This window comes from Mus musculus, chromosome 4 (genome assembly GCF_000001635.26).
Source record: "Mus musculus strain C57BL/6J chromosome 4, GRCm38.p6 C57BL/6J".
In the NCBI taxonomy this organism is placed as follows: Eukaryota; Metazoa; Chordata; class Mammalia; order Rodentia; family Muridae; genus Mus; species Mus musculus.
Window position 1 is genome coordinate 119638143 of NC_000070.6, and position 70859 is coordinate 119709001.

Genomic DNA, 70859 nt, shown 5'->3' on the forward strand with positions numbered 1-70859 from the left:
GCCAAAGCTGATGGCTGAAAAGGGAGGTGGCTGGGCTCAAATCTAGGCATCCATTGCACCCGATGGGAACCTAGATGGTCAGGCATACCTACTGGTGACACCAGACACAAGCTGGGTTGTCAGCAAACAGGGATCCTATTCTCTAAAGGACGCCCCTGGGTTCCTTGTATTGCCTCTGATAGGCTGGAGGTGGAAGCCCTCGGGCAGGAAAAGATAGGCTGGGCTAGCATGACCACGGATAAGGGTGCCAGTTCACGCTCATATGGCACCCACAGCATCCCTGGCTCTACAGAAGCGGCTCCATTGATCACGTGGTAGATAGTATGCAGTACTTACGGCCTCTAGCAAACCCAGGGTCACAGAGGTCTGACCTCACGTTGTTCCTTAGATTGTCTCAAGCAAGCCACCCAGGCTAGGGCTGCCTACAGCCTGGCCTCATGCTCTGGCTGCCTCTTTCAGGATGGAGACCTCTCCTTTCCTCTGGAGTCAGTGAAAAAACTTAAGGGTCTCCGCGAGGTACAGGAGCCCAGACTGGTGAGTCACAAGAAGTTTGCTCCCCGGCTTCTTCAGCCCGTGGCACCACAGCTATGTAGTAGCCACTCTGCACTTCCAGAAGCACTGAGGCCGGTCTGCGAGAAACCCAACGCCGAGGAGATCCTGCAGAGGCTAGGTGAGTGCGCTCTTGGCTAGTGTGGCTAGGACATCCTCTGATTGGTTGGGGCTTGAGGAGGAGGTGTGCTTTGATTGGCTAGTTCTGAGTGGCACTGGTTGAAGCCTTTTAGAAAGGCCTTCGTTCAGAAGCAGGGGTTAAAAGGAGTCCTGCATCCCATCTTCGGGTCATGTCTAACAACTCCGTTTCTGTTCTGGTAAAAAGCTGCACTCTGATTGGTTGGCTTCAATAATTCATACGCCCCATTTGAGGCAGAAAGTCTAGAGGGTCAGAGGAGATCAGCCTGCTGTGATTATCCTGGTGGCTGGTGACAGATATCCAAACTCTAGTGGAAGAGAGGCAGGGGATATGAGAAAATGGTGGCCGTCCCTCACCAAGACTTCTTCTTCCTTGACCAGAGGCCATTGCTCAGGACCCAAACACATGTGAGATCTGTGCCTACGCTGCCTGTACGGGATGCTAGAGTGACATCGCTTGCCTTTCTCTCAGCCCATGTGGAAGCCCCTCTATCTTCTAGAAGTCACGAGGCTAACAAACTCATACCCTCAGCATCTATTGCCCTGCCACAGCGGGGAGGAGGCTGAGGAGACAGCTACCTGGAGAAGCCTTGCCTGAGGGCTATGTTAACCCTCAGCCAATAAACCAAACTTCAGAACTCCGCCTGGTGCCTTCGTTTCTTCCCTAGCACTCCCTCAGTGCAGTGAACACCCACCTGCCCTCAGAACCATGGGCTTCAGGGTCCAAAGTAGAAGGTTCCACTTCCTTGCCAAGTTCCCCCAACCTTGAGACTACCATCACACACAGGTACAGGGACCTACCAGAGAGGGCAGGGTTTTGGCTTTTCTCACCTGTCTCCTGGGGTCACTAACTTGCCGCTAAGCCACATGTGAAGACAGGATTTTTTTTTTTTTTTTTTTTTTTTTTTTGGTTTCTCGAGACAGGGTTTCTCTGTATAGTCCTGGCTGTCCTGGAACTCACTTTGTAGACCAGGCTGCCTCTGTCTCCCAAGTGCTGGGATTAAAGACGTGCGCCACCATGCCCAGCGAGGACAGGAATTTGTCTGAGCTGGTTTGGGTGTCCCGTGCTCACAGGCCTTTGGGCCACCAAAGGATCTGGCTTCCTCAAACCAGCGGTGCTCTTCTGCCCTTTCTGTGCTCCCATTCAAAGCAAGCATTCCCATCCTGTCCTCTCCACCTTTCTGTGTGCCTAGTTAGGTTACCAACCCAAGCTCCATGGCTACTTTCCCCATGGCCTTTCCTGATCTTCCCTGAGAAGACTGTGTCCTGTGGTCACCCGTATCTCTAGAACAACTCTAGGCACCTTATTGATACCTTCTGTGCAGGAGGAAGTTGTTCCAACCTGGCTCAGGCTTAAGTCTACACCCCCTCCCCACTGCCCAACCTTCCCCCCCCCCCCCACTTTTGCCTGCTCAAAGAACAACAGTGTGAGAGGAAAAGCCAGGATTCCAGGTCCCAGCCCCTGATCTTCCACATCCTGTGTGATGCTAGGAAAACCACATCTCTGTGCCTTAATTTCCTTCTCTGTAACAAAACTAGCTCTATACCATGAGTGATACATTTTAAATCCCCCAGTTCAGACCTAATATAAACCTAGAGGAATTCTATTTTAAATGGTTTTTAAAGAAATGAAGGAAAATCAAGGGTCAGGCTGGAAGTGACCATATCCAACACAGGAGTGAGGCCAGTCAGCAAGGATATAGGAGGCAGAGAAAGAAGAGGCTGCTGAGGTCTATTCTGGGCGAGTGGGTGAAGGAGAATTGCCACAACAAGGGTATGGTGGTACAGACAGGCCTCCTGTGAGCTGGATACCTTCTTTTGACTATGGTCAGGAAACTTTGAAAAGGAGGAGGGCCTTTTTATTATTCTGGGATCTGCACTGGAATAGGTGGATTTCAAAACCAGTATGATGTAGGCAAGAAGAGAAATTCCAGAGAGTAGGGATGGTGGGAACACAGAGGTACCAGGGTAGTTTAGTCTGCACAGTATAAAGCTTGGGAGGCAGAATGGGCTTCAGCCTGACTCTTAGGCCCCTTGCCCTCCTTCTGAGGCTTAACTTACTTGTCTGAAAATGGGTACACAGCTTCCTCCCAGGGTTGCTGGGAGATTTGATGACCTGGATGGTAGATAGACATTTAATGCTTCAAAGCTGAAGCCAGATTCATTGAGTGTGACTCTGGATGATAAGACTCAGTCTCTATGTCTGCAAGATGGAGCTCCTAAGAACTACTTTGATCAGGCACAGTGCCACTTGTGATCCCAGGACAACATGGGAAGTGGAGGCTACAGGTCCAGGAATTTAAAATCATCCTCAGCTCCTAGCCTGAAACTCCGCCTCACAAACAAACCAATAAGAAAAGAAAAATTTACTTTGTAACATTGAGTGAAGATTGCACAAAAGCAATACTAAAGAGTTCTTTTTTAAATTTAAGATTTATTTTAATTTTAAACATGTATTAGTGTTTTGCCTCCATATATGTATGTTCATGCATACATGCTTGGTGCCCTTGGAGGACAGAGGACAGTGGATTCCTAGAACTGGAGCTATGGATGGTTGTGAGCCACACCATGGGTGCTGGGACTGAACCTGGGTTCTTTGTAGGAGTAACAAGTGTTCTTAACTCTGAGCCATCCCTCCAGCCCCCTGAAAAATTTCTCAAAGCTTCACGACCCCCGGGACAATCAGAAGAAGTAAGAAGGAAAGCTGAAAGCTGTCTCAGCATGGAAGATGGAAGTGTGTGTGCCAACTCTGGCAGGCACAGCGGCAGCAGCTCAGCAGCTAGCACACAACAATGAGGGCATGCGGGGAAAGAGCATCTCAACTTATCTACCTGACGTCACACTCGGGATGAAGGAAAGAACAAACTATGTCCAAATTGTGAAGAAGGACATAATAGAAGTCGAGGCACAAATAAAAGACATCAAGACGGAAAAGGTAAAAGGTGGGCTGATGGCTTTTTCTGGCCTCCAGAAGGCACTGCACACATGTGGTGCACAGTCATACATGCAGACAAAACACCCATACATACAAAATGATCAAAATAATAAACAAGTAATAAAAAATAAAAATAGAATAATAAAGTAAATAAGATAAAAGTAGAAAGAGAGGCAGCTTGTTCTTGATCTAGATGTATGTGTGGATTTTATTATTTATTTAGTATGTGTGAATATCTGTGTGTGTTTACATACACTGCATGAGGGTGGTGTACTTTTCTTTGACATGGTGCTAGAAGTTCTAACCACAACAATTAAACAAGAAAACAAAAGCACCCAACTCAGACAGAAAGGAATGTAATTATTTCTGCTTGCTGATGACACAATCTTAAATATAAAACTCCAAGGAGCTTATCCCCCCAAAAAACTCATTATAACTATATAGACAACCCAGGAAGCATCAAGAGACAGAATTAATACTCAAAAGTCTCTACACTAACAATAAGCTCCTCAGAGCACAAAGTCAAGGAAATTCCTTTCACAATAGGAACAATAACAGTAAAGGCAACTATGAAATAATTAAGATAGGAAGTGAAGGAGCTAAATACTAAGAAAAATATTAATGAGAAAAATGAATGATATCTCATTTGTTCATGAACAATATTAGAATGTCCATAGTACCCAAGGTAGTCTATAGTCAATGCAACCCTTATCCAAGTTTCAAAGATCCTTTTTTATAGAAATAGAAAAAAAAATCCCTTAAATTTCATATGGATTTACACAAGTCTTGTGTAAATACCCAGGCTGTCCCAGAACTAATTACATGGGTGAAGATGACCTTGAATTTAGGATCCTCCTGCAGGGATTATAGACCTGAGTTTCTATGCCTAGTTTATGTGATAGTGTGTGTCAAGCTCAGAGCCTTGTATGCTAGGCAAGCACTCTACCAACTGAGCCATATCCTAGTCCTAGCCAAATCAACCTTAAGCAAGATGAATAAAGCTCATCACGCTTATAGACTAAGTGGGAAATGTGACCCATAGTCTTGTGCATTCGAACACTTGGTCCCAGTAGGTGGCGCTGTTTGTGAAGATTTAGGAGGTGTGACCTTGTTGGAGGAAGCATGTCACTAAGGGAGTGTTGTGGATGGGCCTGGTGCTATTTGTATTTTGATGTTAATTTTGTTCTCCTGGGAGGGGTTGCAGACAAGGAGTGAGTCAAGTACTCAGGTGACTTCTTGTAAACCTTCCACTAATGAATAAAGGAGCCAATTACTGGGCGAGTAGGAGGGACTTCCAGGTTGGAGAGGGGAAGAGAGGAAGTAGGAGAGAGAGAGGGTTCTTTTGTATGGGGATAGCGTGAGGACACGAAGTAATTACAGTATCTCCCAGTTTCAATGGTGGATCTGTCAGGATTCACCACTGGAGGATTTAGATTTAATAAGGCTTACAAGATCAGGATTCATCTGGATTCAAGAGAGAAAGGTACTGCCCCAAAGTGTAGGTTTGCCTGATGTGCACCACAAAGGTTGTGGGGGTTTTGAAGCATGGGGCAGGTGTGGTATTGACCTGCCAGTAGTGACTTAGTGAGCTGGGTGGAGAGATTTTGGAGCTCTGAGTCAGAGAGTTTCCATGAGATGAGAACTGGCTGGCAAGACTGCAGAGGCAGAGAGTAGCTGGGTGTAGCATAGGAACTTGCCATTCTTTTTTAATATTTCCCACAACAGGGGAGGGCTTTGAGAGTTTATGTCCTTGTCTTACAGTTTTCCTTCTTTGGTTGTAGTGAAGGATGTGAGTTCTCGGCATCCTGCTACAGTGCCACACCTCTCACCTTCTGCCTCTCTTCCCCACCATGAAAGAACTCTTACCACTTGGGAGCCTTAGACTGAAAAACTTTCTTCCATTAGAAGCTTTGGTCATGGTATTTTGTCACAGGGAGAGAGATGTAACTGATAGGCATACTATCTTCTCTCAATGTCTACTACAAAACTGTCGTCATCTGTTATTAGACGCGTTCTCACGACCGGCCAGGAAGAACACCACAGACCAGAATCTTCTGCGGCAAAGCTTTATTCTTACATCTTCAGGAGCAGAGTGCAAGAAGCAAGAGAGCAAGAAGCAAGAGAGAGAGAAAAGCAAGAGAAAGAGAAAAGCAAGAGAGAGAGAGAACGAAACCCCGTCCCTCTTAAGGAGCATTCTCCTTCGCCTCGGACGTGTCACTCCCTGATTGGCTGCAGCCCATCGGCCGAGTTGACGTCACGGGGAAGGCAGAGCACAAGTAGTCATAAGATACCCTTGGCACATGCGCAGATTATTTGTTTACCACTTAGAACACAGCTGTCAGCGCCATCTTGTAACGGCGAATGTGGGCGCGGCTCCCAACATCTCCCCCTATCCTTTTAATAAGAGCAAATAGGCCACCCATATTAATGAGAGTGGAGATAGAGGTCAAATCCCCAGTGTGTAGGTAAAGGAGCCATGTACAGGATTAGCTCTTAGGCTTACAGGCTTTTACCCAGAGCAACCCTGACCTGTTCCCGTGTCGTTTTGCCTGGGGGAAGGGAACTAGGACACTGAACCTTCATGAAAGATGACATGTCTCCCTAGAATAGGCTCATATATGCCGCAGAGCCTTTCCATTGCAGTGCTTAGCCTTGCAACTCTCTCGGGCTGCTGAAGCACACTCACTCTATCCCGTGCAATGAGACTAGCCTCGTGGGATATAAGAGCTGAGTGGCCAGCGACCTATTGCCTAAGCATAGATAACCATATATCAGGGGGAGCTCCATGTTCTAGTCCTGCAAGCGCCTGGGCAATAACCACCTTGTCTCTCCTAGTTTAGGCCTTAAGCTTACAGACCAATCAAAGAAGCAACACTAATCCACAGCAAAGTGTATCTCCAAATAATATTAATCCCACCCATTTTTTAAAGAAAGAAAATGCTGAGGAGATCCAATTGGGTAATCCTTTGGTCAGCGACAGGTCCAAGCGCGTGGAGTTGACCTGAAGTCTCAATTCCCGAAGGATCTGTTTAAATTCAGCCATCCAATTCTGTAACATATACTGAAAAAGACTTTTTGACAAATTAGCTGTCCTAGTAAATTTAACATACTGAATGGAAATAACACACAATCCCGGAAACTTTTGTTCACATCCCAGCTGAGTTATTTGTCATAATACATCTAGTTGTATCTGGACAAGATCTATGAGTTGATTAACCAGCATGAGACCTCTCTGTATCTTGACATTAGCTGAGGCCTGTTCATCTATGACTGTAGTCACTGAGGCTGACAAAGTGTTAATGGTGTCAGTCATCTGGACCTGTCCAGACAGAGCCAAGGCTGTCTGAATTAAGGCCAAACCCAGTTCCCAGTTAGTGGTAAAAAAGCAGGAGAATACTTGAGCATTATACATCACCGTCATTGGGAGTGGGAATGTCGACATTATCCCCCAACGCTGCTCTCTCTTTATTATTGACGCCCTGGACATCACCAAGACGAGGGACATTAGTATTCCCTTGGTCAGTCTGGATTTTTCGGGTGAGTCTTTCTGGTACCCAAAATGGGTTGTCTTCATTCTGTGGGAAAACACAGATAGCTCCCCTGGATCTTATCAAAATAGGATCCGGGCCATACCATTTATTATCAAGGACATTTTTCCATTTAACCATCTCATTGGGCCTATCTGGCTCTGAACAATGACGTTCAGCCGCAGTATGGCCATGAGCATCAATATTTAAAAAATTGAGTGTAAAGAGTGCCAAAGACACCGACACTCTTGGTGCTCGGGGTACAGTCTCCTCAAAAGTTCCCCTCTTCTGTTTTATAAGATAGGCTTTGAGGGTGCGATGCGCACGCTCAACAATACCCTGTCCTTGAGGGTTGTATGGAAGTCCAGTCAGGTGGGTTACGTCCATCTGACGGCAGAACTGTTGGAATTTTTGAGACGTATAAGCTGGTCCATTATCAGTCTTAAGGAGTCTGGGTTTCCCCCAAGCACTCCATGCCTCAAGACAATGTTGAATCACATGTGAGGCTTTTTCTCCGGTTAACGGAGAAGCAAACATGATGCCAGAACATGTGTCAATGGACACATGGAGATATTGAAGTTTTCCAAAGGAAGAAACATGTGTAACATCCATTTGCCAGACCTGTAGAGGTCGAATACCGCGTGGATTAATTCCCACATGAGGAACTGGCAAGAACTCACAGCAGCTTTGACATTGAGTAACAATGTCACGGGCTTCTTTTCTTGTCAAGGAGAAACGACTGCGTAATGTTTCAGCCGTCACATGAAAATTGTTATGAAAATTTCTTGCAGCCTCTACCGGGGATGATAGGGCAGCAGCCACCACTTTAGTGGCCTTATCTGCCAAATCATTTCCCAGAGCCATGGGGCCAGGTAGGCCTGAATGGGCTCTAACATGAGTAATATAAACAGGAGATCTTCTAGATAACAAAACTAATTGTATCTGCTGAAAAATATTGGCAACTCTACTGGAAGGCTTAATCACTCCAGCCACTTCTAAAAGATTTACTGCATTAACCACATAATAGGAATCTGACACAATATTAAGGGGTTTTAAAAAGGTTTTTAAAACTTCTAAGACCACTAAACATTCTACCACTTGAGGTGAATTTTCATTATACTGTTTGGATACCACTTTACCATTAGCCACATAGGCACCTGTATTGGCTAGTTTTGTGTCAACTTGACACAGCTGGAGTTATCACAGAGAAAGGAGCTTCAGTTGAGGAAATGCCTCCATGAGATCCAACTGTAAGGCATTTTCTCAATTAGTGATCAAGGGGGCAAGGCCCCTTGTGGGTGGGACCATCTCTGGGCTGGTTGTCTTGGGTTCTATAAGAAAGCAGGCTAAGCAAGCCAGTAAAGAACATCCCTCCATGGCCTCTGCATCAGCTCCTGCTTTCTGACCTGCTTGAGTTCCAGTCCTGCATCCTTTGGTGATCAACAGCAGTATGGAAATGTAAGCCGAATAAACCCTTTCCTCCCCAACTTGCTTCTTGGTCATGATGTTTGTGCAGGAATAGAAACCCTGACTAAGACAAATTGGTACCAGCAGAGTGGGGTATTCCTGTGACAACCTGACCATGTTTTGGGGAGGACTGTGGAAGGACTTTGGAACTTTGGGCTTGAAGATCCATCCGTTGTTAAGAGCTCTGTCGGATGTTGTGTAGGAGCTTGGAAGACAACGTTGAGAACACTGCAGAAGATGGAGGTCTGGTTTGTGAAATTTCAGAGGGAAAATTAAAGACTCTTTTCAGGGCCATTGCTGTTTTGATTGTGAAGATTCTGTAGTTCTGGTTAGCTGGGGCTGAAGAATCAGCTGTGATTAACAAGATACCAGAACTACTAAAGCAAAAACTTTGCATTACTGGGACTATTGATGCTGGTTAGCTGGAGCTAAGAAATTAGCGGTGATTAAGAAGAGACCAGCATCATTGAGGTGACATCTTCTGGGAAGTGTTTTCTGAGAGCACAGTTGCTGCGTTCCAGATATAGCCAAAGTTGTACCTTGTGCTCTGGCTGGACTTGGTAACGTGTAAGGGTCACCCAGGTGGTACTGGTTTTGAAGGCATGAAGGAATTGAGCAGAGCAGCTGAGGCTTGGCACTGTGAGAGGCCATGGAAGGCCATTGGTGAAAGTGCAGCCTCAGTTGCAATTGATGGCCCAGGACTGAAGGGGTCATGCAGTGTTTTGGAGATGCCAGTACCATGAGATGACCACCAAGAGCAGCAGCAGCAGTGGAGTAGAGGCATCTGGAGCCTAGAGGATGACGCGTGTGCTACAAAGGGCATGGCTGGAGAAGTGACCCAAGCCCTTGGAGGAGCCCAGAAGATCGTGAGTTGGATCCCAGACATTGGACGGTTGGAGATTGATTTTTGCTTTTGATTGTGACTGTGCCCTGATATTTTCCCTCTTGAAGGAAGAAACTGTTTTAGTGATGCCCACAGTTAAGAGACTTTTAATTTAAAAAGACTTTGGATTTTTAAAAGAGATATTTTAAAGAGATTGAAATTTTAAGAATATGTAAAGACTGTGGGACATTTAAAGTTATTTAGACCTTGGGGATGAATAAGAATGTAAGGGTTGAGGCTTACTAGTGATGTGTTTGTGTGTCAAGTTGACAAGGGGTCAGTTGTATTGGCTAGTTTTGTGTCAACTTGACACAGCTGGAGTTATCACAGAGAAAGGAGCTTCAGTTGAGGAAATGCCTCCATGAGATCCAACTGTAAGGCATTTTCTCAATTAGTGATCAAGGGGGCAAGGCCCCTTGTGGGTGGGACCATCTCTGGGCTGGTTGTCTTGGGTTCTATAAGAAAGCAGGCTAAGCAAGCCAGTAAAGAACATCCCTCCATGGCCTCTGCATCAGCTCCTGCTTTCTGACCTGCTTGAGTTCCAGTCCTGCATCCTTTGGTGATCAACAGCAGTATGGAAATGTAAGCCGAATAAACCCTTTCCTCCCCAACTTGCTTCTTGGTCATGATGTTTGTGCAGGAATAGAAACCCTGACTAAGACAGCACCTATGCCAGTTTTTGATCCATCAGTATATACCACAATCCCATTTTTAAGTGGGTTTCTTACTGTTATTTGTGGAAACACAACAGATTGATTTTGGGCAAACTGTAAGATTGGATGCTTTGGATAATGGTTATCTATTTTTCCTGAAAAGGAGGTAACTAAAACTGCCCAATCATTAGATGTGGCTGCCAAGGTTTGAACCTGTGCAGCGGTATAAGGTACAATTAAAAGATATGGACTTTGCCCAAAGTGGGTGATTGCTGCTTTTAGGCCTTTAAGGGCAAGCTGTGCAATTGCATCAGGATACCAATCTATTATTTTAGCTGGGGATACGTTTGGATGGATCCACAACAATGGCCCATTCTGCCACAAAACTGCAGTTGGCAATTGTGCTGTCTTAAAGACACACAAACTGAAAGGCTGCGAATCCTCAATACGTTGTAATTGTGCATTCTGTAAGGCCTTTTCCACTTTTTGTAAGGCCTGGTTAGCAGCTAGAGTAAGAGTCCTAGGGGAGGAGATATGAGGATCTCCTTCTAAAATACTAAACAAAGGCCTTAACTCAGCGGAAGGAATCTTTAAAAAAGGTCTGAGCCAATTAATATCTCCCAACAGCTTTTGAAAATCATTTAAGGTATGGAGGTGATCTCTTCTTATCTCTACCTTTTGGGGCACAATCTTATCTGGGGACACCACAGAGCCCAAGAATTGTCCTGTATCAGAAATTTGGACCTTTTCTGTGGCTATCTGTAAACCCCACTGACTTAAAGTTTTAAGTAGAAAAGGATATGCCTTTTGTAGCATGGTAAGGTCTTTATGGCACAGGAGGATGTCATCCATGTAAAGGAGCAAAATTAAAGAGGGGAATTGTTCCCTCACTGGCAAAAGAGCTTCTTGCACATAAAGTTGACACATAGTAGGACTATTGGACATTCCCTGTGGTAAGACCTTCCATTGATACCTCTTATCAGGTTCCATGTGATTAATAGAGGGGATGGTAAAGGCAAATCTGGGCCTATCTCTTGGACACAAAGGTATAGAAAAGAAACAATCTTTAATATCTATAATAATTAAATTCCAGCCACGTGGTAAGGCGGAAAGTACAGGGAGACCCCTCTGTACTGGGCCAAATAAGTTCATTTGCTCATTAATGGCTCTGAGGTCATGGAGCAGTCTCCACTTTCCTGACTTTTTCTTAATTACAAAAATTGGAGTATTCCAAGGTGAGGTAGAGGGTTCAATATGGCCTAATTTTAATTGTTCCTCTACCAGTTGAATCACAGCTTCTAGTTTTTCAGAGGATAGGTGCCATTGAGGAACCCACACTGGGTCCCCTGTTTTCCATGGTATGGGTCGTGCTGCCCCAATGGCCGCTAAGGAAAACCCAGACCCTGTCTGTCTTGGTTTCCATTAGGTGAGATGGGCTCTATCCTTCCCTGTTCTTGATGTCCTAACCCTTTTCCTTCTTTATAACCCATCTTTGCCATGATATTTTTTGCTTTAGTTGAATACCCTCCCGATGGGGCGTTTTCATTGGACAAAATAAGGCCCAGATGCTGCATAATATCCCTTCCCCAGAGGTTAACCGGGAGTGGGAGCACATAAGGTATGAATTTCCCTTGCTGTCCTTCAGAGGATTCCCACGTCAAGGCAACGGAGCTTATAGTGGGACATGATTGATATCCTAGGCCCTGTAATGAATGAGATGACTCTGTGGTGGGCCATGCTTTGGGCCACCAATGTGTAGAAATTATACTTTTATCTGCTCCGGTATCAAGGATGCCTTCAAACTCTTTTCCATTAATCTTAAGGCGGAGCTTAGGTCTATCATTTAAAGATACAACCAAATAGGCAGAATCATTTCCTGAGGAGCCCATTTTCTTTATCTCAGGTCCTGCAGATTTCTCCCTGGTATTATCAGGGAGGAGCAGCAGCTGAGCTATCCTATCTCCTTTACTAATAGAAAAAACGCCCTTAGGGCTTGAGCACAGGACCTGTATTTCAGGGGAATGTTGACAATCCATAACTCCAGGGTGGACTACTAAGCCCTGCAAGGTGAGTGAACCCCGGCCGAGAATAAGGCCCATGGTTCCCGGGGGCAAGGATGGTATAGGCTCCACCGGCACCGGCTGAATACTCATTTGAGGCATTAGTAGGAAGTCGGAGGCGGCACGCAGGTCCACCCTTGTGGGTCTTCCTGGGTCGCCTCTCTGACTGCTTCCTGGGTCCTGACAAACCGGTTCCCATATCTTTGAGGGCCCTGGGACCGAGGGCCCGATGACCCGTTTTTTGGCACATCAGTTGATTGACTATCAGGTGGGGGAAGGACTCTGCCCTTTATATCCCTCACAGAGCGACACTGGTCAGCTCTATGATAACCCTTGCCACACTTAGAGCAAAGAGTGAGAGTCCCTCCCTGTTTATCTGGAGCTCTGCAATCTTTCTTAAAATGCCCAGGCTTTCCGCAGTTAAAACATGTCCTCTGATCATTTCTGCTCATGGAGCGGTTTTGGGATTGAAGGATGGCAGCCGCTAAACCTGCATTGCTGAGAGGTCCCCCAAGCTCTCGACAGACCCTGAGCCAGTCTTGTAAGCCTTTGTTCTTTCTTGGGGCTATGGCCGCTCGGCACTCCTTTGTGGCTTGCTCATAGATTAGCTGTTCTATTAGAGGCGCAGCTTGCTCTGACTCTCCAAAAATACGCTCTGCTGCCTCTGTCATTCTGGCCACAAAATCTGAGAAGGATTCCTGAGGTCCCTGGATTATCTTTGTTAACTGACCAGTGGTTTCACCTGCTCGAGAGAGCGCCTTCCAGGCCCTAATAGCCGTGGAAGAAATCTGGGCATAAGCTCCCCAATGGTAGTTTGTCTGATCAGCAGAATAAGCTCCCTGACCCGTTAACAAGTCAAAAGTCCAATCTCTCTGCTCTGGAGTCAAAGCAGCTGCGTTTGCTCGGGCCTGCGCTTGTGCAGCTTCGTGCCAAAGCGCTTTCCATTCCATGTATTTGCCCATACTAGGGAGAGCGGCTTTTACAACCGTTTGCCAGTCAGCAGGAGTTAGTGCCATGCCAGCGAGCCTGTCTAACTGCACCAAGGTAAAATTAGCATTGGTTCCGTATTTACGAACCGACTCAGCAATTTCTTTAATTTGTAAGTATTCTACCGGAGCGTGGACACGCCCACCCTCGGCTCCTTCAAAGACCGGAAATGCCTGTTGTATTTTCCTTTGTTCCTCTCTGGGAATGAATGAGTCTGCGCACTGCCTCTCTGCGCACTGCCTCTCTGCGCATTGCTGACGCACTACGCAGGGCGGGGACTCCGCATAGGGCGGACCTTGAAGCCGACTGCCCTGAGGCCAATCAGCAAACTGGCCTTCGCCAGCCGCTTTTGGCTTTTTTCTTGACCAATTAGCTGGCTGGTAATGGGCTGCTTCTTCCTCCCAGTCTGTTTCCTCAGAGGAGAATTCTTCATCTGCTTCAGAACTACTAAGAGCTGGCTTCCTGAGCTCATCTAGTGACGAGTATCTCCTAGAGACCTCCGCTAATTGATCTTTCTTCTTTTCCCTTTTTCCTCTTTTTCTTCTAATCTCTCTCCAGGTATTCTTACCTGACCTAAACTTTTCCTCGGGTTCAAGACCCTTGGAAAGGCCTGTATACTTATTTTGTGTACCATATTTCCTTTTTGTTCCTACTCTCTCTCCCCGCTTTACTTCTGATAGCTTGTCCTGAATTTCCTCTAGAATTTTCAGCCCTATCTTAACCACTTGATAACATGTGAAAAGGAACAAAAGGGCTCCTAACACCAGAAAAAATTCAAGGCCAAACATATTCCACTTTACTTCTGATAGACTGTCTTGAATTTCGTTAGAAAGTTCAAGGCCAGGCTTACCTCGTGAAGCTGTACTCACTGGTACTCTCGTTCCCCAGCTGAAAAGTTCTGAATTCATACAGTTGAATCCTTCTTAACAGTCTGCTTTACGGGAACCTTTATCACCGTCGTTCCCCAGCTGATGAGTTCTGAATTCGGCAGTTGAATCCTTCTCAACAGTCTGCTTTACGGGAACCTTTATCACCGTCGTTCCCCAGCTGATGAGTTCTGAATTCGGCAGTTGAATCCTTCTCAACAGTCTGTGTTACGGGAACCTTTATAAACGTGATCCGCAGTTCTGGTTCCGGAATGAGGGATCCTCCTTGCGCCAGTCCCGAGTTTTTTTCTCGTCCCGGAATTCGGCACCAATTGTTATTAGACGCGTTCTCACGACCGGCCAGGAAGAACACCACAGACCAGAATCTTCTGCGGCAAAGCTTTATTCTTACATCTTCAGGAGCAGAGTGCAAGAAGCAAGAGAGCAAGAAGCAAGAGAGAGAGAAAAGCAAGAGAAAGAGAAAAGCAAGAGAGAGAGAGAACGAAACCCCGTCCCTCTTAAGGAGCATTCTCCTTCGCCTCGGACGTGTCACTCCCTGATTGGCTGCAGCCCATCGGCCGAGTTGACGTCACGGGGAAGGCAGAGCACAAGTAGTCATAAGATACCCTTGGCACATGCGCAGATTATTTGTTTACCACTTAGAACACAGCTGTCAGCGCCATCTTGTAACGGCGAATGTGGGCGCGGCTCCCAACAGTCATCAAAACAGAATGGTAGTGACAACAGGAAGAGGGGGGAAATTATAGAAACCAAAGGAACAAGTACTACCAGGGGAAGAAGCCATCATTAGTTTGCTCAGCTATGAACACTGTGAACTACTGGTGCAATAGTGGCATGGATGTCAAGGGAGCAACCAACCACTCTCAGATTGGATTTAAAGCCTACTCCACAAGAGAGAATTCATTCCTGTTAACTGGGCCCCAAGTCTCAGAGATGACTATGTCAGAGGCCTATGACTATGTCAGAGGGGAACAGTCTGATGCTATTTTTCTGCCAAATAGAAATGGTAATAAACTGCCCTTGAAGTTCTTGCATATCTGTATGGTTCTTTATACCCACAGGTAAGCGAATCTCTCCCCTTCCTCAGAGAAACTTTTATTTCTCGGTATATGGTGATTAATACAGAGACCTATAATTGGTCACTGTACAGAGAATGAGAGAATATAGAGGACTCTAGATAAAACATCTTTATCAGATTTGCCATGCCAAGGCCCAGGGATCATCACAGAAGACGGGATAAAGATTATAAGAAGCAGAGGGAATTGATATCTGCAGCAAAACAATATTTGCCAGACAAGACAGAACAGTTACACACATAAACTCACAACAACTGGAACTGCATGCACAAGACCTGCACCAGATCAAGCCAGCCAAAATCTCAGCATGGATTCTGGAGGGGCTCATGGAGTCCCACCCCTCGCTGAGGATCTATTGGCAGCTATGGCTACAGGGGATAGGAGAGTCAATTTTCTTTGAGGATGCTGCCCCTGAGAGTTTACCCCATGCCCCAGTAGATCACCCATACTCAGTGCGAATAAGCAGTAGTAAATGGATTCAGTGGATACTGAGCCTAATACCAAACTAGAGAGAGATCACAAGAAATTGGTAGGGCAGTATGGGCAGGGATAGAGGAGGGTTGGAGGAGAGGGAACGGAGATGGATCGGAGCCAAACACATTGTAAGCATGTGTAGATATTAAATAAAATATTTAAAAAAGAAACAAATGGAACAGACCAAAGAGCCCAGAAGTAAATTCACAGCTGATCTTTAACAAAAGCACCGAAATCACACACACAACAAGGAAATGAGAGATCCTTCAGTCAGTAGTACTGAGCGAATGGCGTATATATGCAGAAGAATGAAACTAGACTCTCCAGTGCACACACATGCAGATCAGCTCTAGATGGAGTAAAGACGGAAACAGGAGCCTGTGTGGACTGGAAGAGAAGATAGGGGACCTTTCTTGTCAATGTTCTTGGCCACTAGCCCCCAAACAGAGCAAAGCAAAAGCAGACATACAGAAGGACATCACACTCAGAAACTCCAGACAGCTAAGGAAGCAGTCAAGAGAGTAAAGAGGAGGTGAGTGGCAGAGAGGATGTGCGACTTTTGCATCCAGCGAGGGATTAGCACCCAAACAGAAGAAATTCCACAATCCAGAAAAAAAAAAAAAAAAGATGAAAGTGTAAAATGGGGGAGGCCCCAGGAGACATTTCCCCAGATGATACACAAAGAGCACACATGCAATGATGCTCAAGGCCACAAGCCATGGGGAAGGGTGTTTGTTAATGCCACAGTGTGTCACTTCACACTTTTAAGAATGGGGACATTTAGAAACATGGGATAAGATGGTGGGTGGAGAGATGGCGCAGAGGTTAAGAGCACAGCTGCTCTTGCAGAAGTCCTGGGTTTGGTTCCCAGCACTACATGGCAGTCCACAACCATTGTTAACTCTAGTTCCAGGGGACCCGACTCCCTATTCTGACCTCCAAGATCACCAGGCATGCTCATGATGCACAGAAATATGTGGAGGCAAAACACTCATATTTATAAAATAAACATATCGACAAAAAATAAAGGATGATGATAGTGTTAGGAAGGATGTGGGGAGCCGGGCGGTGGTGGCAGAAAGAAAACTTGGGAGGCAGAGGCGGGCAGATTTCTGAGTTCAAGGCCAGCCTGGTCTACAAAGTGAGTTCCAGGACAGCCAGGGCTATACAGAAAACCCTGTCTCGAAAAACAAAACAAAACAAAACAAAAAAAAGAAAAGAAAAGAAAGGAAAGGAAAAGAAAAGGAAAAAGGAGAGGAGAGATGAGGAGAAGAAAGAGGAAAGAGAAGAGAAGAGAAGAGAAGAAAGAAAGGAAAAGAAGAAAAGAGAAGAGAAGAAAAGAAAAGAAAAGAGAGGAAAAGAAAAGAAAAGAGAGGAAAAGAAAAGAAAAGAGAGGAAAAGAAAAGAAAAGAAAAAAGGGGTGTGGAGTGAAGGCGGGTGATATTAGTGTAGCTGGGCTGAAGATGTGGCTCAGTTGATAGAATTCTCAGCTAGCATGCATGAAGTCCTACGCTCAGTAGTCAATACCGCATAAACTGGCCATGGTGTAGATAGCTATAACCCCAGTACCAGGAAGGTGGAGCAGGAGGATCAGAAAGTCATGGATGTAATGAGTTAGAGGCTAGCCTGGGGTATATGAGACTCTATCTTAAAATCAGCAAACAAATGACTATCTAGGTGACTTCACTGGCAGTTCCCTGAGTGGGCGGGGACACAGCCCCTGAAAAGGGTAAATGATAAATGTGCACAGATGATGTTTAGGCTCAAGTCAGATTCCAGCAGTGGCATGGTGGCGCACAGCAGGGTAAGGGACACAACCAGGCTACCCGGTTCCCCTGGCAGAACCCTGAGGCAGGAGCCAGGGAGTGAGGAGGAGCAGAGTGGAGCAGTAGGGTCTTTCGGCTGTCTGTGTACTCAACTGGCACTTTGCACCCAGCCTTCCTCCCTCCTAGGTGCCCAGGTCCAAGGCCAAGCAGCAAACCTGCCCTGTGGGAAATCCCATACTGGGAATTTCCAGGACAAGTCCTGACTGGAGTAAAGGCCTCAGCCCTGGGATCCACCTTCCATGGCTCAGGCCACAACAGAGCAGCAGTCACAGCCTTGTGTCCTGTAAGTACTCTGCCGGGGAGGAGACACCATCTGGGAGTATTTCCCATTAACCTAACAGGGGGCTGTGTTCCCATTGCTTAGGAGAGATGTATGGTGGTCACACTGAGTCTTGCCTTTGGCCCCATCATCCACAGCCAGGGATATGTAGCGACGACAACACAGTGGCCAGAGCATGGACTGTATCATCCTGGGAAGACATTGCCTGGCCGTTCCGCCCAGCCTGTGACCCCGTAGGGACATTCTTTATAAGTAAAGGGTCTGGCTATTGCAGCATTACTCGCTTCTTCAGACTGATGAAAACTCTGAATTATCTTGCCAAGGATTTAGAAATCTGCATGGATCTAGAACACAAAAATGGACACTCTGTAAAGGGGAGAGTGTCACTAGACTGTGGAGAGCAAAGTCTCCTGACTGTCACTGGACTTGTTAATGACATCCCATCCCAAACATACCCTTACCTATTCTCCACTATTCTCTGTCAAGAAGAGTTCTGCTCCCAGAGCGGGAAAGCCTTGAGCTACTCCAGAGGAGAAGGTCCTGAGTGTGGGCTACCCTGGGCTCCCTCACCTGGGACGTGGGCACCATGAGTCAGTTCCTTGGGCTTGGAAATGTGGGTGGGGAATTCCTATGCCCAGCCTGGACTGTCTTTGCTTCTCATCCAGCTCCTCGAGATGCCCCGCCCACGGCGCAGAAGTGAGCACACGGACACTTGGTTTTGTGGGTAGCATTTTTTATTCAGGTGCAGCTGCCTGGGGGCCAAATATGGCAACTCTGCATCCACATTGCCTTGCTAAGGATCCATTTATGCTGGGAGGATGGCGATTACTTCAATGGTGCCTAAGTATGGACAGGTTGGGCTGTGGGGAAAGTGTCCGGAGTGGTCTTAAGACCCAGAGTCATTTCATCAGCAGCCTGTACAGGCAACATTTATACACAGTTCACATTCGTCGGTGGCGATGGTCCCTGCGCAGGAAGAAGGCAGATTAGTTGAAATTGGACCCTGGGGATTAGTGATCATGGATGCTGTCATCCAGTTTTCAGAGAGGAGCTCCTGGGGAGAGAACCTGGGGTGTTCCATATAGAAGCTCCATATAGAAGTTCCATATAGAATGAGGGGCTAGGGGCTAGATTCCTCTCTCAGGTACTCCCCCATCCCTTCCTTTGAGGTTTCATATTTGCTACATGGGCCAATCAACCTGACCTGAATGTTGTAGGAAGAGTCCTGGTCAAGAGGGACAGATGGGGGCCTACCCAGAGCAGGGACACGAATGCTTGCAGATGGCAGCAGCATGTGCCCAGCTCTTCTCCACCCTTCCCATTTTAGCTTAGCTGTCACCTCCCAGGGAGCCATTCCAAGCCTGATGGCATCAAATGTATCAGCTGCATGTGTCTCCTGTAATCACACCTGTCTCTTCCCAGAGTTCCTCCCCACCACCTTGTGAGGTCTTTGAGAAACTTCTCAGGACCATGGAGCTCTTTTCTACCTGAATCAGTGTACCCAGACTGGGGCAGATCTGGGGCAGGCAGGAGCTGTGACCCTCTAAGCCCCCTGTCCACAGCTACTGGGTTGCTTTAACAAAAACAACTGACAATGGAGAGGTAGGGGAGGGTGCAAGAAGATCTAAGGGTTCCTATCCTTACTCAAGGCCTTGAAGGTGCTGGCAGCTTCCTGGGAGGCACAAACAGGCTGGAGGTCCAAGGGCAAGGCTGGGTTATGGCACACAGCAGGGAGGAGGCCACTTCTCCGAGGCTGGGGATTGGACATCTCCTTCTCCTCCAACTCATTCAGCTTCTTCACTGATTCCAGCTGGACTTGGAAGCCATGGTACTAGGGAGAAGGGACGGGTGAGAGGTCATCAGGCCCTGGTTAGGAGCAGGCAGTGCCATGAGACTGGGCTCATCAAGGTCCCGTGAGTCCTCCAGAATATTCTCTGGGCTCACAAAGAGTCCAAAACACAGCAGAAAAGCAGCTTGTGGGGAGGGAAGTAGAATTGCGATCTGCCACCACCAACATAGAGGCCTTCTGTCCCAGGCTGCTCACAAAAGGCTGTAGAGCTCTGTAGGTCATCATATGGGCATTAGAAACAAGAAGACCCTTGTGTGTTCAAATCCTGTCTTTCCCTCCATCCAGCTGGTTGTCTCTTTCCCATCTGACATGACCTTCCCTTGTGGAAGCCTAGTACTAGACAGGTCAGCTAACAGGTCCTCTCTCTGGCCTGGTGAAGCTTGCTCTATTGAGACTGATTCTCTCAACTCCTCCTCCTCCTCCTCCTCCTCCTCCTCCTCCTCCTCCTCCTCCTCCTCCTCCTCCTCCTTCTTCTTCTTCTTCTTCTCTCTCTCTCTCTCTCTCTCTCTCTCTCTCTCTCTCTCTCTCTCTCTCTCTCTCTCATTCTCTTCCTGGAAACCCTGCCTGATATAGACGCTAGACTGTAGTAGTCACACAGGTTTAGGGAAACCAGAAGCATCCTGCCACTCGACAACCAGGGCTGATTCCATGCCCCACCCATCTAACACTCCCTGGGAGGCCTCTGAAGTCCATGTTCCCTTTGTCTGGCCTTTGCTCTGCCTAGAACATGTTCACCCAGGCTTGACACCATTTATCCTCCAGTGAGCACAAAGGTTCCTTACCAGGGAATCCATTCTGTGATTTGCCCATGTAGGTGAGCACAGGCAGGGAGCCACAGAGTTCCCTCTGGGCTCCTCTAGGGTTCCTTCCACACTGTGGCTGTGCTGACTTCCAAGGAGAGCAGAGGAGACTAAACCTGCCACTCTCATTACATCTATCACTGCCGCTGTTGACACGCCTGCAGTCCCAACCCAACAGGTGTCTAGACTGGCTGCTGGGCTGAGCCCAGGTCCTCCAGGTAAAAGGTAGGCTGGCTGGGGGTCTCACCTTGATGTAGACACCCTGTGCACTCTGCAGGAGCAGCAGCAGGACGACGGCAGCCCACAGTTGGCTTCTTGACATGGCCTCGCTTCCAAGCTCACACCTCTGGGTTCCTGCTTCCTCTGCTGTCCACCTGCCTGCCACCTGCCTCTGGGCCAGCAGCCCCTTATAGGCCAGGGTCCAGAGCTCTGGTCACTTATTAACTGTCTGGCTGGGGTGGGGTTGACAGAGGCCTGGCTCTTTGACAGATTCTGACTTGGTTCCAGGAAGGGGATAGGGGCGATGATGATGATGAAGAAGAATCCAAGCTTGTGGGAACATGGTCTGCCAAGGGCCTGGCATGAATAGGGCTCTGTGGGAAGACCTTGGACCACTTCACTTCTCACTCTCTCCTCCACACCAGGAGGAGGGGAAAGGTGATGGATCAGGAAAGTGATATCAGGTAAAGTGATTTGCCTCAGGCCAAACAGACTCTTCAGTTGTGTCTTTAGCCCAGGTCAGCTTGTGGTTCTTTGACTTGCAGGCAGATGGCTCAGAGCAAGGAGGGCACACAGAGTTGACTTCAGAGTTTTCCAGTATTAACTTCTCCCATATCCAGCATCCTGCACGGAGTCTAGAACTGCGGAAAGACCAGCCTTGTAACCAGCCTTTGCCTGCCCTTTCCCATGTGTACCCAAGAACAAGTGAGTATAACCATATCAACTGATATCTCAGCAGCCAGCAGGTCAACATGGTGTGGAAGAAAGAGCTCAGATCTCCTAGGAGATGACAAGGGTTCAGTGCCAGAGCTGTGGCAGCTGCTGTGTGAGCCTGGGGTGTCACATCAAGTCTGACTGAGGTTTTCTTTTACTCTCGGGTCACACACGTCTATCGGAAGCCACCCACAGAGGTAGCTGTGGGTAAGATGGGCTCCAGTCCCTTGAATTTACCTTCATTCTCTGGGTGACTCATCTCTAACAGGTCCCTTAATCTCACAGTGCACCTCCCCAATGGGTGAAGGTTGGAGCAGGGAGAAGAGGGTCAAGTCTCTCTGATGGGGTTATCACCATGGCCAGGTCCAGCTACTTTGAACAGTGGTCCTGCTGGGACTCAGCTGGCCCTGGTACAGACTGACACGTGGCAGGTATCCCAGCATGAGCCTGAGCTGAAACCGCCACAGCCTACCTGGGCACCTATAGTCCTTCAGATTGGTGGTTAAAAGAACATGCTCCTTCAGGCCTGTCCTGCTCTTGCATGTGTGATACACTTCATCTGCCCAGAACACCTAGATCCACGCTTATCTTACGTCGAAACAGATAAAAGTCTCCGGTGAACTTTGGAGTTTCTTATGTCTTGTTTTGAATCCAGACTTCGGCCTTTATTCTTTGGAGTCTTTGGAGTCTCACACTCTCTTCTCTCTAAGATGCTAATAACCGTCAGATAACAGTGGCTCACATGTTTGATCATGAGTAATGCAAGGTATGACGAGGCTCTCTGCCTGGACTCTCTTGGGGAGTAGTAGCAACAGGCTGGTATTCTGTCTGGAACCTCTAATTGTGCTCAGCCTTCATTGCTACAGTGAAAGAAGCTCGAGGCAGGGAGGGAGGGAAGCAGGGAGGCAGGGAGGCAGGGAGGCAGGGAGGCAGGAGGCAGGGAGGCAGGGAGGCAGGAGGCAGGGAGGCAGGGAGGCAGGGAGGCAGGGAGGCAGGGAGGCAGGGAGGCAGGGAGGCAGGGAGGCAGGGAGGCAGGGAGGCAGGGAGGCAGGGAGGCAGCGAGGCAGCGAGGCAGCGAGGCAGAGAGGCAAGGAGGGGGACATGGGCTTGGGCCCAGACTCCAGCTACTATCCATCATGCAACCTTCCTTACCCTCCACGACTGTTTTCTCACCACTGAAGTCAATAACACAATTAGTAACCTAACAGTGTTTGTGGGAACTAACAGCCCTTGTCCCAGGAAACCACTGTCTGTCCCTGTCCCCAGATAGATCACTTCTCCAGCACATGCCCAGGGGATTGGGTTCACCACCCGTTCCTCTCCATGACATCTTCCCAGACAAGCCCTGTTTCTGAACCTGGGGGGGGGGGTGGGTAACAGATTGGACTCCCAGCCTTTTAGGCTGGACTCATTGCCATTCTATCTAGAGCACTGGGTTTCCTAAGTCATGTCACCTCAGATAAGTGATAGAACTTCTGAGATTTTAGCTCCCGGTTTGTAGAAAAATGACGGGTTCCTCAGTGTTTGCAATTGTCATGAGCTACCATCCCACTCTTTCCATGGGACAAGCTCAACCCACTGACCACCATATCCAAGGATAGGAGCCAGCCTTCAGAGTGTGAAGGTCCCAGAGTGGGGCTTGCCCTCCTTTCTCCAGCCACTGGGTATCCCAGCTGGAGCCATTGTTCCCAGGGAGTGAGTCACGACTTCCTCTTCTGCCTGTCAAGACTCAAACTTTCCAATCCCATTTCTAATCTCTTTACAAATGACCCACCATCCATGAAGGACAAGTTGGCCACTGATGCAAATTCTCACTGCCAACCTGACCAGCTCACTTACATCATATGCACATGGAAAGCCACTTCTGTACCAGCCTGTGGAGACTCACACAAATGAGGATGGAGACCACTGTGCCTCTGTAGGTTTAGCTGCTCCTCTCCCCGCATTGAGTCCCTGCTTGGCATCCACCTTCCTGGCACCCCCTTTCCTCAGGAGCACCTCTCAGAGCTCTTGCCCACTTGGCTCAGGGTATATGGGCTTTCCAGATTTCTGACATCATGCTGGCCCCATCTCTTCATTTCCTTGACTAGCCATCCTCTGTTTGCTTGTCTCCTAAAGTCAGAACTCAACAGGGCCACCAGCACTTGTCCTTGGGGCCTCTATCCTTTTTCTCTAGTCACTTACTTTGGTAGTGTCATGCAGCTTCAAGAAATTTCATGTGCTCAGTCCCTGAGACTGCCCACCTTGACAGCTTTTCCCATGACAGTTAATGAAATTCCCATGTGCCGGGGGGGGCGGGGGGGGGGCAGGTCAAAATTCAAGGGGTTTTTCTCGACATCTCTTTTTCACTTGCCAAATTCAATGCATTTGATGATTCGATTGTATTGGCATTCAGAATATCCTTAGCTTCTAACCAACCAGGCCTCACCTCTTCCCCAAGATCCAAGCTATCGTCCTTGGTTTCACAAATTATTGTAACAGCACTGTTAGGCAGAGGTCTCCAGGGAAACAGTATCCACAGGATCTGTTCTTCTATCTGACTGTCAATCAACCATCAATCTATCTGTTATGTTTCCTCCCTAGATTTACTTTGAGGAACTGGCTCGTGGAACTATCAGGACAGACAGGTCTGTCTGAAATCTGTAGGGCAGACTGACAGGTTGACAATTCAGCTAAGAGTTGTCGAAGGCTGTAGTGAATTCTTATCATTCTTTGTTGCCTTTGTGTCTATTTTAAATCCAGGCTGGATGCTTTCACACGGAGGTGTCATAGTTTCTAATTTTACTCAGCTCTGCCCAGTTCCTCGGTGTGATCGATCCACATGCCTACCTTGGATAACTGTTCTCTGGTGAGCTCTTCCCTACAGAGCAGTTAAATATAGCCTGGCTTGGCTCTGTTGACCCTCATACCCTGTGTTGACAGAACACATGTCACTGTAACCACATCTCAGTCAATGTCACCTTCTGGGCCGGGAGCCTGGGTCTGCTTTTGTGTTTTATAGTTTTTGTTTTCCTTTAGAGTTTCACTATGTAGATCAGGCTGGCCTGGAATTCACAGTCCCTCATGCCTCTGCCTCCTGAGTGCTGGGACTACAGGTTTGCACCAGTGTGCTCTATAGCACTTGCCTGAAACACACCACTTAAAGAGAAATTTTGTTTCTGCCTCTGTCTGTCCATCCATCCATCCATCTGTCTGTCTGTCTCTCCTAGTTCTTCTCTCCTGCTCCTCCCACCCTTATATGTATGTGGCTTCTGGGAGAAGACCCCAGACCTGATTCCATCTTGCAGCTGTCTCTCCTAGTGACTGACAGCCGTTCTCCGTGAAGCATCTACACAGGAGCAGTGTGGTTTTCGAGATCTCAGCCGGGGCAGCATTCCGAACTGCAGGTGGAGGCCCTGGGCTCGTTCCCCAGGCTCAAGTTCTCCCCTGAAAACCTTAAATCTTTGCTCTTAAGAGTCTCGCCTGACAGACGTGCCCCCCACTCCCCACCCAGTGTGGAGGGCAGTCTGCTTTACTGAAGGCTTATTGAATGTCAATATTAACCACATCTAAATAAAGATATTTTCAGAGCAACATCTGGATGGGTGTTTGACTAAACAACGGGACACTGCAGCCAAGCAATTCTGAAGCCTGAAATGAGCCACCGTGAGCACCCGAGCTGACTCACTGGGCCCACACTTACCCCTCTGCTGGCCTTTCCCCACACATCAGTCAGCATGACCCATGAGGATCTGAGTCACAGCATGGCTGTCTCTGCTCCAACTAAACACAGCTTCCCACTTCCCACTCAGCCAATCCACACGCTTCCTTCCAGCCGTGGCTTCCCGCGGGCACATCCTCTTCATCTTTGACTTGAGCTCCAAAATTTTGCTCTTTACTCTTTGGGCTTCATCAACCCTCTTGCTTCCATGCCCCCCCTAAACACATCAAATTATGTTTTATTAACAGTGGCATCTTTATATACACGTGTCCTTGTTCTTATGCTCTCCTTGTGGCTGCTTCCACTTCCTGACTGCCCCAGCAGTGCAGCTGCAACAGTGGACACACGTGTATCTCTGCGGTGCATCAACGAAGAGTCCTTTCGGTATATACTCAAGAGTGAGTGGTACAGCTGGGTCCCATGGTGGGTCAGTTCTTGTTCTTTGAAGAGCCTACATGCTGGCTGCCATAGCACTGCACCAGTTCACACACCCATGAGCAGTGAACAGGACTTCCTCTTTCCCCACAGCATAGCCTAGAGTCTAGAGTGAGAGACTCTCAAACAGTTCAGATTTGCATTTCCCTGATGGCTAGTGATACGGAACACTTTTTTCAAGTATTTATTGGCCATTTATATTTCTTTTTGAGAAATCTCCATTCAGCTCATTAGATTGTTTATTGATATGAGAATGGTTTATTTTGGTGTGTGTGTGTGTGCGCGCGCACGCGCGCACACGTGCCCGTGTATTGAGACAGGGTTTCACTATGCAGTCCTGGCTAGCTTGGAACTTATATAGACCTGGCTGGTCTCAAACTCACAGAGATCCACCTATATCTCCTCCAGAGTTCACCTAGTTAGTGTTCAGTTTTTACAGTTGTGCATTCTCCTGTACATTAATACCCTATGTGATGAGCAGATAGCTCCCCCCCCCCTCTGTCTCTTCACTCAGGCTGTTGTCGATGCAAAAGCATCTTGGCTTCATGAATTAAGCCTTTTCCATCTGAACCCCATTTGCAGGTTGTTAGGATTATTTCCTGTGCTGGTGGAGTCCCCTTTGCTATCTTAAAATGGTTTAATCATCTCATGTCCTCACACAGTTTCAGAATTTCAGGACTTCCATTAGGATCTCCCATCCACTTTGACTTCATTGCTGTGCCGGGCAAGAGAGCGATGGGTCTGGTTTCACTTTTCCCAGCAACCCGGTGCCAAGGAAGCTGAGTTTTCTCCAGTGTATGTTTTGACAACTTTAGGCATCTCTCACTGTATGAGTTTTGTGCTGGACACTCCATGGGGCTCACTGGTCTGGATTGGTTTTTGTGCCAGCATTACACTGCTCGTTACTATGGCTCTGTAATATAATTCCAGATCAGGCATTGTGGTCCCTCCTGCGCTGCTGTCTGCTAAGGATCGATTTTACTTCCATATGAATTTTAGGATTTTTTTTTCTAGTTCACGGTGGAATCCCACTGGGATTTTCATGGTCTTACACTGAGTCTGGATTGGGCTCAGTCATGCAAACATCTTCCTGACATTGATCCTGACAGCCCACGAGCTCGGAAGCTCTTTGCATCCTCTACGGTCTTCTTTAATTTCTTTTTTCAGTAGCTTAAAGTTTTCATTGTGGGGGTCTTTCACCTCCTAGGGACTTTTTCTTTTTCTTTTCTTTTTTTTTTTTTTGGAAACTATTGCAAATGAAATTTCCCTCTCTGATTTCAGAGAATTCATTCTCGGTTTATAGAAAAGTTTATAGAAAAACTACTGAGTTTTATATACTGGTAGTGTCTAATTGCTTTGCTGAAAGTGATTTTCAGGTCTAAGAGTTTTCTGGTGAGGTCTTAGGGCTTTTTTCAGTTTAGGATCATGTCATCGCAAATAGGAACAAGTGATTTCTCCCTTTTCCTGCTTGAATGCCTTTGGTTTCTATTTCTGACCTTGTTGATCTCCTCCTGGCAGGTCAGGTACTGCAGTGAATACGAGCAGAGAGACTGGGCACCATGAGAATCCCAGATCCTAGAGGAAATGCCTGCAGAGCCCCCCATTTAGTATAGTACAGACTATTAAATTTGCCATGTAGCCTTTAGTATGTGGAGGTCTGCTCCTATTTCCAGTTTCTCTGGGGCTCTTTTTTCTTACCACACTGAACATTGTAAAAACTCATCAAAGCTCTCTCACCTCAGGTCTTTGCTCTTTACCCAGCTCTCTGCTCAAGCTCAAAGATCACTCCCTCAGAGAGATCTTTCTGACCCTCCCATCTTGAAAGCTTTCTCTGAATTTGCTTGTGGCACCTGTTATCTATCCATCTGTCTATCTATCTATTCATCCATCATCTGTCTATCTCTCTTTGTAGCCATCCATCCATCTATCCATCCATCCATCGTATCCGCCCATCCATCCACCCCACATCTTTCTGTTGTGACATAAGATGTTAGAATTAATAACTTGACTGTTTGTCTTCTCCCAGAACAATGCCTGGCACATGATCAGTGCTCAGCAAATACCTGAAGCGCTGAGTGTACAAACACATTCAATTCTCCCCATGAATGTGTGCTTAGTCCCCGGAGCTCCTCGCCTCTCAGAAGCCACAGTCATCTGTGCAGCTCTTCCTGGCACATGGAGGTTGTTCAGAAAATGTTATTATTTTCATAATTGCAAAACAATTCCCAGAAACCGATCCTCTCTGTATGCCATGCGCATCGAAGACTTGGGCCTCTCAATGGTTTAATGACAAGCATTTCCCAATGGCAGTTTTGCTGTAAGAGGCATGACAAATAACTGCAGTGAGAGCCACGTTGCAGAACCAGTGGCTACCTGGGCAGGAGAGGCGAGAACAGTGAGTGACTGGGTCCTAGACGCCAGTCTTTGAAGTCAGAGTCTATGGGATTTTCTGTGTGCCTGTGAATAAAGATTGAAAGGAGCCCAGGACGAAGCTAAGGTCATCCCGAGTCAAACAGCAAATGCTGCCCTTGACAGATGAGACGCAGGAAGAACTGGGAAGATTGGGGAGCAGGTGCCATTCTGACAGCGTTAAGTCTGAGACACCCGTCAGACATGTGAGCAGAGATAGAAATGTCACCAGGGTGTATCTGCTGCGTGGAGCTCTGTGTCCCTGGCTTTGAAAGCCCTGGAGAAGGACCAGCGGGGTTGGGGAGAAGGAGTGGGTGGAGCCGAGCACAAGGTTCGCTGATCCAGAAGAAGAATGTAATTTAGGAAGGCGAATGTACCAGCTGGGACAAAGGTTGTAGTTGACACTAGAAAAGTTCTGGCCAAGAAGTCCTGGGTTAGAGAACATGAAGTCACTGGTGACCTTAGAAGATGGATTCTGAGGACAGCCAACATGAACATCTGATTAGAATGCGCTTAGGAAAAAAATCTGGCAGAAAAAAAGAGAGTGTTTATTAGACACTTTAAATCAAAGGGTAATTAGGCGGGGTGTGTGTGTGGATGCAGCACCCGAACTGTGCTGCCCTGAAAGACCCTGTAGGGAGCTGTAGAGACCACTGTGGCAGGCCTCCCAGCAGCCCCTCAGAGAGCAGGCGGCCTAAAAGATAGATTTACTTTTGCCATGGCTGCCAGGAAACCCAGAAGCAAACTGTGGCCCCAGCATTAACAGTTACTCTGATCCTCATTTAATCTGTGTCTTCCTCTGACAGAATGCCCTAACACACACACACACACACACACACACACACACACACACACACACCACAAATACAAACACACACACACACCACACATACATATACACCACACACACACACACACACACACACCCCACAAATACAAACACACTACAAATACAAATACACACACACTCCACATATACATACCACACACACATCACACATACATACATACCACACACACACACACACACACACACACACACACACACACAAATACACACACACATACATATGTACCACACACCACACGTACACAAAAACACAGACACACTCACGTTCACACATACATAACACACACACACACACACACACACACACACACACACACCACAAATACAAACACACACACACACCACACATACATATACACCACACACACACACACCCCACAAATACAAACACACTACAAATATAAATACACACACACTCCACATATACATACCACACACACATCACACATACATATATACCACACACACACACACACACACACACAAATACACACACACATACATATGTACCACACACCACACGTACACAAAAACACAGATACACTCATGTTCACACATACATAACACACACACACACACACACACACACACACACACACACACACACACACACACCTTTCAGGTTTATTTATATTCTCTCTAGGTTCAAGGTCTTCCTTCGTTTTAGTAGGGGGGAGGATGGGTTGGATAATTGGCAACCATGGGAAGTGGGTCAAGGCTGCCCCCTTGTGATGAACACGGAACACTGCAGGAGAACGAATGAGGCGTCTCTTTGAGTTACTGCCCTGTTAGCTATTTCTGCCTTGGCATCCTACCCACACAATAGGGCAGCCTTCATTAGTGGTGCTCCTTTAAGGTGCTGTCAGAGAAATGTGTGAGCCCTTTTAGGGGAAGCCCCTGCTGGTGCCTTTAGGTGGTAGATGTTGAGGTCAGCAGGGCTGGGCCACTGAAAAGGCAGAGGCTGCACTGGCCTCCTGATGCCGATATTGAGTCTGGGGCAGGCAAGGGATGACTTGAGAGCCCAGATTTTCCTAATGAGAACTGCAGTATTGGGGAGGCAGTGAGGGCCTCTGACTCAGCCACTCTCTGTGTTTCTGGCTTCCTCTACTGTGATAGGTGGCAGATGTGATTATGGTGTGTGTGTGTGCTTATATGTGCATGTGGCATGGTAGTGTATGTGTATGTATGTGTGTGGTCTTTGTGTGTGGTGTATATGTATGTGTGGTATATATGTATATGTGGCGTGTGTGTATGTGAATGTGCGTGTTTGTGCATGCTTGTGGTATGGGGTGTGACGGCTTGCATTTGCGTGTGAGGATGCATGTACTTTGCCAAACCCTTGTGGGAACCTGTTTGGGAACGTGCAAACATGCATGTGAGAGTACTGGGCATGCCTGTATAGGAGCATGTGTGTGTCCATGCCTGTGTAGGAATGATGTGTGTGTGCTACATGTGTGAGAGTGTGGATGAGTGTGAGCACAAATGCGGGCGGATACTGAGGGAGTAGTGCATGGGAATGTGTGTGTTGGAGTCTTTGTGTACTAGTGTGTTTGTGAGTGTGTGTTGTGTGTGTGTGTGTTGTGTGTGTGTGTGAGTGTGTTGTGAGTGTGTGTTGTGTGTGTTTGTGTTGTGAGTGTGTGTGTTGTGTGTGTTGTGTGTGTGTTTGTGTGTGTGTGTGTGTCTGTGTGTGTGTGTAGGAGATGCAGGTGAAGCCATATGGGCTGAACTGTAGAGGAGAGTAGGTGAGAGCAGAGGTCTCTTCTATGCAGGTAGCTTTGGAGGAAGGCTGATCTGATGGTGGGGCATGGTACTGAAGTCTGGGGCTGGAGCCTTACAGGTAGGCAGGCCTGCCACCACCGTCTGGAAGCTGGTTCGCTGGTGGAAGCTGCATTGTCCATGGGAACATCCTCTGATAGATCCCCACGGTCCATGGGGACATCCTCTCCCCTCTTCTCCAACCACCCTGCCTGTGCCCAGCAGCTGTCTGGAGGCTGTGACTGGCATCAGGCAGAGGTGAAGTCCCACTGCTGTGGAATTATGGAGGAGCCACTCCTTCTTTGAGCTTCAGTTCCCTCTGATGATAGATGGAAGCCGTGCCCCTGACCAGGAAGCAGGGCAGTGAGGGGATAGGCTGTGAGCACTGACTCCAACGCCTCATGGGAAGTCCTCTTTTGAGCGCACAGATTCTTCGCACATCAGAGGTGGCACAGAATGCTCCCTGTGTATGGAGGACATGTCCACAAGGAGGTAAATGACTTACTAGAGACCACACAGGCAGCTGTGGCAATGGCACGGACCCTGTTCTCCCGGCTGGGCTTTGAGATCTTTGACAGCCGTTCCTGCATCTTCTTACCCTCCAGATGTCCCTTCTAGGGGCTCACACAATAATGAGGGAAGGAGGAGATCCTTCTAGTGCATGAATATGCCCCGCAAAAGGACCTGGATTCTTGCACCCTCAAAGAGGTGTGACACAGATGTTGGTTCATGTGACTCTCCTGCCACCCGCATATGATACCGCCAGGCTCCATTTTGTGTTCAGCCAGCAAACATGTATCAGGCTCTGAACTTACATTGGGCACCAGGGCTCAGACATGCTTGCAGAAGGCCTGTGGTGGAGGGGGTCAGATGAGGACAAGACGTGGCAGAGGCAGAGGTGACTTACACAGGTGCTGAGGCATGCTGAGTGGGGGTGCTCAGGAAGTGGGGGGACCCAATGAAGGGGAAAGAAGCTATCGCTTCCCCTCCAGCCACAGCTGCTGTCTCAGGCCTGGGGTTGTTTTGGGGTTTAGTCTTAAAGCCAGCCCAGACTGTAGGGCCATTTCCAGGTGCCCCTTGGGAATTCTAGCAATGTCGGCCCTACCATGGAAGTGGAGTGTCACCCACCCCACCGTGTTTATCATATCCATTTCTAGTGGGATTCCCCACCCACAGTGAGACTCCATCATCTGTGGGGTTCAGGTTTACTTCCTTGTTTCTCAGAGAGCCCAGCATCCAGGAGACCCTACCCATGCCCACAACCCATAGTATCTTTGCTGCCTGGAGTCTGAAGTTCTTTGTGCAGCAGTACCCGGTCGGAATGGTTGAGGAAACCCACTAGCTGCTGAGTCAGGGGCCTGGGTTGCCAAGCAAGACTGAGCACAGGAGGAGGGGCCGCAACACAAATTCCCCTGCACAGCTGCGGTGCATGCTGTCAAATCTGCAGTTGTGACCATTGTGAAACTTGATTGCTCTGTCTTGGGGACTTCTTAGAGTCCAACTCCACAATAAAGCCAATCAGACTAAGCCATCAGTGTCAAGTAGCAGCTAATGAAGCATTCATGGGCCTGGGAGAGAAATCAGGCAAGCTCTTATTTCAGGATTATTCCTCCCAAATATTGAATCTGAACTGTAAGCAGAATTCTCTGTCGTTTCCACCCCTTTCCCTGGTGGGGACCATTGGCATTCACCTCATGCTGTAGCTTTCTGGAGAGAGGCTTGACAGGCAGGCAGATTTGCTGCTTCCCCGAGGAGCGGGCTCCTGGGGTGTCAGCAGAGAGGGGGGGCGGGCAGAACCTGCTGGGAATCCCCCTCCCAGGCTCCGCCTAGGGAGAGTGGGGTGGCTTGACTGCCAAGTCTGTCAGCATCAACACCCAGCTTGGAGGAGCGGAGTCTGTGGTCAGGAAGGAGACTTCGCTACTTTTATTTTTATTATTATTATTTTTTATCACAGTGGCAAAATAGCGGACAAAGGCAACTTGAGGGAGGGAAGAAAGGGGTTAATATTTGATTTTCAGTTTGAGGTTGCCAAATCTGCATATTTGGGTAGTGCCAGTGCCAGTGCCAGCGGATGTATTAGAGGATCCTCTTTTCTTTGTTCCACAGCCGTGTCTACTGCACAACATCTTGGAGCTCCCTCTGTAAAGGACTGGTTAGTGGCCCCAGATATGGAGCTGATCTCACACTGCTATGGCGCGTGGCTCTTCCAAGCATCTCTCTTGAGATATCTTGCCACCTCTGCCACCTTTACTCAGACATTCCTGACAGTTCACCAGAGCAGGGAAGACACATGGATGCAGCCACAGGACCCCAGCTGTGCAGCCTGCAGGCCCAGAGTGTGCCAGGCCTGCAAGCTTGCCCAGAGGGCGCCTGCGCCCACTCAGATGCTTGTTGTCTGCCACTGGGCTTGAGTTTGTAGGTTGTGTGCCTCAGGCACCAGGCGACCAGCTTAGCCCTTTGCAAACTGGGAGTGAAGGGATGTTGCTGAGCGGTTGACAGGTGAAGCACTACCATGAAGTTTAAATGTTCTGTGTTCTGGGGTGGACTTGTCATAGAACTGTAGCTTACCGCAGTTACAACCCGATGTCTCAATGGCACCCTTACTGCATTAGGGTGAGGGGCTCAGAAAAGGCTGGCGTGAGCACACCATCCAGGTTTTTTTTTTCTCTGCATGTGAGTGGCACCAGGCTTCTCTCCTGTCTTCAGCTTCTCTCTGAAGCATATGACATCACTGCCTTATGCTTGACCCTTATCTGGAGCCCTCCTCCGCACAGCACCGCTGGCTCCCTACTGAAATGTCCTTCTTTCCAGGAGTGTTGCTGCCCCAGTTCTCAGAGGCTGTTTAGTTCTCCTCCTCCAAGATGGTTCTGGCTATGAGACGGTCACAAGCACAAACCTCGCTTCGGGGTGCAACGCACCCACAGAACAGCACAACTGGACAGAGCTGGGTAGTGTTGACATGGGTATGAGCAACTAGAACTCACACATGCTCCCGGAACAGCACAGACGTTTGGTCTCCCAAAGAGCAGCTTATCAATTCTTAGCTAGAACATTAAATGTATATTTTCTTTCTTTTTAAAATATTTTATTTTATGTGTTCCAGTGTCTTGCCCGCATGTATATCTGCACGAGGGTGTCAGATCTTGGAGTTACAGACAGTATGAGCTGCTGTGTGGGTGCTGGGAAGTGAACCATGGTCCTCTGGAAGAGCACTTAGTGCTCCTACCCACTGAGGCATCTCTCCATCCCTGTCCTTACTGTCTCCTGGGTACTCCTAGCATCTATCCAAGAGGAAGGCAAAGCCAAGTCTGCACAAAGGCTGAGCCTAAGTCCTCTTTGTGGCTTTATCTGTTTCCTTAAATGAATGGATAAACAAGTTTGTGTATAGTCACACGGTGGAATACTTCTAGACAATGAAAAAGAACATGGGTGCTTCATGGGTGAGTCTCAAAATATTTGTACTGAATGCTAGAAGTGCAGGTTTGCCCAGCTCCCTAATAGCCTAGATGAAGAGCAAGCTGATCCTCCCTGATGCAAAGCAGATGGTGGTTGCCTGGGGTGGGGAGAGAGGGAAGGATCCCATAGGGACTGAGGATGTGTGAGACAGTTTGATACGCTCAGCACTGAGACGGTGGCAAAGCCTCACTACAGTCTATCTCTGGCTAACTTTGGGGCTTGTATAGAAATTATTTCCCAGAAAGCTGTGAAAACTGAAGAGCCTGTGACGAGAGAGGGGCTTGACTGTTGAAGACCTGGGAGACTCCAACTCCAGCTGCCTCTTAAGCAACTGCTTTAAAAAGGGAATGTACAGAACTGGTGTATCACAGGCTCAGCAGGGGAAGGCGCTTGCTGCCAAGCCCATGCCCGGAGTTTGATCCCCAAGATGCACGGTGCAGGGAGAGAATGGACTCCTGCAAGTTGTCCTTTACATGGCCTGAGGTGCTGCGGCACACGTGCGCACACAAACGCAAACAAGACAAAAATCAAGTGAAATGAAATCCCCAGTATAGGCCAAGTCCCAGACTAGGCACTTCTGGTTTGTTTTTACAGACCAGGGGCAGAGCTTGTGTGTAGGTATGTCCCCCGAAGGGTTTGAATCAGCAGCAGAGCCCTTCTAATCTCAGCCCTGTTTCCATTGCTCTGGCCTTTTAGATAGTGAAGCGAGTTCCTTGACCCCCCCCCCCCCTCTTGGCTGGGTAGTGTTGAAAGGCACACACAGCTCGTAGATGCAATCAGTTAGCTGTGCCATCTACTGGAAGAGCGGAGAGAGGCAGGTGTGTGGTGGTGGTGGTGGTGCTGCTGCTGCGGGCAGAACCTGAAGGTTTTCTCTGCAGGAGGCTGAGCTGTCTTAAGCAAGATGCAGCAGCTCAGACAGATGGCAAACCAGTCAGCCTGTGGTTTGGTTCACATCTGTGAGCTTGCACTTCTTGCATGAACTTGAGAGGAGAGTTTAAACTATGTAGTTTAATTTTAATTACCCTCTGTTTGTGTGTGTGTGTATGTATGTGTTTGTATTTGTGTATGTATGTTTATGGGTATGTATGTGTGTGAGTGTGTGAGGTGTATGTGAGTGTGTTTATGTGTCTATATGAGTGTGTATGTGTGTGTGTGTATGGGTGTGAGTGTGTGTGTATGTGAGTGTGCATGTGTGTGAGTGGGTATGTATGTGTATTTGTGGGTGTGTATGTGTGTGTGTATATGTGTGTGAATGGGTATGTATGTGTGTCTGTATGTGTGTGACGTGTGTATATGTGAGAGTGTGTGTACATGTGAGTATGTATGTATATATGTATGTATGTATGTATGTATGTGTGTGATGTGTATGTGTTATGCATATGCCAGGGACATAACTCAGGTCTTCTGGAAGAGCAGTACTGTCTCCAAACCATTGAGCAATCCAGCCCCATGAGAGGAGATTTTTAAACTATGCTTAGAAATGCTTTGTGACAGAAAACAATTGGGCCTTACCCTCCAGTCCTCTGGTATACCAGTGATGTACCACAGTAGCACACTAGCACGTGCCACTTGGCTTCCTGGCTGCCTCCAAGAGGCAGATGCCAGAGTCCTTTTCTCCTGGCCTGGCGGTCTGTTGAGGACTTCTGCTGGACTGGTGGCTAAACGCTGGCTCGTCACTATGGGGATGTGGCCCGGTGGACAGTGGAGAGCACAGAGATGACAAGTCCAAGTGGCGTCAGAGTGACCAGATGAGCAGGTGAGTGTCTGACTCTCTGGGTTCCAGTAATCAGAGTGTCCTGCCCACTGTGTTCAGATGATGGCATGCTTCTCCAGGGCCTGGCACTGTGCAGCGGCCAGCCTGAAGAAGCCAATGAGCTCACCATTTCTCCCTGTCCTTCATCCTTCCGCCAGGCACGCCCCTAGAACTCATTGTCCTGCTCCAGGTTTTGTCCCGTCGTTCCTCTGCGAATCCATCATTCCAGTCTAAAGAGCATAAAAACATCCTTCTTTGCCGGTCTCCGTGGACTTGGGTCTCTAGGGAAGAGCCCGCTGTAGACTAAAATTTCTAAGACGTTTGTGTTTTTTCACAAATTTCTCTCCCATTTGGCAGGTTCCTCGGTCAACCAAAATGAGTAGCAGGGACCCCCTCAGTGGCATCTTCAAAATATAGCCACGTATGATCTCCCTGGGGATAAGAGTGTCATGGCTGGTTTTATGTCAACTTAATACAAGCTAGAGTCACCAGAAGGGAGGGAGCCTCAACTGAGAAAGTACCTCCATAAGATCAGGCCATAGGCAATCCTGGGGCATTTGCTTAATTAGTCATTGATGGGGAAGCCCCAGAACATGGTGGCTGGTACCATCCCTGGGCTGGTGGTTCTGGGTTCTATAAGAATGCAAGCTGAGCAAGCCAGGGGAAGCAAGCCATGAGAAACAACCCCATCATGGTCTCTGGATCAGCTCCTGCCTCCAGGTTCTTGTCCCGACTTTCTCCAAAGATGGACTGTGCTCTGGAAGTGTAAGCCAAATAAATGCTTTCCTCCCCATCTTGCTTTTGGTCATGATGTTTCATCATAGCAATAGTAACCCTGACTAGGACAATGAGATTGGACCAACTCAGCACTGTTCAGTCCATAAGGCACCGGCCGGCACAGCTGTGGAGCTCTCAGTGTGTGGCTGTGCGAAGGTCCACTGCACTGGAACGAGTGCAAACAAGCGAGCTCATTAGTAGTTTTCTTATGGGTCACATATCAATGCAGTAAGTCATTAAAATCAATGTTATCATTCATTACCAATTTTAAAATATGGTGACTAGAGAGTGTAGACTGGCCTACATTGTGATATTTCTTTTGTTCAGCAGTTACATAGATAGTGACCCATGGTAGTACAAAATCCAGGACACACTGACAAAGAGAGAAAGTTATGGCCCCAGCTTGATCTGGTCAGGGGTTAGAGGTCAGGGGTCAGAGGTCAGCAGTTAGGGGCGGGGGGGGGGGATCCAGCCAGCAAGTGACTTTAGAGTGACAATCCCAAGGCAGGTGGAAGGGACCGAGTAGCCAGCTTTCTGTCACTGTAACAGAGTGACAGTGGTAATGATTAAAAAGGAGTTCCACTTATAGTGATGGGGGTTGCTGTAGATAGTAGTAGTTTCAGGCCTGGGGTAGAGGAAGTGTCTTCACCTCATGGTCAGGGGGCAGGGGGAAGGGGAGAGAGAGGGAGAGAGAGAGAGAGAGAGAGAGAGAGAGAGAGAGAGAGAGAGAGAGAGAGAGAGAGAGAGAGAGAGAGATTGTTTTCTATAATCCCTTGTAAGGTATCACTCCCTTATGACAGGACCTGAAAAACGAAATGAAAATGCAATCCAACACTTTACTAGATTAGGCTTCTTAAACCACAAAGAAGGGGGGAGGAGGGAGGAGGGAGGAGGGAGGAGGGAGGAGGGAGGAGGGAGGAGGGAGGAGGGAGGAGAGGGACATGTGGTTTATGATGCTGGAGCACTGGTAAGGAGGCTGTGGGTGGGATGAGGAGGCTGTGGGTGGGATGGGGGAGGCTGGCAGGGCACAGCGTACCCATTAAGTAGTGGGTGTCATGATCTGAGTTCCCGAGGTGTGATATGTGGCTGCTGTTGTTGTTGTTGGTGGTGGTGGTAATGGTAGTGTGTGTTTGTTGCATTCATTTGGAGGTCAGAGACCTTGCGGTGTCTCCCTTTATCACTTCCCATTGTTCTGCCTTGAGACAGTGTCTCCCTGAACCTGAAGCTTGTCCTTCACCTGGCCAGCGAGCTCTTGGGACCTACTTGTCTCAGCTTCCCAGTGCTGGGGCTGTAGGCATGCACAACTGTGACTCGACTTTTAAGGACTGGTACTGGAGGTTTGAACTCAGATCCTCATGTTTGCATAGTAAGCACTCTTACGCCCTGAGCCTTCTCTGCAGCCCTCCTGATTTGCCTTTTAAAAAGCGTATACAGTTTTACAGAAGGCTCTGGGATCTGAGCTCTGACACTTGGGTAAGGAACACAGGACCCTCAGTGTCCACATCTGTAAAGTGGGTAGGAAGTTCATTACAGCAGGTACTCCATAGGCTTGTTTGACAGTTTCATGAGCCCCGTGTAAAAGCCAAGTGCCCAGTTGGGACTCTGTTTTAGCAATCTGGATTTTTTTTTTCTTAAGGTGAGATGAGATGGAAAGAATTGTTTTTTGGTGGGCTTTCCAGGAGGCAGTCTCAGCCCAGACATCATCCTGGTCTCCTGTATCATGGGGCCTATAGATGGTAAAGGAAGGAGCTTGGGATGTGTGTGCTTGGGGCCACATCTCGGGAACCCCACAAAGACCTGGATTCCAGCTTTTCTCCCACACTGGACCTACTCCCAACAATATTGCCTTTTAAAGTCACGCATGACAGAGAGGCACCACACCAGCAAGGAGGCCAAGAAAATGGAGCCTCCTCCCCCTGCTCCATCCCAGGAAGCAACCCATGTGGAGATGAGGCAGGAGGAGGCCCAGCTTCCGTAGCTCTATGCGCATATTTGGAGAAAGCCCTGATTATGTTCTTTGAGCACATTCCAAACCTCGCTCCTTGGAGGGTGACCACTGGGCCTGAGGCCCATGCAGGGCATGCTGAGAACTGCAGGGGAGTATACACGTATACACAAGAGCTTAGCCTCTTGAGAAGTCTTCTGGGGGCTGAGCAGGGTAAATAGAACCAGGGATGTCTGTGGCTCTGCATGCTAACCCGACCAGAAGCCTCCACGAGTGCTGCCTGTTGGTCTGACCCGCTGCTGAGGGCAGGTGTGGGGGGACCATTCACCAAGCTTGTTCTCTTCCTGGGTGAGGTTCATGCTTTGTGTATAGACCAGGAGAGGAGAGGCCCTAGTTAGCCACGAGCTGGGGAGACTTGGATTTTCCCATTGCTCTGCTCCCTGTACAATCAAGGTAGGTAGGATTTGATGTAATTAGTCACTGTGGTCACCCTGGGAGGAATTGCAGGCAACTGCTGGGGTCCCAGAGACTCTGGACCACTTTCTCCTCTGAGGTCAGCTTACGAGTTGAAGCATCCAGATCCCGGTATCTTAGCCCCAGGCACTGCTACTCCATGTGTGTGTGCATGCATGTGTGTGTGTACCTGTGTGTGTATTGTGTAACTATACTTGTGTGTATGTGTGCATGTGTGTGTTGTGTGTGACTATACTTGTGTGTGTATGTGGGGGGGGGTGTTATGTAAATGTACTTATGTATGTGTGCATGTGTGGGTGTGCAGGTGTGAACACATTCATGGGAGGGGTGAGGGGTTGGTGTCTGCCTTGATCACTCTCTACCTTATTTTTTTTTGAGACAGAGCTCACTGGTTAGCTAGACTTATTGGCCAATGAACTTCCGGGATCTGCCTGTCTCTCATGTCTTGGGATCACAGATGAGAGCTGTCATGTCTGGCTTTTACATGGGCTCTGGGGAACTTTTCATGAAGTCTCCAGCCATACCCTGCTCGAGGCATTGGCTACAACTGTGTCATGGCTCAGATTGGTCACAGAGTCGCTAGGATCAGCTTAAGCAAATTGTGACTTCCCTAGGGATAGGCACACTGGGCATTCAGCAGCAATAAGCGGAGTCCACTAGAACAGCAGGGAGCGATGGCAGGAGTTTGAGGAGGAGAAGAGCAGGTGAGATTTCAGGTTTAAAAGCCCGCTCCCCTGGGGGTAGGGGGGCTGGGGAAGTAGCTACAAGAATCACTTTCCCCACAAGCCTGACAACTGGCGTTCCATCCCCAGGATCCATTTAAAAGCCATGACAGTAGAGCAGGTGTCTGTAAGAATAGGGCATCTCTGCTTGGGTGGGTGGGGGGGGGAAGAGACAGGGGGATTGCTAGAGGCTCATAGCCTATGTAGCCTAGCTTATGCAAAAGTAAACAATAAAAGGGACCTTGTTATAAGCAAGGTAGAGGGTGAGGACCAACACCCAAGGTTGTCCCCTGATTTCTGTGACATATGCACTCACGCACACTCACAAGCCCTGCAGGGAGGAGAGTGGAGAGGGAGAAGGGAGGCATGGATGGAATATTGTCTTAGTCAGGGTTTCTATTCCTGCACAAACATCATGACCAAGAAGCAAGTTGAGGAGGAAAGGGTTTATTCGGCTTACATTTCCATACTGCTGTTGATCACCAAAGGATGCAGGACTGGAACTCAAGCAGGTCAGAAAGCAGGAGCTGATGCAGAGGCCATGGAGGGATGTTCTTTACTGGCTTGCTTCCCCTGGCTTGCTCAGCCTGCTCTCTTATAGAACCCAAGACTACCAGCCCAGAGATGGTACCACCCACAAGGGTCCTTTCCCCCTTGATCACTAATTGAGAAAATGCCTTAGAGTTGGATCTCATGGAGGCATTTCCTCAACTGAAGCTCCTTTCTCTGTGATAACCCCAGCTGTGTCAAGTTGACACAAAACTAGCCAGTACAATTGACCCCTTGTCAACTTGACACACAAACACATCACTAGTAAGCCTCAACCCTTACATTCTTATTCATCCCCAAGATCTAAACAACTTTAAAAGTCCCACAGTCTTTACATATTCTTAAATTTTCAATCTCTTTAAAATATCCATCTCTTTTAAAATCCAAACTCTTTTTACAATTAAAAGTCTCTTAACTGTAGGCTCCACTAAAACAGTTTCTTCCTTCAAGAGGGAAAATATCAGGGCACAGTCACAATCAAAGCAAAAATCAATCTCCAACCGTCCAATGTCTGGGATCCAACTCACGATCTTCTAGGCTCCTCCAAGGGCTTGGGTCACTTCTCCAGCCATGCCCCTTGTAGTACACGTGTAGTCCTCTAGGCTCCAGATGTCTGTACTCCACTGCTGCTGCTGCTCTTGGTGGTCATCTCATGGTACTGGCATCTCCAAAACACTGCATGACCCCTTCAGTCCTGGGCCATCAATTGCAACTGAGGCTGCACTTTCACCAATGGCCTTCCATGGCCTCTCACAGTGCCAAGCCTCAGCTGCTCTGCTCAACTCCTTCATGCCTTCAAAACCAGTACCACCTGGGTGACCCTTACACATTACCAAGTCCAGCCACAGCATAAGGTACAACTTTGGCTATATCTGGAACACAGCCACTGTACTCTCAGAAAACACTTCCCAGAAGATGTCACCTCAATGATGCTGGCCTCTTCTTAATCACCGCTAATTTCTTAGCTCCAGCTAACCAGCATCAATAGTCCCAGTAATGCAAAGTTTTTGCTTTAGTAGTTCTGGTATCTTGTTAATCACAGCTGATTCTTCAGCCCCAGCTAACCAGAACTACAGAATCTTCACAATCAAAACAGCAATGGCCCTGAAAAGTCTTTAATTTTCCCTCTGAATTTCATAAGCCAGGCCTCCATCTTCTGCACTGTTCTCAACATTATCTTCCAAGCTCCTACCAAAACATCTGACAGAGCTCTTAACAATGAATGGATCTTCAAGCCCAAAGCTCCAAAGTCCTTCCACAGACCTCCCCAAAACATGGTCAGGTTGTCACAGGAATACCCCACTCCTGGTACCAATTTGTCTTAGTCAGGGTTTCTATTCCTGCACAAACATCATGACCAAGAAGCAAGTTGAGGAGGAAAGGGTTTATTCGGCTTACATTTCCATACTGCTGTTGATCACCAAAGGATGCAGGACTGGAACTCAAGCAGGTCAGAAAGCAGGAGCTGATGCAGAGGCCATGGAGGGATGTTCTTTACTGGCTTGCTTCCCCTGGCTTGCTCAGCCTGCTCTCTTATAGAACCCAAGACTACCAGCCCAGAGATGGTACCACCCACAAGGGGCCTTTCCCCCTTGATCACTAATTGAGAAAATGCCTTAGAGTTGGATCTCATGGAGGCATTTCCTCAACTGAAGCTCCTTTCTCTGTGATAACCCCAGCTGTGTCAAGTTGACACAAAACTAGCCAGTACAAATATGGAGGCCAGTTTCACGCTGCTCAGGAGATCCTCACTCTGAAGGCCAGGTAGGACTTCATCTTCTCTGCCAGAACTACTCTCGCCTAGGCTTTGACATGCTGTATGATAACACTGTGGAAGAACTCCCAGTTCGTTAGCAATTTGCCTCCCTGCCACTGTTAGGGCTGGGCTGAGCTGTGCTCCAGGGAAGAACAGAGAGAAGACCTCTTCCAACCGCCGACTCCGCAGTCTGCAGAAAGACGCTTGCACTGAGCAGCCACTGACCAAGCTGGCAGGTGCGCCCAACTCATTGGTTGCTTTAGTGAGCAAAGTTTATTAGCAACAGTGGGTCATCCTTCTGCATGTTGTCCAGGCTATCCTGATTTACAGGGAAGTTGAGACTTGTATAGATATATGGTGGTACCTTCGAGGCCTGCATACATAGTCTTGATTAGTTAGAATCTTCACAGATAAAAGTGTGTGGATCCCAGGACAGCAGGCCCAACTTTGGAAAGAGGAAGGGAAGCCATGTTCATGTGTAACAGAACCCAAGCCTGGAGGATTCATGCTATAGTGAGGGACAAGGAGGTATAAGGGGAAAGCTTTCCCATGGGATCGGGGGAGAACTGGGTGGGGATGTCTTAGCTTCCCCTTCAGACCTAATGCCACCTGCCTCCTGGGCTGGGTTTAGGTATCTTGAAGGCATCCAGAAAATTCTTTCACTTGGATGGGCCCTTCCCCCAGAATAGTTCAGTGATCATGGCCTCGTTGCAGCTGTAGAGATTCCTCATGTGGGTCCTTGTAAAGCTTCCCTTGTCCGTGACTCTTCAGAAAGACCTTTCCTTACCTCTTTGCACTAGATTTTCCACTTCCTCCCATACAGGGAACCCCACCCACACACAGTATGAAGCCTTAGTATCTGCGTAGCCTGCCAGACATCTAACTGTGCAGGCAGGGACTAGAGCCCACCCACAGCTTTGCCCTAAGCATACATGTAACTTTGTCACGGTACCAAGGAAGTGTAGTGAAGGGGTAACTACTCCACAGGCACTCTGGGTAGGGAGATGGCTCAGTTGGCAAAGGGGGTAGCTGAGTTTGGATCCCCAACATCCCTAGAAAACCCAGGCACAGTATCATGTGTCTGCAACCCCTCCGTGCTTGAGGGGCAGGGTAGGAGACGAGAAGACTCCAGCAGCTTGCTGGCCAGCCAGTCTGAGGGGGTAAGCTTTGACTTCTGTGAGAGATCCTGTTTCAGAAATGTAAGGATGATGAAGGAAGACAGCCAATGCTGTCCTCTGTTCTCCATATGCATGCTCACATTCGTGTACATATGCCTACACGCACACATGAACCTGTACACACATGCACATGTGTGCGCTTGCACACACACACACACACACACACACACACACACACACACACACTGCTTCCCCAGTCTACCTGTTGGGGTCCTTTGTCATCTCAAGGCTCTAATACCACTTTTATAAAGATTGATGCCTATTGCAGAGAGGACCAGAAAGCCATTAGCTGTGTGGCTGCAGGAGGCATGGGACCAACTAGCAGAGATGGGCTCTTGACATTGAAGTGGCCACATTGGCCTTCACACACCACCAGCTTCTCTGATGGATGGCACTGGACTTTTTACAGGACTTTCTCACATGAGTTTCTGAGTCGGAGAAATGATACCACCCAGCCATTTATTTGGACCAATGAGCTCGAGGTTCAACATTGGCATTGACAATGTGACAGGAGGGAGGATTGGGCTGAGGCAGCCTTGGACATTAGTGAGTAAGGTGGAGGTGGAGATGGAGAGCTGAGAGGTTTTTATGCTTCCATGTATTCACAACGTGCTTTAGCAACAAATTTTTTAAAATTGGCATGCCAGCCTCTAGTTTCCAGACACAGTGGTGCACACCTTTAACCCCACAATCCCAGCACTCAGGAGGCAGAGGCAGGTGGATCTCTATGAGTTTAAGGCTACATAGTGAATTCCAGGTCAGCCAAGGCTACACAGTGAGATCCTGTCAATAAAAGGGGGAGGGGGTCATCTCCGTGACAATATTTATAGACACATGCAGCATGTACAGGCACTATCCCACAAAACTCCAGTCACCAAGATTGTCTTAAGATTACGCATAGTGTCTGCAACAAACAAAAGGAGCTGAACTTGAATACTGGGAGGCTAGGGCAGGAGGCCTGTGAGTTTGCTGCTACTTGGTACTACACAGGAAGACCTTGTATGAGCAACAACCACCACTACCACCACAACAAAAAGCTACAACTAAATAAAAAAGGTAAAAAGAGTAACTTTGACATTTTTACCATAATCATGTTGTCATCCCAGTAAAAGGTGACGTTTGTTCCTTGCTTAACAGTGGCCAGTGTCTGCGAAACAGCTCTCAAATGTCTTTTCTTCTTGGATTCTGGTGGTACTCTCTGAGAGGTGTTCATTTACTCAGGGGCAGGCTCACGCCAGGCACCCAGCATGTGAGGGCAAACACAAGGGACGCTGACTGCCTGGCTTCAGGGAGGTCATGGCCATGCAGGGGGACATCAGGAGCCCCAGCTGAAATGCTGGTGGGGAGAAGAAACGTTTTGACAAGGTTCTGGGCATCGGCCGGACTTGGAGCAGCCTGGATTCAGTTTGCAGAGGACCTATCCAGAGGCTCTGGAGCAGTTTCTGCACTGTCGGCCACACTCCCCCTCGCTCTTTATATTAGAACAGGCAAGATTTGTGGATGGGAACTTCATAGGGTGAGACAGTGAACCAAGCTGCCTGAGCGTTGTCATGGTGACACCCCATGTGTTCTGCTTTCTGGGTGTTGGTCAGGAACTCAGCAAAGCTCTGGCCAGGCATGGCCCTAGTGATTAGCTATCAGATGTCATCTTTTCTCCAGGCTCTGCCTCCTGGGGGCAGGGGGTGGGGCTGGCAAAGAGTATTTCCCTGAGCTGTTCACAAAGGTGTGTGTGTGTTTGTGGGGTGGTTTTTTTTTTTTTTTTTTTTTTTTTGTATGTGTGCTATGTGTTTGTGAGAGGTTGTGTGTGTCCATATGTGATGTGTGCAGGCATGCTGAGGTCAGAAGACAATATCAAAGGTAATCTACCATGTTTTTGAGACAGGGTCTTGTCTCTTCTTGGCCTGGAACTTGCCAGTCAGTCTCTGCTGACTGGTCAGTGAGACCCAGGGAGACCTGTCTATTCAATACTTTTTTTGTTTTGTTTTGTTTTTGTTTTTGTTGAGACAGGGTTTCTCTGTGCAAGTTTGGCTGTCCTGAAACTCACTCTGTAGACCAGGCTGGCCTCAAACTCACAGAGATCTGTCTACCTCTGCCTTCTGATTAAAGATGTGTGCCACCACTGCCCGGCTGATTTTCTTTATCCTTAAGTGTTATGCATATATTTCACAGGGCACTTAGGGTTCCCCTCTCACCTTGTTCCTGCTGAAGAAGAGCAAGCTGAGGTGGTAGCTGGGAGCCCCTCCTCACTAGACAAACAGCTGAAGAACTGATCCCTGGGGCCCAAGACTTGGCCCTTGCTGCTGAGGTGTGGGAGGTCCCCACACAGCCCTCAGCTCCAGCTGAAGCATCAGTAACACCAGTTGTTCCATTAACCGGCCTCGTAGAACCGCTGAGGAGCCAGGCCAGCGCCAGGAAAGGAGCACTCTGTGTCCCAGCACACACTCCGGGGCTTGTTCACTGTAATCCCACCTGAGAGACTGGCGTTCATACCATCTCATCCCCAGCAGGGATGAGACCACAGCCAGAGCACCACTGTAAAATGCAGTCTCTCCACTGCCTGGTTCTTCTTGCTCTCACTCTTTCCTGGTGTCTGTGTCTCTCTGACAAATGATGCTCCCCACTCCAGCTTTCCCTGTTCGCTCTGTGCAGGTGAGAGACACCTGAAATGTTGAGTTACTGAGGTGATTTGACTCCAAACCTCGGGTGATGAAAACCCCTCAAATGCAGCTGAGCACCTACCTCAGGGCAATGAGAACTCTTTCAGTTCAAGGATGAAAAAAGGCAATGAGGGGACATTTTTCTTAGAAAGTTAGAATCGATACCCTGAAGCAAGACACTTACACAACAGATAAAGTAATGTAGTTCATTTTGTGAGCTTTTTTTTTTTTTAAATTCTTTTTGGTTTGAAAGATATTTTTCATACAACACTTCCAGTTCATATGATTTGTGACAGGTATAAAGGTGGCTGCTAAGATGAAGTTAGTATTTTTACACACAGATTTCCAAAAGTAAAATGTGCCACCTAACTCTCTACACCCTTTGTCCTTTATTTAGTGTAAGCACTCTGTAACAGACGGTGCCTATATAAAGGTCTCATAGCTCAGTGGGTAAAGAAAGGCACCTGATGCTAAGCTGGACAACCTGAGTTCAATTCCTGGGGCCCACACAGTGGAGAAAAAACAACCCTGACTCCCTAAAGTTGTTTTCTGACCTCCACTGGCATGCTGTGGCATGCACACACCCCTCTTCCTCACAATAAATAAATTTAGTGCATAAATAAATAAATTTTAAAAGGAGGGCACACTGCCACATTAGAACAGCTTGTGGCAAGCATCCTAGGAATGTCATCTAAAAGGAATGAAGTGTTTCTGTTGTTGGCTCACAGGCTGAGGGTACAGACCATCATGGCTGAGAAAGCACAACAGCCAGAGCTTGGGGCAACTGGCCATCTTGAATACATAGGAAACAGGGTGGAGTGGGGGAGGGGGAGAAGAACACTACTGATCAGCCACTTGAGTCAGTGTTCTGGACCCTAGCCACAGAATAATGCCACATACATTTAGGGTGGTCTTCCCACATTTGTAACCTAACATAAAACAAACAAACACACAAAACAAAACAACAACAAAAAAGCTTTCTCAGACTCTCCCAGAGATGTGTTTCCATGGTAATTCTACACCCTGTCAAAGTGATAGTGGAATTTGCTCCACATTTTCCTCATCTTCCAGTCCACAGTTTGCTTTGAATTCTCACAGGAAATCTGGCTAAGAGCAGCTAGTAACCACCATGCCACAGGCTGATGTTCTGCGGTATTGAAACCTCCTCCATTAAACAAATGTTACTGTTACTGATGCTTTTGAATTTAGTCTCACTGAGGACACAGGTACAATGTAGTCAGAATCTTTGCTATAATGTAGCACAGATGGACTCTAGTCCAAAGAAAAAATCATTTCAAAAAAGAAAGAGAAAGAAAGAAAGGTTGGGAGGAAGGAAGGGGGGGAGGAAATAGGTCCAAGCTGACTACACCAGTGAGTGTTTTTCATGGTGGGTGGGCTGCAGGCAGTCTGGCTGCTTTCCCCTGGGAGTCACTGGGAGTCAATTTAGCATAACAGCCAGGCCATTACACAGGACAAAGCAGCCAATATTTTGCTGTCTTGTCTTAGCACTTGTCTCTTTCCTCAGTTCCAATCGGCTCTGGGATGTGTTAGAAATTGGTATTCATATTCTTTCTTTTGAGATCAGACATAAAACCTGAGCTCTAAGATGTATCGAAATAAACATTCAAGGTCATGAGGTTGGCATGCTGGGCTTACCTTTTATTTAAGACTTTTTTTTCCCCTTCGCATTGAGGTGCTCTGTGCTGAAGATGATCTGTCTCTGTCCCCATGGCCCCATCAAATTCTGTGGACACTCTTGAGATCCCGTGGGAACTAGCTCAGAAGAAAAACCATCACCGTCTTCTCGTGTCCATCCTCCCGATCTTGACTGAGTTATCTGCTTGTAGCTATGGGTTATTGATGAGGCAGTATCAGGGTTGTCACAGAGCAGGGGTGGGAGAGTAGTCAAAGAACATAAGTTGGGGTCCTGTATGCTCACGGCTTTATTTCAGGTGAGCTGGCAAGAATTCTTCTCTATTTGGGTAGAAATTGTGGATGTATGCAGCAGAAGCTGTTTAGGCATCTTTGGTGTTTGACAGCATTGGGCCATGGCAGGTGATTGACAGAAGCAGCTGGAGGCACTCTCTAGTGTGAAAGCTCTTGGGAAGTAGGACCCCAGCTCTATCTATCTCTTATGCAGGCTTATCTCTAGGTGTCTGGATTCCTCATTCACAGACAGTAGACAGTGCATAGTTCCCAAGCTTGAGGGCTCAGCAGGGCTCTAGAACCCTTCCTGGGACCCTGGCCTGGTACGCTGTCCCAGTCTAAGTGTTGCAGCTCTGAAGGGAAAGGCTACCACGGCAGAAGTTACAACTCTGCTTCCACTGCAGCTGTGGGGAAGGTTTCCCTAACACAAGTGTAACAGCCTTACACTCCAGCAGAGGAGGTTTCCTTAGTGAAAGTATTACAGTTCTGCTCCAGCGAAAATGTTACAGGGAGCCAAAGAATACCACAGAGTCACACCCTACCTCACACAAGAGATTTATTGGAAGGGGAAAACCCTGGAGGGTGCTGTCTCTGCTCAGGCAAGAAGCAGCAAACTGGGCAGAAGCTGGGGTTTTATATAGGACTTCTTAGGGACTCGAGCTTTCCAGAGTGGAACATTAGGACTGGTGGGATTTTAAGTCCTGGGTGAGCTCAGGGAATGGTGGGGTTTTGTGCTCAGGGATGGGAGGGATTTCATGCACAGGGATTGGTGGGATCCTGTTTCTTAGCCCTGGTTTTGGGCTTGGGGTCAAGTCAGGGTCAGGATGTTCTTTCCCTGGCCTTTCCCCCGCTACATCCACTCTTGCGCGCGCCCCCCCAACTCGCCAGCAAGAACGACGCTGCTACAGGATCCTTCTGCACACGTTTATTCAGTCCTGTTTCTTCTTTCTTTATATCTCCCTTGTTTATATCTCCCTTGTTTATATCTCCCTTGTTTTTATATCTCCCTTGTTTATATCTCTCCCTTGTTTATATCTCTCCCTCGTTTATATCTCCCCCGAACCCTGGGCCTCTCACTCCTTTTATACTCTCTCTCATCCACGCACCGCAGGCCACGCCCCCTCGCCAGTCACGAGGCTTCAGCTAATCAGGGCAGCAAGGGCAAATCTCCACCAAATTGGATTCACCTGTATCCTGGTACACCTGCGCAGCACTCAAGATGTTTGTGTCTTATATGAGGAAGTCAGGTGCAAGTCATATGACTTAGCTGCAGTCTCTGGCGCCTTTAGGACTGCCGCCACACCCGCTCCCCACAATTCCCCCTTTTTTCTTTTTTGGCAGAGAGAATGTCTGTAGATAGCCCCCCGCAGCCATGTCCCTTACCCGTCCTTGGGTGACAAACAGCATTGGTTTGATCCCTGTCTTAGGTTGGTGACATGCCCAGGGAGTCTTATCACTGACTACCTCTCAATCATGCCAAGCCACTCCTGGGGAGATTGTGTTTTGCTTGTGGCAGGTGCATCAAAAGGCCAGGATGTTAATGAACCTATGGCCAGATCTTAATTGCTGCAAGCAAGCCTCATGGGTGAAGGTAGAGGTCTGATCCCCAGTGTGCAAGCATAGGGGCCCTACACAAAACCATCCCTTAGGCTCATCACCCAGAGAGGTCTTGGCCAGCTCCCGTGTCGTTTTTCCTGGGGGAAGGGAACTAGGACACTGAACCTTCATGCAATCAGACGTGCCTTCCACAGGATGCCAACAGAACGCTATCCTCTGTGCAGTGCTTAGCCTCGCACCCCACGGCATAACGCAGCATAATTTCTTTTAGAGCGGCAAACCGAATCTGAGGAGATTGTCCCGCCTCCACTGCAGCAAAAGCCTACGCTACCATGGCGAAAGTGCGGGCCGCACACTCTGCACCTAACACATGTGCCAAACACAAAAAACACACACACTATAACAAGCATACATCCCAGGGCTCTCATCCCCACTCATCTTCCCTGAAGCAAGGGATAGATAGCCAGAGGGGCTATCTCTTTAAGGGAAATTCAGGGATCAAAAAGGCATGGAAAAATTTGAACGTCATGTCGAGCTGGTATCGGCTTCTGGAACACCGAAAGGATCTCCCATCTCGGCTCCATCCTTTGTGCTTGTGGGATCATCCACCACATCCACAGGGGCAACTGGATCAGGAGCCTCATTCTTGCAGCGTCTCACCAATCTCTCCAGCACCCAAAGAGGTTCCGTCTGGTCCTGTGGAAACACACAAACAGACCCTCTCGCCCACATCAACACCTGATCTGGTCGATCCTCTCCAAATCTCCAGACAGAAGGTCCACCTACAGGTGGCTGCTGAGGAGGCATAGGGAGAGGACGCAGAAGCTAATTCGCCTTCCTCCTCCGCCTCAGCTCTTTTATTTTGTCCTTTCTGTCCACCTGATAACACTGTGTCTCCTTTCTTTTTCCTTTTTCTTTTTAAGCCCTTCTCTTCCGACATACTTTCTTGTTGCTCTATAAGGATTTTCTGACCTGTCTTGACTGCCTCTTGATTCAAACAGTAACAGAGTCCATATATCAGAACAAACAAGACCAAAACTATCAGACCTACCCACAAAGGGTCAACGGGAGAAAAAAGCATAACTACACAGCGAGGATCTATTGATCACTACACTGAGGTTATCATAGTTCCTTAACTTGTCCCCAAACAGGGAACCTAACTTATCCCAAAACCGGGAACCTTATCTTTACTTTGTGCCTGCTTCCTGGCAACTTTATACTCACCTCATGCCTCTATTTTATCCGAGGTCCTTCCCAAACTCCTGGGTTACTTTGTGCCTACTTCCTGGCAACTTTATGCTCACCTCTATTTTATCCGAGGTCCTTCCTAAACTCCTGGGGTCGCAAGTTTCACTCACCATGAACTTACCCTGCCAGCAACCACTGACTGCTGAAAGTTCTGAACTCGGTGGGGGAGTCGGTTCCCCGTACGGGCCACCAATTGTCGCGCCCGCTCTCGACCAGCAAGAACGACGCGACCACCAGTCCTTCTAACAGCAGTTTATTCAGTCCTCATCTTTCTTCTTTCTCTTCATCAGTACCGTTCCCCAGCTGAAGAGTTCTGAATCCACGCCGGATCCTTCTCAACAGTCTGTTTTACGGGAACACTTTATTAACCGCTCCTTCCCAGTGATGCAGTTCTGAATCCTTCCTGTAGCAGGGGGTCTTCGCTCATGCCTGAAGATGTTTCTTGTCCCGGGTTTCAGCACCACTTCTTGCGCGCGCCCCCAACTCGCCAGCAAGAACGACGCTGCTACAGGATCCTTCTGCACACGTTTATTCAGTCCTGTTTCTTCTTTCTTTATATCTCCCTTGTTTATATCTCCCTTGTTTATATCTCCCTTGTTTTTATATCTCCCTTGTTTATATCTCTCCCTTGTTTATATCTCTCCCTCGTTTATATCTCCCCCGAACCCTGGGCCTCTCACTCCTTTTATACTCTCTCTCATCCACGCACCGCAGGCCACGCCCCCTCGCCAGTCACGAGGCTTCAGCTAATCAGGGCAGCAAGGGCAAATCTCCACCAAATTGGATTCACCTGTATCCTGGTACACCTGCGCAGCACTCAAGATGTTTGTGTCTTATATGAGGAAGTCAGGTGCAAGTCATATGACTTAGCTGCAGTCTCTGGCGCCTTTAGGACTGCCGCCACACCCGCTCCCCACAATCCACCCTGGCCTGTTTGGCTGCCTCTTATGTGGTCTCATTGCTATGGTGATGGCATCAGTCGGAGTGTGCTGTTGACCTTCTAGTGACTCCACAGCTCCTTCAGCTACTGGGTAGCTGGCTGCCTTGATGATTTTGTGACTCTGCCTACTGCCTGCTGGGCTCTGCATCATCTTCAGCTGAAGAGCCACTAGCTGTTCTGCTGTTAGTGCTTTCCCACTGCTGCCTCTGGGCTGGCAGTCCACTGCTGCTGCCCCACTGACTCTGAGGCTTACTTCTTAGCTTGTGTTAAGTTACCTCTACTAAAAGGGTGCAAGAAAAGACCACTTGAGAGAAGCTTTTAATTTGGTCTAATGTCACAACACTGGGAAAGGAAGATCAGGAGGGTACCACTTAGCCAGTTCATGTGAGTCTGGATAGCCTGATCATACAGCCAGGGAAGGGGTGTTTGGGCCAATCACAGAAGGTTTTTCTTTGCACCAATCAGTGCAATGCCTTGTTACACTGGTCACAACAGTTCACCTGCTCAGTCACTGGGGTGGAGTGGGGTGGGGGGTGGAGGGGGTGGTGGAGGGGTGAGAGGTGGTGGGTAGGGGGTGGGGGGGTGGAGGGGTGTAATCTCTCTCTCTCTCTCTCTCTCTCTCTCTCTCTCCTCTCTGATCTAGATGGAAATGGCTGCAGAGCGAGTCAAGTAGAGATCTGTAGAAAAGCCAGCAGGAACTGAGGTAGTATGGCAGTGCCTGAACTTTCAGGAGCCAGAGCAAGCAGCTGCTTGTTGGATAGTCTCTTCAAGATGCCCATAGATATTCAAACCATTGTCATTAGCCTAAGGGTGTTGCTGCTGGATAGTTGGCCAGCCCTCACCCCTACCCCCATCCCCCTTTCCATCAAGGCAGCTAGGGCAGCCGGGGAGAGTCCAGAGGCTGCCAATTAGGGTTTCAAATTGCCCATCCCCCATGGTCTCTGCTCACTCACAGGAGGATGAGCTTCAGGGGAGAGCTCACAGTGAGGACCATGAGTGTAACAGATTTTGAGAGTGTCAGAACAATACTAACCCTGCCTGTGCGGTGCCTCAAAGAGAGGGCAGGTTTCCTTTACCTGTCTCAAGTTGATAGGGAGACAGGTGTGTGAACAGAGACTCATGATTCCAAGTGAAGACCGAAGGCCAGGTGTTCCTGGGAGAATGGAGTGGGTGTGAAGGTGCACAGAGAGCTCTGTGGAGGTGGAGGGCACGGATGGGAAGGGCAATGGATGGGAGGAGGGGAGAGGAGAAAGGCTAGACTGACAGGAGAGAGAAGATGAAGGGTGTGCACACAAAGTAGGCACTTTACAGCACGTCAGCCACTGCTCTTTGAATTTAGGTCTACTAGCTCATCCTCTTTCTCCTCATAGCCCTAAGTACATATGACATGGGTCAGATGGGGTCGCTCGGTCAAGGGCAGGGCTGGGTACTGACTCTGCCACCCTCGATCTGGGGGCTTGAGTGTCACTGGCACACTCTGTCACTGTGCAAGACTCAGCATGTACGAGTACACGCTGTCTAAGAGGAGGAAGTGTGCTCAGTGAGCTTTGACATGTATGTTGGGGTTGCATGGCAAAGAGCTTTGTCTGTCGAAGCTGAGATACCCCCTACCCCCGCCTTGTGAATACACAAGGCTCTTGTGCTAAAGAACCTGCAGTGGTTCTCAGTCTTCCTCACGCTGGGACCCTTTAGTAAGTTCCTCATGTTGTGGTGACCCCCAGCCATAAAATCATTTTGTTGTTACTTCATAGCTGTAATTGTACTACTATTATGAATCATAAAGTAAATATCTAATAGGTGATCCCCAAAGGGGTTGTAACCCACAGATTGAGAACTGCTGCAAGAAGACCCAGCTTTTAGAATGAGACAGGCTAGTTCCATGACAGGCTGGCAGTTCAGGAGACTAGGCCTAAATCTGTTGCCAAGAACTGGGCAAGTCGAGGGACGTCCAGGCCTCAGAAGCTGCCCTGCCACCAGGCCTGAGGCAAGGACAATGGGTTGGCAGCAGTTTCCAGACTTCCTCAGCAACAGTTTCCAGCCTCTCCCCACTCCCATGCCCCAGAAATGGTTCTGGAATGTCGCTAGAGATAGAGCCTACAATAGAGGTCACCTACCCCTCCCCAGAATTCCCCTAATGGCCTTTAAATTGGGCGCCTCCACCTTGGAAGATGGTAGACCTCAGCATGCTGCACTTCTGCAGAATAAAACACTCTGTGTTTGCCTACTATTTCAGTCCGGGTATCGTTCTTCGGGGGCTCAGAGACCCTTACAAGAACCCATTGCCTTGGCAGCTGTGTAGTAAGCTAGCAGTGGAACTGCACAGGGAGGAAAATGAACAGGATTAGGGGAGCGTGTGAATACCAGGGCCCAGGAGTTGTCAGTGGCTTGGGTTCCATTTGCTGCTGGCAGCCTGAGAGCTCCTCTGAGCTGCTGCCAGCAAGCATGGTGACTGCCCTCCTCCACTGAGATGCTGTGAGGTTCTGCTAACCTAGGGTGGCACGAGAGGGTCATGATCCCCTGACTGGATGGACTGTTGCAGTATGAACACACACCCATATACTCATTCCCTTCCATCTAGAAGATTCCAGACTGCCCTGTGCTAACACAGGGTCTGAGCTGAGGACCAGCCCTGCCTCCCACAGGGGGTCCAAGGCCCCTTCCTGACGTACAGTTGCCAAACCCAGATCCTTCTTCCACTCCAGCTCCTGCCTCGAGGCCTGGGGTCCCAGGTCTCAGTTGCTCCTAGCCATGAAAGCAAATTTGCTTTACCTCTGCACCCAGGACACCGTCTAGAAAACATCTTCTATCACTCCCCACAGACTCACTTCTCGGCTTCACCTTTGCATACTCAGGAAGCTCGTTAAAGCGTTGCCTAACACCACTCTTCTCCCAAAGATGAATTCTGCTGCCAGGTGTGAACGCGAAAACAGCTGTATGCACCTTTGAAAACCATGACGTCATTCTCCCTTTACATTAAACTTTGCAAAGAGGCCAATGACAGAGACTGTTGCACACAGCTGGCACCTCCCTGAACATTTATTTACAGAGGAGAACCTCTACCTTAGAGGCTATCATCAAGGCTCCCCCAACCACCCCCCACCCCCCACCCACCCACCCCCGCCCCCGCCTCAGGCCAGGGACAAGGAGAGCAGGGACTGTTATGACATAGTTTGTTGGCTCCGTGAGGGAAATCAGCCCCTACTCAGACTGCAGCTCATTTAGGTAAGGCAGAAATTCTCAACTCCTGCCATTCAAAGAACAGTCGTTGGTCACTAATCCTCTTGTCTTGAAAACATCTGGTAAGAGCAGACAGAGGACTCCCTTAGAAGATGCCATCTTCTGAGCCTCATGCTATGTCTGCATGTAGCACTTCTTATACAACATCTGGCATGAAACCAGAGACAACCAGGTGCTTCTGCCTAGCCTCTGAATATCCTCCAAAGGCCATGTGTTGAGAACTTGGTCCCCAGCATCCCAGAAAGTGGTAGGGTGTAATAGGGGGGGGGCTAGGTCATTGAGAGCACCCCCTTGAAGGAGATCCTGAGACTTGGTCCTGTGTTCTGCCTGATCTCCGTGAAGGAGACACTTTGCTGTAGCACACACTTTCTGTCATTATGCTCTGCCTTGCACCCAGCCCCAGAGTAATGAAGCTAACAATGCATGGATTGAAGCCTTTGAAACAACAATCTAAAATAAACCTTTCTTCCTTATAATACCTCTCTTTTGGATGTTTTGTCACGATACAGAAAGCTAGCACACCAGAGGAAGTAATGTGATACCTTGGAGAGTAGTATCCATGAGAAAGTCAGGTCCTGGAAACAAGTGTTCCAACACTAGAACCATCAAGTACAGGCTTACGATAGCTACTGCAGAAGTGCTGTGTCAGACACTTGTGCCAGGCATCTAGGATGAAGAGTCAGCAAACAAATCATGGTCATGCCCTTACTGGGTCTTCACAGCCTTGAGGGGGAGACAGCATCCAAATAACCCAGCTTAAACAGGTTCATTGCACCAAGGACTAAGGTTCTCCTTGCCTCATCCCTACCCTCTCACACTGCAGCTCTCCCAAGAGCAAACAAGGCAGATTCCCACTTCTTGGATCTGGGCTGTCCTTGCCCTTGGCCAACAAACCATACTTAACACCAATGCTCCAGTTTAGAGGCCAGTCTCCAGAGGCCTTGTGCCTCCCAGCTGCTCCTCATTGGGTGTGGCTATCAGCCATGAAACAGATTGTCCTAGAAAGACTCAGACTTGAGATTCAAACCAAGATCAGTAAATCTATCTTGCTGGCCCAGCAAGTCCCACTGTGTTCAGTGCCAAAGAGCAGGATTGTCCTGTAGACAGAGATGCCTGAGAGCAAATACTTTGTACCAGTAGGGGTTGGTTCTATTTGTTACCCAGCATAATTGTGTACAGGTGACTGACACACGTAGATGCATCACTCTGACTGGGCCAATGAAAAACTAAGGTGCAGTGGGTATTGAGCGCTTGTCACAGAAAGCTGATGGAGTCTGTGGGTTAAGAAAAGGCTTCTCTGAAGAAGAGATGCTCACACAGATGGTCAAAATGAAGACAGTTAAATGAGTAAAGAAAAAGAGCATAGAGCAGTCCATGGTCTGAGCCAAGACTTTTCATGTGGGGCTGGTGTGCGTGGTTTGAGGTGTGGAAGGAAGTCATTGGGGCATGGGAGGGATAAGACAGGGCAGGCAGTGGAGGGACATGGCTTTCACTCTTATCAAATAGAAACAGTGTCTTTAAACATTCTTTTAAAAATTCATTTCATGTGTGTGGGAGCATGTGTGCCACAGCACATGTGTAGAGGTCAGAGGTCAACTCGTGGGAGTTCTCTCTCTCTTTCCACTATGTGGGCCCTAGGGATTAAACTCGGTTTGTCAGGCTTGGCTGCAAGCACCTTTACCCACTGAGCCATCTTGCTGGCCCCGAAGCCTTTTTAGTCTCTTATTTGTAAGATGAGTATGTTAGAATCTGTATTCGTTAACCCCCCATTCTTCTATGCTTCAAATTCTGTGCATACTTTAATTCCCACATTGTCAAGGTCAATGAGCTTTCTGTGAAAGTCTGTAGCAATAGACATGCTTTAGCCCTAGGCTGATGCGAATAATTAAAGATTGACAGACAGTTCATATTGTTAATACTGTTGTGGCAGAGACGTCCTGGATAGCCTAGTCTCTCCCTCTAAACAAACAACAACAAAACAGGAAACCTAGACAAGCCACTGATTTCCTCCCGTGGCCTCCTCTGTTTCCCCAAAGCTCTCTGTTTCTATTTGTAACTTTTGCCACTCAACTTCATATTCCTAAATTATACAGCATCACTTTTTACCTACACATTAAAAAACCTCACACATTTGGGGGTGGGAAATGTCTTAGAGGTTAAAGCAAGAGGCTAGAATTTGGATCCTCAGAAACCATGTAATTCCTCAGAAGACAGATATGGGCATACCTGCAGAGCTGGCTGGTGAGACAAGCTGCATCAATTAGCTCTGGGTTTGATTGAGAAACCCTGCCCCGAAGAGTGAAGAGGAAGAATAATTGAGCAAGATCCTGCCATTAGCCTTGGGCTTCCACATATATGTGCCACGTGTACATGCATAGTCTACCATGGCTGCCTGTGCACATGTGAACACACATACATATTGTACTGGCTAGTTTTGTGTCAACTTGACACAGCTGGAGTTATCACAGAGAAAGGAGCTTCAGTTGAGGAAATGCCTCCATGAGATCCAACTGTAAGGCATTTTCTCAATTAGTGATCAAGGGGGAAAGGCCCCTTTTGGTTGGGACCATCTCTGGGCTGCTAGTCTTGGGTTCTATAAGAGAGCAGGCTGAGAAAGCCAGGGGAGGCAAGCCAGTAAGGAACATCCCTCCATGGCTTCTGCATCAGCTCCTGCTTTCTGATCTGCTTGAGTTCCAGTCCTGACTTCCTTTGGTGATAAACAGCAGTATGGAAGTGTAAGCTGAATAAACCCTTTCCTCCCCAACTTGCTTCTTGGTCATGATGTTTGTGCAGGAATAGAAACCCTGACTAAGACACATATACATATCACATACTAGACATGAAGTGAAAAATTGAAAACTTAAACATAAGAAGGATGCATCCTTTGGGTACTGCATTGTTTATTCAGCATTATGACTTGTGTGCAGTTTGTTTATTCTTCATTATTGCACAATGTTCCATTGTTTGGCTCAACCAAGTGACCAATTATTGGGGACACTGGGGCTGTGGCCAGTTGGTGTTCTTATAAGAGAAGCTGCTAGGAACACTGTGTACATGTTCTGTGTATATCTAGGAGAGTAGACCTAGTGGCTCCTGGGGCCCAGTGGTGGCTTCTCCATGTGTTTTGTGTCTCATTCTCTGAGCAGTGGTGGTGTTAGCATCCTTCCCATAAGCTCTGTCTCTGTAGTCCTATCTCACTGTTTCCATTTCCTGCTTTCTTTTTCTTGTAGGTGTAGAGGTGTCCTGAGCTCAAGCATCTGCTCTTCTTGGATTTATAGTTTTTTTTCTCCATTCCATGCTCTTTAAGAAACCTATTGAGGAAGAGAGCTTTCAACAGAGTTCAGGTACATTTTTTTTTTCTTTAGGGCTAATGTTTTTAAACCCTGCCCCAATAAAACAACCTATTTGTATTACTTTCTAAATTTTTATTGTCCTTCTGTCAGGGATTTATTTATTTATTTAATGTATAACGAGTACACTGTTGCTGTCTTCAGACACACTAGAAGAGGGCATCAGATCTCATTACAGATGGTTGTAAGCCACCATGTGGTTGCTGGGATTTGAACTCAGGACCTCTGGAAGAGCAGTCAGTGCTCTTAACTGTGGAGCCATCTCTCCAGTCCCCTGTCAGCCTTTTAAATCCTTATTTTGCCTAAGTTTTGAGAAATGCTTTCATGAGCAATGACTTTCATGTGTGCCAAGGCTGTTTCTGGTCTCCCAGCGCTGTTAGAGGTTGTCTGTCCATCCGTCCATCCATCTGTTCGTCTCTCTGAAAGTGGTGTAGGCAGGAAGCCCCCTTTGTCAAGTGGTTAAGATTTTAGAGTCATTGTCAGTTTCCTTATGCATCTGATGTGTGATTATTTTTATTTTTTTATTTTTATTTTTTACTTCTTGAACATGCAGTATATAGGGTTTATCTACTTCAGAAACCTACTATTTCTTTACTATATTTTTTATTTTATTTATTTATTTATTTATTTATTTATTTATTTATTTATTTATTGAGACAGGGTTTCTCTGTATAGTCCTGGCTGTCCTGGAACTCACTTTGTAGACCAGGCTGGCCTGGAACTCAGAAATCTGCCTGCCTCTGCCTCCCAAGTGCTGGGATTAAAGGCGTGCACCACCATGCCCCGCTTACAATATTTTTTAAATCTAACTTTCCCCACTTCTTTATCCTGCGATAGGAAACACTGGCATGCATTGAGCTACCTTTCTTTACACTCCTCGTCTCCTCCTGTTGCCATCTCTTTCGTCTCTTTGGACTCAACATCTCTTTCACCAATTCTCTCTTCATCGCCTCGCATCCTAATGCCTCAGCTCATTTACTGGGATGCAAACATCAGTTATATTAGCTCTCAAGAAGTCTGTTTGGTTATTTCTTATATCTTCTCATTTATTCTACAGTCTCCTTCCATCACATATATTTTGCAAGCCTTGTCTTTTATTTAAGAACCATTAAGCACAGACAGTTACCGTAGAGTTCCTGGTGACCCAGCTATAACCAGGTCTTGTTCTGTTATCTGTAGCGTCTGCTGACCTCTCCCCCAGTCCACCTGTTCTTTATAGTTTGCCTGTTTGCGAACATGTGCTGCTCAGTGTGCCGAGGCGTGTGTGTGGACAGAGGCTGGTGAGCTGTCTGCAAAGGGCACTAGAGTCAGTGTTCCATGTTTTGCAGGCTGCTTGCCATCCCTACTCTTTCTTTTCTTGGTCCTCGTTCTCTTTCTTTTAATCGCCCTAAACATTTGACAAAAGCAAGCTGTAGCTCTCCGGCCTGCAGGATATCACTCTAAAGGGATTCGTGTGTTTCTCAGGGAGCTGGCGTGACTCATGTGTGATTTGCTTTTACTGTCCATAGGTAACCAGAATTCCCAGCAGGCAGCTCTGCTCTCCCTTTACCTGAAGTAGCTCCACAGCACCTCCTCACCATCCCCTACACATCGGCAAAGACCTCCAACCTTACGTTTGCCTTGGCTTCCAAAGTGCTGACTTACAGTTGCTGTAGCAGCTCAGTTTTGTGCAGCTGGGGTCGCTTCTGCAGGAGGGGTCGCCATGCTTCCCTGGTGCCACCATTACAGTCAGTTTGTCCTGATTGCTTTTCTTAGAGGGTGATCAATATTACCCTTTTAACCTTAAAAAAAAGGCAGGGATTCAATGTGGTCACATTGGCAAGAAAAACAGTGGGCCCCAAGTGGTTTAAATGGAGGAAGAGTTGGGGTAATGAGCAAGAGAGATGCAGGATTGGAGAGGGTCAAGGTGTGGTCTGGATGATCATCCTCTGTCCTCCTTTCAGGGTTTGCAAGGGGCTTCAAAGCCTTTATTGGGGTATTGCTTCAAGGCAGTGCTCTGGTTTCTAGAAGATGGTCATTTCTGCTACATCCTTGCACCAGCCTCAGTTGAGGTGTCCTGCACCAGGGCTGACTACAGGTTTGGGGTCATGGCTTATCTCTGTGCCTTCAGCTCATGTAAAGAAGACACAGTGGAGGCAGTGATGTCTGGCTTCCTCCGGCTTTCAGAATCTTTAGGCCCAAGTGAGGAGTCAACACTTTTCAGCAAAAGTGGCCCCAGGTGCCGGTTTCTAACCCCCTTTGTGTCTGGACATTTCTCAGTCTTAGGGGAATTAGGTTGTCAGCCATCTGGCTTTGTAGGTTTCCTGGCCAGTGAGACTCTGTTGCTCACACGGCATGGGAAGGAGGCTGGCTGTAACAGCTGAAGCACACAGGCCAAAGCAGCCAGGTGCTCAAAAGGAGCAGGAAACAGCAGGGATCCAGAGCTAGAGCCCAGAGTTAAATTCCTGAGGGGTTATCTTCCCTGATGAACAGTGCCAGGAGTCTGGGCTGAATTCAGATGGGAGGGATTTAGTGTTGGGCAATGCCTGCCTGGGAACCATTTCTCTGTAACCTTCTACCTTTAGTTAATGTTCATTCATTTTGGAAGGGCTGACACAAGTAGCTTCATTTTTGTTGTTGGTTTGAGATAGGCTCTTGCTATCTATGTAGCCCAGGCTGGCCTCCGACTCTTCCTGCTGTAGCCTCTCAAGTACTGTCTGTACACCATGCCCAGTGTGACTTTATTTAAAATTTGGCAGTTACCTCTTGGTTCTGAACAGTTTCTTCTGAAGGCATCCCTGAGTGGTTTGGTCTTGATTGCCCCTTGGTGCAGGGACAGCATCTGTCCTGGTTGGGTGGGTCTGATCCCTCATTGGGAGGCAGAAAGTGACAGGTTGAAGAGTCAGTATCAGCTGTAACCACCTCTTCTTTTGTGTGTGAAACTTAAGCAACTAAAAGGTTCAGAAGGAGGAACATGTAGACTGGAGTCCATTCTCAAGTTTAATGCTGTGGAAAGGATGTCAGAGCCAGAGGATAGAGGGGATGCTGTGAAACACTGGGCCCTGGACGTGGTGTGGCTGATGAAGGACTTACCTTCACTTACTTTTAGTAGCAGATCAGTTTTGTTGTTTTGAGACTGGGCCTCCATGTGTAACCCATGTTGGCCCCCAATCCATGATACTCCTGCCTCAGCTTCTCAAGTGCTGGGATCACAGGAAGTGTCAGCTGATCATAAAACAAGTGTGCTTAGTTTTCAGTTTTGTAAGCTGGAGAGAGTAAAACCTGCCTCTTTTTATCTTCTCTTTATCTGTCTCCTTCCTCCTTTCCCTTGTTCTGGCTAATATTGTCAAGCTGACATACAAGCTAGAGTTATCTGAAACGAGGGAACCTTAATTGAGAAGATGCCTTTATAAGATCCAGCTGTAAGGCGTTTTCTTAATTAGATATTGATGGGGAGGGGCCACTGTAGGTTATTCCATGCCTGGTACTGGGTTCTATAACAAAGCAGGCTGAGCAAAGAATGGGGAGCAAGCCAGTAAGCAGCACCCTCCATGGCTTCTGCATCAGCTCTGGCCTCCCAGTTCCTGCTCTGTTTGAGTTCCTGTCCTGACTTTGTTGGATGATGAACTGTGCTGTGGAAGTGTAAGCTGAACAAACCCTTTCCTTCCCAACTTGCTTGTGGTCATGGTGTTTCATCACAGCATTGGAAACCCTAAGACATATGGGCATGTGTTCTGTGTCTCAAAAAAACTAGAAGAGAGGATTTTGCATGTCCTCTAACAAAGAAATGATCTTTAGAGTGATGGATATTCTAATTACCTAGATATAATCACCACACAAGGTGTTCCCGAAACAGAACAGTCCATTGTGCCCATAAATATGTATAATTACCATGTCAATCAAAAAGCATGTAGAAAGAGAGGGGGAACAAAGACACATATATGAATGAACCTAGAGGTCTAGAGAAACCGATTGGTGCCCAAAATGAGAAGGACCTTGGGAAGCCATGTGCTCATCAGAATAAGGTCAAGGTTCAACAATCTTTCTGTCACCATGGACATTTACAATTGGACCAGGGTTTTAAGGTGGAAATTAGCCAAGTTTCCCAAAGAGGAGAAATGTTGGTTTCATCTTGTTCCCTTTTGTAGTTGTTCTGGCTAATTCATTCTTTCTTCCTTGTATACTGAGTACCTGCTGCTCACACCTGAGCCTCCTCACTAGCCCATTTTTCCTTTAAAACATGCCAGGCATGTGTGAGGAGGCTCAGGTGTGAACAGCAGGTACTCAGTATTCAAGGAAGGAAGAATGAAGGATTAGACAGCACCAGTTTTATCTAGTTTGCATCCAGTGGTGGGGCACAGATGACTCAGACCTGCTTCCAGATCTACATTTGATGATATCAGCAGAGTTCTAAAGCCAAGGTAGGGGCTGGGAGATGGCCTAGCAGACAAGAACATATACTGCTCATCTAGAGGGTCTGAATTCAGGTCCCAGAACCCACATCAGGCAGCTTATAGCCACTTGTAATTCTAACTCCAGGGGTTCCAGTGCCCTCTGTAGGTCTCCACAGGTACCTGCACTCACGTGCACATACATACATACCAAAATTAGAAATTTAAAAATCATTTTTAAAAGCCTCTGTGGGGCAGGAGAGAGGCTCAGTGGTTAAGAGTGTAACCTTTTTTTTTTTTTTTTAAAAGAAAGTCTGTGGCTTTAAAAAAAAAAGATTTTATTTTATGTATGTGAGTATGTTGTCGCTGTCTCTAGACACACCAGAAGAGGGCATCGAATCCCATTACAGATGGTTGTAAGCCACCATGTGGTTGCTGGGATTTGAACTCAGGACCTTTGGAAGAGTAGTCAGTGCTCTTTTTTTTTTTTTAAAGACTTATTTATTATTATATGTAGTACACTGTAACTGTCTTTAGACACACCAGAGGAGGAAGTCAGATCTCATTATGGAGGGGTTGTAAGCCACCATGTGGTTGCTGGGATTTGAACTCAGGACCTTTGGAAGAGTAGTCAGTGCTCTTAACCACTGAGCCATCTCTCCAGCCCGTGTATCCTATTTTTATAGTGGACCCAGGTTTTATACCCAGCACCTGTGTCAAATGGCTCACAACCACCTGTAACTCCAGCTTTAGGGCATCTGGTACCCTCTTCTGATCTCTGTGGGCACTTACATACAAAAAAAGTAAGCAAATATTTTTAAGAAAATATGTTTAAAAAAAAGCTATCATGGCCGCATTTCCATCATAAAAACAGGCGAATGATGGGAAGTCGATTCCCGCCCCACTCCCTGCTTGGCCAGCTGCTGCTCATCATCCCTCAGCTCGTTAGCAGGCATGCTGACTTCTGAGAGGGTCTCCCCTTCCATACAATCCCTTCCATGCTTTGGATGCAGTGTTACATAGTTCCAGTATATCTGTGGTCAGTTCTTTGCCATATATTCCAATTCTTCTAATGAGTGTTCTTTGTCTGTGAAGGCGTGGGATGTAAAATCAACAGGAATGGGAGTGTGAGATTCCAAGGACTGCCACGATGGACCTGGGACTCTGAAGACCTCTGCACACAGAGTGTTAGACTGTAGGAAGCACAGGCATGGTGGACGATCTGTGCAATGTGCTGGAGACCAGCAGGCCTGGAGCAGATGCATCTGTTCACGTGGTGCCATGGGATAGTCAATGCCCAAGGTCACGGTGGGGGTGGGGAGGCTCAGTTCACCCAACAGCACCATGCAGCTCCCAGGTCCTCCGTTCTCATGTGAGAGAGAATGGGAGGGAGCTTGACAACTCATTGAGGCACTTCAGAGGTGTGGGTGAGCTTGTGAGCAGGCAGAAGACATCTAAAGCTTTGGGCAATAGCACTGCACACTGGGGTTGTGGCTTGCTTCTGTTTTTATGAACTCTCAGTCACTGAGAACAGGTTTTGTTCCTTCAGAGGTGGGGGCTGGGGGTCTGTTACTAGTGTGTGTTTGCTTCTTATGGCCTCCTGTGTGCCCTGTTGAATCCAGTATGTGGTGCAAGCACAGTTACTATTAAGAAAGGGACATTGGGGGCACAGTGGCAGGGTTGGGGGGGGGAGAGTGCCCTCCACACTTTTCATGGTTGCTCCCATGAGGAGGCTGTTATAGCTTCTCTTTGGCTACTTTGTGGGGTCTTCTTTCTTTTACGCTTCTCTACCCCCTTTCTTCCAGCCTTTCAACCCCCTAACGCTAGAAAAGAGAGAAAAAATGATAGAGGGGAAAGGAAAGAAATCCCTGAATAAAGTCAGAGGTCAGAGAGGGGTGATGTTATCAATTAGACTACTTCCTGTTGATTAGGGGTGTCAAGTTCCTTGGGGGCAAGTTTGATCTTTGCTGTTAGGATGTCCAATTTCTTCAGACAATAACCACCAACCAACCACCAACCCACACCCTCTCTCTCAGGGCCCTAGCATTTATACACCCTCTGAAAAGTTCCCAGAATTCCAGATGTCACACAATCACAGAAACATCTGCAGCTGACAGAACCCCATCCCTGCTAGAGCAGGAGGCAAATCACAGTCGGCTGCTGTGAAGCAGCTCCCTACCCCCCACACCTCAGATTAAAATGAAAACACGTTTTCTTAATATTTCTGTGTCTCTTTTTAAAGAAACCCAAACTCCAAAATTGTCACTACAGGTTGCTGGTGGCATGTGTATGCTGATCTAACAGTGGGTTCTCACAGAACTGGCCTTTCCTTTTACAGAGATGGGGAAGAAATGACTTATCACAGGTAGGACTATTGAGTCGCTCAGGTACCCGCTGTGTGTCAGCTCCTTAACTCAGAGTCCTCCCAGGACTCCTGCCCACAGATACTTCTCGGAGGAGGGGACTGTGTGGGAAGGCGAGCCCTACTTCATCTGGTGTATGGAGAGATGGACACGAGAGGCCATAGACATCACAAGAGATACTGACAATCTGGCACCACAGCTCTTCACAGTCCCACTCCCTCCAAGGACTCGGGAAGGCCACCATATGTGACCAGTAGTGGAGGACATGTTCAGAGCAGGCTACAGCCTTGCTCTGAGGATCTCACCTTGCATGGGGAAAAGAAGGGCTCAAGGAGCAGATTTTTATCCATGCAGACATTGCTGAGCATGGCCGAGGCACAGCGACAGTAGCTGATGCTCACATGCAGCAGCAGTGGGGCTCCTCATCACTTGAGTTTTGGGCAGGGTGTACCCACTATTTCTCCACCTTAGGACTTTGCTGTGGGCATGGCCCATCATTTTCCTTAAAGAGGCATTGGAGAAGTATGTATGCCTTGAATTTAGGGGGAAGGGACAGCAGAGTAGGTTCTGAAGGGATGGGGCAGATTTATCACTGCCATTGTAGGTGGAGGTAGCAGAGGTGCACTGGGTGCCTTGTGCCTCGGGCAATCAGGGTGCAGGCTGCTGACCTGCTCTCAGTGAACCAGCTTTGGGTCACAAGCACAAGAAGCCTGGGCTGGGATCACAGAGGATCCTGTCTGAGCAGGCCTGCTGGAGCTCTGAGCACATACCTAGGAACCTAGAGTGTCGCCCAGTGACAGGTGAATGACCCTCCCTAAAGAAACCAGAAGTACAAAATGAAAGGTCAGACACAAAGAGCCAGAAGTCAGTAGGTATAGCGCCAATCAGTAAGAATGCTCCTAACTCTCCTGGCTTCTCTTCCCTTCCCCTCCACTTCAGATCCCAGGGCATGGGAGTCAGTCCTAAGAGGAGTTAGACAGTGAGAGAAGTGGAAAGAGGATCAAACCTGTGGAGGAGGGGGGAGCTTTCTACCTGAGTCTGCAGCCAGCACAGAAGTGCCCAGCTGTGGTATTCAGAGATCTTCAGGGTATTGTTAATTCTGGACACGCTGATGACCACACTGAGGGTGTGTGCTCAGGAATGCCCAGAAAAGTCAGAGGGAACAGTGGATAGCACAGAGTTGCTGTGGACAGGATCCCCGAAGATCAGAACTCTGTCCCGCTAGGTCCTGTGTACAGGCTGGTCTGGCGTCATCTAGCACGGCATCTTCAGCTCCTGGCGTAGTGCCTGGCATATGGCTGGGTGGTCCTGGCTGGACAGGATGTGATTCCCATTCGAGGAGGGATGAAAGCTGTCAGCTTCCTGGGCTGATGTTCAGAGGGTCCAGTGGTGTTTGGAAAGCTGAACAGATACATGGTGCTCCATCTCCTTTCTGCCCTCCAGCGCCCAAGCTTCTGCTCTGGTATGGTTTACCCATGTCATGATGCAGCTGCCACTGAGGGCCAGGAGCAGGCCAGGCTTTAGAAAAAAGCCATACTATTGGTTCCTGCTTTTGATTTTTGTTGCTAAAAATGTAATTATTAGGCAAAGTGCAAATCTTAGTGCTTGGTGTTTAGTATGTTACCACTGATCCTTAAAACATGAGTGAATGGCAGGTCCTCATCTCAGTTTTTAACCTCGGAGGGGTCAGGTGATCTACCTGAGGTCATTGGTCATTTCAGCAAGCCCAGGGATGGGATCCAAGCAAGATGGGATTCAATCGGGCAAAGGATACATTCTATTTCTTCAGGAAATGAGGAGTGGGTTATGTAATAATCCCTCCTAATTTGCAAGTGAAAATATTTTTCAGGAATGTGAACTGTGCCAGGCCTTGTCATGCTACTGTCCCTAAGACCTGAGATAATGGACTTATTAAGAGCCAAGACTCAGCTGGGCTCACACGGTTTGGGAGACTTCAGACAGTGATGGAGGGAACGGGAAGAGATTGGAGTCTAACACCTGCCTTGAAGAAGCTCCCTAGACACCCAAAGTCCCCCCATTAGGTCCTGCTTCTTAAAAATTCCATCCTTCCCAGAACTGCCAACCAGGGAACTGGCATCTACAGGTCTTGGGAGACTTTTGCGATCAATGTCCAGCATGAGTTCAGATGGGTCATGGGGAATCAGGCCTTGTTTGAGGCTTGTGAAGTGGAATGGGAAAGACAGGAGGCCACCCATTCAGGGTGCTTCTGGAGCAAGAGATTTTGACTGTCAAATTGACTAGATTAAGAAGTGCCCAGAATGTTGGTCTACCATGGAGCATGCCTGTGAGATATTCCAAATAGAAGGGATGGCATCTTGAAGAGGTGGGGTCATTGTTCTAAGGGCTGGGGTCTGGGACTCTCTTTGTTCAGCCCTGTGTCTGTGAGCTCTGTCTATGCTGCCATACATAGTTTGGTTATCTTCATTATTGCATATTTGCCAAGTTTATCCATACTATTCTCAGTGGGCATTTACTTTTGGCACAGTTGGAGGAAATGATAAGCAATTATTCTCAAGATTTAGTGTTTTCAGTTAAAACCCTTTTAAAGATTTATTTATTTTACGTATGTGCTTTACTTGTGTGTGTGTGTGTGTGCGCGCATGTGTGCTACCCTTAGAGGCCAGATGAGGGCGTCGGATCCCTTGGAACTGGATTTATAGATGGTTGTGAGTCAATACGTGGGTGCTGGGAACCAAACTGTACTCTTAGGAGAACAGCCAGTACTCTTAATTGCAGAGCTATCTCTCCAGTCCATATTCTACAGATCTCTTGGTTATGTCTCTTGGTGCACACATGTGCACATACCTATTGTCTGTATGCCTGAAAATGGGGTGATTGGATCCTGGCACATACATGTGCTCAACTTTGTTGGATACTGTGAAAAACATTTTCTAAAACAGCCTTGATTTTCTGACCTTCCATCCTCCCTTCCCTCCTTTCCTTTTCCTTCCTCTCTTCCCTCTTCCCCTTGCCTACTTCTCCTTCCTCCCTTCTTGTCTATGGTGTTTTGTTTGTTTATAGATGGAGTCTCATCATAGCCAAGGCTGACCTTGAATGTCTGATGCACCTGTGCCAGTGTCCTGCATACTGGGATCACAGAGGTTTGGCACCATGGCGTTGTGCCTCTCAGACTGCCTTAGATGATGTCCATGGGGCTGCTTTTTGCTGTCCTTTGTGAAGTGCCCACTGTTCGGTAACATTGTCTGCCTTGTTGATTTACAGGAGTCCTTGAGATGTTGTGAGTGTGCGCCCTTTGTAAGGTCTAGGCTTGTGGCTATTTTTATTGTTTATTGACTTTGTTGATAATTACTGCCTGTTTGTATGTTTGTCAATTTTTTTTTTGAGTGCTTGACATCTTCTATGAAAACTATAGGAGAACTGGAGGCCCTGGCTGCTGTTATTCCCGACTCCAATGATTCTCGAAGCAGAGGACTGATGCGAACATGCCCAGTTGCTCTCACTGTAGCCTTCTGCTTTGGAGGCTTTCTGCACTTAGCTTATTAATTCTTTCTTTTAGTATTGCATATTCCAGCCATTTCACACTGATAATCTGGAACCCTTTAAAGAGGCCACGAGACTTCTAAGTTACACTAGGACACATTTCCTGACTTTTCCCTGTCCTTAGGCTTTAATGACTAAGACATGCTGGATGCATGGAGGCTGGCGGATACCTCCATGCTTCCTGTTGCTGTGAGGAGGAAAGGGTTTCCTGGCTTACACGGCCTATCATACTCTCTCACTGAGGGAAGCTAGGACAGGAGCCTGGAGGCACATTTCTCTCTGGACCATTCGGGAATGCTGCTTCCTAGCTTGCTTCCCATGGCTTACTCAGTCTGCCTTATCCCACCCAGGGCCACCTATCCGTAAGTGTACTTCCCACAGTGGGCTGGGCCACATGCACACCTGGTGCTGGTGGAGGCCAGGAGAGGTACTGGGGTTATAGATGGTTGTGAGCCCCCATGTGAGGGCTGGGAATCAAACTGGGGCCCTCTGGAAGAGCAGCCAATGCTCTTAACCCTGAAGCCATCTCCATCTCTGTTCTGCTTTCTTAAAGTCAAAACTTTGGCCCCTTGCCCAAATTCCTTGGAAGAAGGGAAACTGAGGCTAGCATGGTCTAGAAAGGTCACTCATTTTTTCCAAAACAGACTCTGGAAAACACACAACTTTTACTAATGCATCTTCTCCTTTGGTAACTTTTTTAAAAAAAAAAAATCAGAATTTGTTACAAGTGTCGATCCTTAATTTTAAAAGTAGGGAAATAGTCATGTGGACAGTCTCATATTTTATGTTTATCTTTCTGTAGGATGCCAAGTTGAATCTCCCAGTTCTCATGTATGTGTACTGGGAAAATAGGTTCCCCTGTGTGAGTTCTCACACCCCACAGAATACTATTTGCCATTTTTAAATCTGAGAAATGAAACATGCCCAATTCCTTTTACTGGCTTCAAGGAGTAGCTTGCTTGCTAAGCCATCTTTACTGTGTAACAGGGAAGAACAGAAGCCCAGCAGGCTCACGGGAGAGCTGTGTAAATCTGCACTGTGAAGCTAAGACTCCAGGGAGTTTCCCGCCACTTCTTCTTTGTCCATCATGTCTTCTCATGGAGAAAAGGATGTTTGAGGAGAGCCATGAACCCAGCTGCATACACCACGTACACAGCTGTTAGCTCTGTTGAGTTAGGGCCATCTGCTCTTTGTGTCAGGGATTGAGAATCGTAGAGGTCAGTTTTGGTTGTCAGTAATGGAGTCCAACTGAGTAACTATAACCAGGAAAGGGGGATTTTATTGTTAAAAATTTAGGTGTCTCCTGGGAGTTCCCCAGAACGAGAATACAACCTCTTTAGTAAAAAATCAAAAGCTTTTTTTTTTTTTTTTTTTTTTTCAGAGTCTGGTCTCTCTGTCATTCCCTCTGTCTCAATCTTTTCACTGAAGAGGAACTTCTGCATCTTCTCCCTTCATGAGAGAGAGAGCAGGGAGCCAAGCTCAGGGCTGTGCAGCATCCCTCAGAGAGGTTTCAGCTGTCACCAGGACAGGCAATCACCCTGGTCCAGTAAGAGTCACATGATCCAGATGTGACTCCAGCAGCTGCCCTGGCTGGGTAAAGGAAAGTTCCAAGAGGAAGGGACAGAGAAACCGGAACTGGGCCAGTCACTCCCCGAGGGTTTATTATATCTGAAAACGTTAAGGGAGTATTGAAGGCCCCATTAAGGGCTGCCTGATGCCTGCATGAGGACATCAGTCTTCCTTTTAATTAAAATAGCACAGCAGGGGATCTCCAGGTTTGGCCCAGTATGTAAGGAACATAAAAAGTTGCCATTCAGAACTTACAAAAGGCTGAACAAACAGAGAGAGAGAGAGAGAGACCCCAAACTTCTTAGATCTAAGGCCATAGGCCAAAGCACTGCCCTAAGACTGGAAAGTCATGCTACTGAGGCCCTGTGAGCACAAATCTGGTGGTTAGAGACTTAAAGAGTTGCAGCTTAACTGAGCCCTGTGATTTTCTTCTCCCCAGTTTCATCTTCAGGTGCCACAGAGGGTGGGAAGGGGAGGAAACCCTTCTGAGGGCAAAGTAATCCTCCCGGAAAGGACCAGAGCATTCTGAGCTTGGGAGACCTGCCTTTGGGAAGAGCTGTTCTATCAGAAACCTGCAGTGGAGGGAGAGATTCCAAGCCCAGACCCCACCAGCTGTCCTGCCCACCCAACAAGGTGACCAGAGAACCCCTCTCCAAGTTCACAAGCTCGGGCTCAGGTGCACCCAGAGATCAAGCCCAGTCTTCCTCGGCAGACTCACCACCGTTGCAGTGAGCTCCCAGTCCTGTCCTGCTCACTATGCTTGCCTTCTTCGAGTAATAGGAGATAAGGCTGGGATGCAGCCTTCTGGTGAAACACTTGCCTGTAGGACAGTGGTTCAGGCTGTGTGATTATTGGCACCATAGTGGGAGGAAGAGGAGGAAGAGGAGAGGGAAGGGGAGGAGGGGAAGGAAGAGGAGCGAGGGGAAGGAAGAGGAGCGAGGGGATGATGGTGATGATGATACTAATAACAATTTGTGTTAAAACAATCTGAAGAGATGGAGAGATGTAAGAACCAGCATTAGATGCAGAGTGAGTTC

At 47.9% G+C, this 70859-nt stretch overlaps 2 protein-coding genes and 2 long non-coding RNA genes across 10 annotated transcripts in view; 2 read left to right on the plus strand and 2 right to left on the minus strand.

Moving 5' to 3' along the window:
• Nucleotides 1-1323, plus strand: part of Guca2a (guanylate cyclase activator 2a (guanylin)) — a 1734-nt gene extending 411 nt beyond the window's left edge. Inside the window, exons 2-3 of the mRNA NM_008190.1 lie at nucleotides 460-670; nucleotides 1069-1323. Of these exons, the coding sequence (NP_032216.1) occupies nucleotides 460-670; nucleotides 1069-1133 (276 nt within the window). The 3' untranslated portion in view covers nucleotides 1134-1323. The remainder of the gene's footprint in view (nucleotides 1-459; nucleotides 671-1068) is intronic.
• Nucleotides 1324-18458: 17135 nt separating this feature from the next.
• Guca2b (guanylate cyclase activator 2b (retina)) lies at nucleotides 18459-20803 on the minus strand. Its single transcript, NM_008191.2, has 3 exons — nucleotides 20639-20803; nucleotides 19387-19573; nucleotides 18459-18708 (listed from the first exon to the last, which is right to left on the minus strand). Exons 1-3 carry the CDS (start codon nucleotides 20711-20713, stop codon nucleotides 18650-18652), a joined length of 321 nt encoding a protein of 106 aa, NP_032217.2. The 5' UTR covers nucleotides 20714-20803; the 3' UTR covers nucleotides 18459-18649.
• Nucleotides 20143-25618, plus strand: Gm35761. Of its 7 annotated transcripts, XR_868072.3 has the most exons (7): nucleotides 20143-21074; nucleotides 21231-21531; nucleotides 21980-22090; nucleotides 23110-23242; nucleotides 23908-23951; nucleotides 24067-24172; nucleotides 24534-25613. It is a non-coding gene; the product is annotated as a predicted gene, 35761 (long non-coding RNA). The 7 variants fall into 7 exon arrangements; XR_868074.3 differs by having other exon boundaries at nucleotides 20146-21531; nucleotides 24612-25618; XR_868069.3 differs by having other exon boundaries at nucleotides 20152-21531; nucleotides 24534-25611.
• A 31929-nt stretch (nucleotides 25619-57547) lies between these two features.
• The window catches only part of Gm35957, a 28452-nt gene continuing 15140 nt past the window's right edge, over nucleotides 57548-70859 (minus strand). Inside the window, exons 2-3 of the long non-coding RNA XR_376600.2 lie at nucleotides 59643-59779; nucleotides 57548-57959 (exon numbers count right to left, since the gene is read on the minus strand). This is a non-coding gene — a long non-coding RNA (predicted gene, 35957). The remainder of the gene's footprint in view (nucleotides 57960-59642; nucleotides 59780-70859) is intronic.

Coding starts and splice junctions, on each gene's coding strand:
- Guca2b (NM_008191.2), bottom strand. CDS start 20,713: ATGTCAAGAAGCCAACTGTGGGCTGCCGTCGTCCTGCTGCTGCTCCTG. Junction 19,574..20,638: donor CACAGGGTGTCTACATCAAG/GTGAGACCCCCA, acceptor CCTTCTCCCTAG/TACCATGGCTTCCAAGTCCA. Junction 18,709..19,386: donor CAGCACCTTCAAGGCCTTGA/GTAAGGATAGGA, acceptor CTTCCTGCGCAG/GGACCATCGCCACCGACGAA.